Genomic DNA, 72089 nt, shown 5'->3' on the forward strand with positions numbered 1-72089 from the left:
CGCTGCCGCCCCTCCCGCCTGTGCTCCCGCTGCAGCTGCCGGGCTTTGGTCTGTCTGCAGCACCGGGACCGAGGGCAGAGAGAGTGCCTGCAGCTAAAGAAAGGACTGGAGCCGAGGTATCTGCTCTGTTTTCTTGCCAGTTTTAACAACTGCTCTTGTTTCTGCTTGTATGGTTAGATGTATTAGTAAAAGAGCTGTTATTCCTACCCCCTTATCTCTGCTTCAGAGTTCTCGAAGCAATTATAATACTTGGGGGAGTGGAATTAAAGTCTCTATTTCAAAGGGAAACTTCTGCCTTTATCAGCAGACACCTGTCCTTCAAACCAAAACACCAGTAAGGAACTGTTATTCCCATATCTTTGCCTAGAGCCCCTTCATTTCAAATTCATAACTATTTGCAGGGAGGGGGTTTGCATTCTCCATTTCAAAGTGAATCTTCTGCCTTTACTGGCAGATAACTGTCCTTAAAACCAGGACATTAGGCCACAGTATACTGCAATTATGTAGTATTTGGATGGTTTTCAAGTGAAAGTAAATGTAAATAAAAGCAGAAGACTCAACTGACTTGTATGTTATAAAACCCATAAAGCTTCATACTCTGGAAAGAAAACCTAAATTTTCACTGTTGAGTGTTTCATTTCACGAGAGCTCTTGTTGACATATGGTAAGATATGAAACAGGTCAATTGAACAGATTTTCATATTGGGTTTCTTTTTTTTCTTTTTAAGAAAAGGAAATGGAAAGATCACAGCATCCTGAAGGCTAGCACAGGTAACCCAGACTAATCCTCACACCAGTCCTGTTGGCAACTCCTTCATAGTTTTGACAGCCAGATCTGGGCCAACCAGGAGCAGCATGAAGAAATCCAGCCAGGCAGACACCTACAGTGCCATTCAGCAGTCCTGGAAAAAGCATTCCAGAGCTTGCCATTGCTCCAATGCTTGCCAAGCACATCCCAGGAGTGGCTACAGAGGGTTGGATTTCACAGCAGAAGAAAAGCAGATCTGTGTGAGCCAGTCAGAGCAGTGGGGAGCACACTGCCACGGTCCTGAGAACCAGAAGGGTAAAAGCTGGAAAACTCATGCATTGGGATGAGGGCAGTTTAACAGGGGAAGCAAAGGCTGCACACACAACCAAGCAGAATAGGGTATGAATACCCTGTTTCCCATGGCTGGGCTGGTATTCAGCACCTCCAGCAGAGCAGGGTCCCATCATACATCATAGTGACTTGGTAGTACAAATGCCATCACGCCAAATGTCCCCTGCTTCCCTCTTCTTCCCCCATTTTATACACCGAGCCTGATGCCATATGGTCTAGAATATCCCCTGGGTCAGTTTGGGTCACCTGTCCTGCTGTGTCCCCTCCCATGTACCTTCAGTGCCCTCACCAGTGTGGCAGTAAGAAGAGCAGGAAAGGTCTTGGCTCTGTGCAAGCCCTGCTCAGCAATAGCAAAAAAGCAGCAGCATCGGCCCTGAGCTGAGCACAGGCCAAAAACACAGCCCCGTAACAGTCCCTGGGAACAAAATTCACTCTACCCCAGCCAAAACCAGCACAGAGGTGCAGAGCAGAAACTGTGGAGATGGCCCCCTTGTCAATCCCCACTGGACCCTGGCGGTGCCCAGCAGCAGGGAAAGGGCTGGGGGCAACTGGCAGTGCCCACAGTGCACCAGTGCCTTGCAAGAACTGGTTTGCAGGGAAAAGAGAGAACAGGAACAGCCAAATCTGAGCAGTTCAGTGAACTTTTAGTAGTGAAATTCACAGATTTCACCCCAACGAGAGGGCTCTGCTGCTGCCCTGCAGCACAAGCCAGGCACCACAGGGATGCTCCATGGGGGGACTCAGTGCTGCCAGATGATTTTCAAGTTCAGGGGCAGCTGTGCGGCCTCGAGTTCATGGATCTTGCTCCCGTCCTTCACGGGGGTGCCACAGAAGCCCAGCATGTCCCCGGCACGGCGCACCCGGTGCAGCTGGGAGTTGGGGACAGCGTGTCCTGGCTCTGCTGCCAGCCTGTTGTTTCAGCCTGCTCTCCTGCAAGGCAGTCTGCTGCCAGTCCTCAGGAAGAGAGGGCCCAAAGAGCTCCCTGACGTGGGACTCGAGGCAGCTCTGCAGGCCCTCGGGAGGGAGGTAACTCCGGCTGCATGGCAGGGGGCAGATCAGACTGGGCTTGCTCCTCTCCTCCTTCTCAGGAACTGCTCGGTCTGCTTCCACTTCTCTTTATTCCTTCCTGCTGCCAAGAGAACAGAAACATTTTCAGCCTCTGGCCTACTCAAGTCAGAGTCAGAGCATTTTTGCATTTGTGGTGTTTTAAACCAGACTCAATCCAGACACTTCACACATCCATGGACTCATCACGTCTGTTAATCCAGAAGTGCACAGGCTTTCCCCAAGTGATGCCCCCCACACAGGCTGCCTCTGCAGAGCAATCACCCACACACCTATTTCATTCATCTGAGTAAAAACAGCATTTTAACAAGATTAGTTACTTGTTTTCTGTTACAGCTCCATTTTCTAATTTGCTGTGAATAAAAAGCATAACAGAAAATAAACACTACTACAGAAATCACTGCCCACGTGTAAAAAAACAATCATCACTAGTTTTAAATAAAAAAAATTAGCTTCTCACATGCCACAATCTAGTCAATAACGCATGTGTGGTTTCAACCAAAATGTTACAGAGGAATTTCATTCCCGTGAAATCCCTCCCTTCCCACTCCTAAAAAAAGCAGTACCAGCTCGAAAGGCTCCCACTCCGCACCACTGCACCCGCCCGCAGCAGCGCACCTCGGTGGGCGCTGGTTGCCCAGAGAACCTTCCAAGTCGCCTTTCCCAAGGACGTTCCGAAGCCGCCTGGACAAATCCTGAGGGACTTGTTCAGGGCGTGTCGGGCTAAGTGACCTCCAGAGACCTACGGCCGGGTGAAGGCCCAGCCCCAGGGTGCGGAGAAGGCCAGAAGCCACCCCCCACCCACCCTGTGCCCTACGGACACCTACGGCCTCCCCGGAACGCTCTGAGCCCCCGGGGCCGAGCCGCGGTCTCCGCCGCGCCGCCACCGCAGCGCCGCCACCGCCGCCGTGCAGTGGGGGCGCCGGGCGCCTTCCCGCGGCTACCGAAGATGACGCATTTTCTGCCGCGCCCCGCAAAGCCTCATGGGAAACGTAGTCCTTACCCTCAACCCAGCCCCTGGCTGGGAAACGGAGTGGCTGAAAATGTCAGTAGGAAAAGGCGTTCTTTGATGGTTGGTGTCTGTGTGCTTTCAAGTCTTCTCCACAAGAAGGCAGATTTAAACAAGCAGGCAACAAGCTGTAAGTGATGCCCAGGCGTTGGAAAGCTCACAGAACTACAGAATATGCTGAATTGTAAGGGCTATGTCAGGACCATCGAGTCCTATCCCTGGGCCTGCACAGCACCATTCCCAAAAGTCACACCATGTGCCTGAGAGTATGGTCGAGGTGCTCCTGGAGCTATGTCAGGCTGGTGCCATTTCAGTGACTTCCTGAATGTTACACTGCTTTTCCTCACTGGAAAACCCAGCATGGAAACATATTTTTCAGTAGGTATATGGAAAAGCAAAATGTGATGGATCAGATTTAATGAAAGAGCAAGTTCTGATGTCCTGTAACACAGGGCACATGTGAAAATAATGGTTGTCAGACCAAGCATGCCCACATTGGGGTGCACAGCTGCAAGCCAAATTTTCCCCCCAAATGCCACTGAGATACCCACCCGTATTGCAATGACATGCAAACTTCTCTGATGCCCAAAAGATAGGCTGGAAATAAATCCCTATAGACTAATGTCTATAGAGCAGGTATTTGTTTATTGGTGGTGAGGGGGATATCTCCACCTCACTTACCCCCCTTTGTCAAGTGCTGTAATATATTTATGCAGGAAGTATTGCTTAGTGTTGCTATGTCTTTACAACATCATCTCATAGGTGCTGGAACTAATTGACATAGTATGAGCTCATGGTTATTAGACAGCTCTTTTGCACTGTGCTTGCACCTCCCCAGTTAGGGGGTCGTGGGGGGTCTTTGATGAAGGCTTCCAAGGTCTTCTTTGTATCTGAACTTTTTAACTTTGTCTTCAGAGCATGCACAGCTACAGTGTTCCTTGGTCTGTCTTGTCTTAACCAGCCTAAATTCTTTGTTTTCTGACTAACTGGCTTTGCACTTACCAATTTTTCATTAGTACTATACTTCGCTATCTCTAAACCTATCCACCTGGCAAGTTTTTTCTTGGTTTTTTTTTTTCCTTTTTTTTTTCTTGAGGTTTTTTTTTGGTGTGTGTCTATTCAGCATTAAGCCGCTAATTAACTATATACTAGCCATTACACCACATAAAAAGTTATTTGTATCAGGTTGTATAGGTATAAAAGTTATGACTCAGGTTCTATAGGTATCAAGTTATACAGAGATATATATAAAATCATGATTTAGCTTATAGTGATATCAGGTTATATAGATATATCAGGTTATATTGACATAACTCAAGCTATATAAGCACCTTGTAACTTTGGTCTAAGTAATATAGGCACCAGCTGCTTAGGAAAATTTTTCCATGAAAAATACTGATTCTGTATAAATATCTTCTGTATAGATGGTGTATCTGCATTGCAGTTTATATGGATCCACACTACAACCATACACCAAGTCTAGGCCTGTAGATTTGATTATTTGCTTCATTTTCTTTCACCTCGTCTTGCAGGCCAGTACTCCTGGAGGGAAGTATAGCTCAAGAACCATTGGACAAACATCATACCCTCAGGAACAAAACCCTCTGCAACCTTGGACATTGGCACATTTTTACCACAGAGACCCAGTGTTGGCCTGAAGGATGATGTAGTTTCTCCATTTGTTTGGCTCCTGTAGTGACCCCTTTGGCCTTTACATGGACAGGTGAGACACCTGATTTCAAAATAACAGATATTTACTTCACAACTGAAATATGGTCCTCAATAGCCACAATGGCAAAGGACAACGCCGAGCCCGGGATCGGCGCCGGGTGATCACGCTCTGATCCGAACTCTATGGCTTTGGATCCCCCAGTGTTCACAAATACCCTTGGCCAATCCAGTTTTTATACAGTTTTTCCTAGCCTGGAGCAGAGGTCTTTCTTTCTTTTCCTTGTTCCGCATATTCATGTAGTTTTCTTTCTCTGCTTTGGGCTGGACAAAACCATGTTTGGGAAATGATGAATTTTGATGGGTGCAGATCTTGGTTTATGGGAAGCCAGCACTGAGATGTATCTTTCTTGATGACTCTGGTTATCATAATCACGGGTGCTTGTCGGGCGCTCATTGCTTGGGTGTTTCCTAGGCAGTTTCTGAAAGGGCTATCTCTGCCGGGGCTAGGTCTATTAATTTGCTAATCCGAGCTCTTCAGGTTTTTTTTAGCAATTACAATGTTTCCATGAAGCAATCTCTATTCCTCCCTCTCCGGTTTCTGGTTTCCAAGTTTCTTTTTTATTTTATTTATACAAACATTATTGATTTCACATTAATTTACAAACTAACACAAATTACATCATAACATATATTACAGTAATGTCGATCTGCCAATCAGGAAAACAAACAGTGAGACACAGAAAGAAGAGACTATTAGCAGAGTTTTTGTAGAAAGGTTGTTTATTTTGTAGAAAGATTGCTATTGTAAATAAGTTTATTAAAAAAAAAAAATCAGCCCATATCCAGACAAATTGCTGCTGAAATACCTAATCTGGTGATTCACAGCTCCTCACCACAGGAAGAAAGGCTTTTTCTCTTCTCTCTTCAAATGGAATACCGTCTCACTTTGATGCCTGCTGGAGTTAGAAAATCCTCTTGGGCTTCTAATCGAGTAGAGACCTGTCAGTTTATCCCCTGTGTTCTGCTGGCATCATGCTTATGTTGGACATGCTTTGGAAATAAATGTTGTTTTTGTTTAAGTTAATAACTTCCCCTGAACTGTCTTGGACAATAAGCCCCTGGGTCCTGCTGATGGCCCATCAAGAAAGAATCATCTTGTGCAAGCAGCAGCTGGTACATGGAAAAGTAGTCTCCAAACTAGTGGGAACACACCAATACCCAAGCAAATCCATCCTGTTTGTTTCAAAAATAGTCACTAAGTTGTTTTAAAGTCAAAGAAACCCAGCTCTTAAGGCCACATTTCAGAGAGCTAATACCATGCTTTGAACTTTTGCAGTCTGAGATGGGGCAACTCAGCTCCACTCTCCTCAGAGAAAAGAGAGAGAGAAAACTTTTGGGTGTTTGAAACTGCATTTTTAGCCTGAACTGCAGAACAAAATCCAACAGGAATTAAGAATTCAAGGCAGCCTCCCATTCTCTGTTCTGAGGGTGATGTGCGCTTCTCTGACTTCTAATTTGTAGTAAAACATGCAGCACAGAAAATAGAAACAAGATTCAATCTGCTTCTGGAAGATTGGAAGGCAGAAGCAGAAGCCCTTTCCTGGGATGCCCCACTGGCAGGATGGGCACCGTGCAAGTACCTGAGTAACTCAGAACAGCTCCCTGCAGGCTCAGAAAAGCAGACCCTCTGTTGTGAAGGTGAGATGTGCACTTTGGAAAATTGTCATAGAAGGACATAAAGAATTTATTAGCCTGCTTCTTGCACAAAGGAGTTTGTTCTGAGCTGGTTTGTCTGAAACTCTCACACTGGCAAGTTGAAGCCCTGGGCCCTCTGCACATTGTTTGGTCTCACAGTCAAATTCTGTCACCCCTTATGCCATGAAAATTGTCTTCTAGTTTAGAAGGGATTCTTCAAATTCATGGTCTTATTTTTCAGCAGCAAGGCTCAGTGAAATTATTGACCTCTGCTGGACTTCTGAAATATCAAATTAAATACTACTGGACAAATAGAAAAATAACTTCAAGACAAATGGATAGATCTTTTCCCCACATCAAAATATTTATTAACTAGATTCCTTCCTTCCTTCCTTCCTTCCTTCCTTCCTTCCTTCCTTCCTTCCTTCCTTCCTTCCTTCCTTCCTTCCTTCCTTCCTTCCTTCCTTCCTTCCTTCCTTCCTTCCTTCCTTCCTTCCTTCCTTCCTTCCTTCCTTCCTTCCTTCCTTCCTTCCTTCCTTCCTTCCTTCCTTCCTTCCTTCCTTCCTTCCTTCCTTCCTTCCTTCCTTCCCTTCCTTCCCTTCCTTCCCTTCCTTCCCCTCCTTCCCTTCCTTCCCTTCCTTCCCTTCCTTCCCTTCCTTCCCTTCCTTCCCTTCCTTCCATTCCTTCCCTTCCTTCCCTTCCTTCCCTTCCTTCCCTTCCTTCCCTTCCTTCCTTCCTTCCCTTCCTTCCCTTCCTTCCCTTCCTTCCCTTCCTTCCCTTCCTTCCCTTCCTTCCCTTCCTTCCCTTCCTTCCCTTCCTTCCCTTCCTTCCCTTCCTTCCCTTCCTTCCCTTCCTTCCCTTCCTTCCCTTCCTTCCCTTCCTTCCCTTCCTTCCCTTCCTTCCCTTCCTTCCCTTCCTTCCCTTCCCTTCCTTCCCTTCCTTCCCTTCCTTCCCTTCCTTCCCTTCCTTCCCTTCCTTCCCTTCCTTCCCTTCCTTCCCTTCCTTCCCTTCCTTCCCTTCCTTCCCTTCTTCCTTCCCTTCCTTCCCTTCCTTCCCTTCCTTCCCTTCCTTCCCTTCCTTTCCTTTTTCTTTCTTGCTTGATTTTCCCTCTTTGCATTGTCTGTCCCATTTCTTGCTGTGAGATTTTCTTTGCAAAAATGAGTATGAATGGAAAAAACAGAGCACTGTCCTGGATTTGTACAGTACAAAGATACAAAAGAGAGAAGAGTAAGCCCACTGCACTGAAACATTCACAGCTGAAGACAGTTTTATGTCCAGGCACTTGGTGGAATAAATATACAGTGACACCCAAATCCTGACACTCAAATCCCACTGCAGGGAAGCCAGAGGAGAGATCTGCCCACCTGTCACTGAGTCACTACCTTGGCATCTCCACAGCTTTCAGCAGCTGGGAACAAATGTGGTTTTGCCTGTGCTGTTTTTCCAGTGTCCTTTGCCAGGAGACCTAAAGGCCTTTGGAATGGCATGGAACCCACAAACAGTTTTTACTCATTGTAATTTCCTAATATGTTCCAAAAGTATCCAGCTGATTCCTAGAGAGCAAAACACTGCTGTGATGCTGTTTCTCAGCTAACCTGCACTATGCCTCTGTGCTGTGTAGCTGATACCCACTGTGCTGACAGAGGGAGGGTTGCCATTTTCTTTAGTTTCCTCTCTCAGGAGTTTTAGGTATTTCTCACCTACAATCAGACTTGTTAGGAGCTTAAGGCATAAATCACCTGGGAGAAGAAATTCAAAACAGAACTCTTCCATTACCAAAAAGAAAAACCCTAGCAACTCTTACTGATTAAACTCAACAAAAAATATTTACTTGGTTCATTCCAAAGCAAGAAATACGGTTTTAAAACCAGTTTGACCAAATGCCACCTCTAAGTGGATTTAATTCAAAGCCCACTAAAACCAAAGTGGGCTTTTCATCAGATATACCAAATTTTTGCCTGTTTTCGTTCAGTATAGGGTCTCTTGTCATCTGCAAGGTTTTATATTTAACTGTGCCCACAGCCCTGGTGCAAAGTACCTATGCCAGATGCCTAACAACCAGGACACATTTTCACTGTCAATATCACTGCAATTAATACATTTTGAGTTAACAGCCTCTTTCACTTGGGGCATAGTCTTATCCTCTTAGTGCAAATAAAATAAGGAAGTGTCATTCACCTGCCACAGTTGCATCCCTCCTTTCTTAATTCAGTAGCTTTCTTCCTTGTTCGAAGGACAGGTGTCTGCCAAGAAAGGAAGAAGCTTTTCTTTGAAATGGAGAATTTAAACCCTCTCCCTCCCGATTATTATAATTTTTGAATCAGGGACTCTCAGGCAGAGATAAGGTGGTAAGAATAACAGCTCCTTACTAATATATCTAACCAGACAAACAGAAACAACAGCAGCCATGAACATTAACAGCAAGACAGAACAAATAACTGAGTTTCAGTGCCTGTTTTTAGCCGCAGGCACTCTGCCTGTGTCCGGCCCCAGCGGTGAAAGGCGGGCAGGGCCCGTGCAGCTGCAGAGGCAGCAGGCGGGAGCGGGGGCAGGCAGCAGCGGCAGCGCTGTGTCCCAGGTGGGAGAAGGATGGAGCAAAGTTCCCCGCTCACCATTTGGGTCCTGGTGCTCAGCTGTGCTTTTAGAGGCAGGAGGCTGGATGCAGAGCAGATGCAAGGAAGTGTCCGACCGCAGAGAACCTCGCTCCCTGGCGTTCGGACAGCGTGGGCTGGAAAAAACGAGCGGTCCCCGGACTCCTCTCAGGCCCTGCTGGCAAGCGAAAAAACAAGGGACACAGCCCCCGGCCATCCCTTTGGCTCGAACCATGAAGAGTTTGGGTGTAACCCGGCAGCTTTCTTAGCGTAATAGTGGGGAAAATTCTGCAAAAAAGAGGAGGAAAAGCAAGAGAGCAAACCCCAACTCCCAACACTTGCAAACTGTGCATCATGGTTTTCTAGGGATTTATGAACAATCTGTAAAAGTTAACTACAGTCCAATGAGAATAGCAAGCTAGCCTAGGATTGTAAGAGCCTAAAATGATGGATGCGGAACTCCAGACGGTTTCTTTAAAATGCTGTTTATTGTATCCAAATGATGCAGCACCTGATGGGTTGTGGGTGACAAGAGCCCAGCCCACAGCCTTTTCAGCCACTGCTGTGTGTTCATCTATCTGAAAGCTTTTTCTAGTTCCAGTTATAATGAATAATATACTTTTCATTGCTGAGCATCTTAAAACACGACAACCAATCAATATCTTTGAGTATAGCCTATCCTAACTGTGTTAATGCTATTACCATATTCATGTTACTATATTTCAATCACAAAAGGTTAGTATGTTACAGTTTAAGCTAGAAGTTGTTTTTCAGTTTTCTTGCAGTGGAAAATTCTGAGATCTTTTCTCTACTTGCACCATGGCATTTTTGTTTGTCTGTGAAATCTTTCTGCTTGGTAAAAACATCTTTTGTTTGAGGTGGATTTATCCTTTGCTCAGAATCATAAATGCCCTTTCCAACTCACTTGCTCTTTGCCTTCTTAGTTACCCAGTAAAATTGGCACAGCAATTCTTTTCTTCTATATCAAAACTTGCTTTCATTTCTTTACCTTCTTCACATTCTACATCCAAAGATCTTTCTGTTATACATACATATCTGTGAGACCTTCCTGTCAAATTCTTATTCTTCCCAACATATGATGTAACTTACATTCAAGTTTGAATTCTGCAGTTTCTAGTATTACCTAACTGGACGTAATTACACCCTGCATATTTGCACACTTTTAGTGTTCCAATAGTGCTTAAATTCCATATCCTTGGACAGAAGAAGTCTGTACATTCACTGACAGGCCCTGAAGAATGGTGGATCAAAACAGACAGCAGTCTTCAATTTCTGTCTCATGCATCACATAATTTTTGCAAAGGGATAAGTCTTCTGCCCCTCTCTGGCCACTTCTCTTACACTTCAAGCTGTTGATCTGTTAACTGTGACAGTGTTACACTTTTAGTACACCTTCAGTACACAGACCATAAGAAACCAAAGTTTTAAGGGAGTTGAGACATTAAATGCCACAACCCTGATCTTTGCCTGGCTTATCTGATGATAACAGGATAGATGAAACTTATCATCTACAACCAATATAAGAACAATTACTTTCAGCAGTGCTTGAGGAGGTGAGAGATATATTTGGTATCTGCCACTAAAATACAATCAAAGAACAACTACTGGTCTCTTACCATTAAGGTTCCTCTGAATGTTTTTAGCAGCACAGCTCTTCTGGGATGGTTTGTATTCTCTGGAGGGGCCCAGCTCCCTGTTTGGCACAGAAGTGCAGTGACCAGATCTGTGGATGCTTGGTTTCTATGGGACACTGCTATTGTCAAGGGGGGGGGGGGGGCAGACACATTGCAGAAATATTATACTAAAAGCTGTCAGAAAACAAGAGGAACTGCAGATGAGAAAAGCGGCCATCTGGCCCAGTAATGGGGATCAGCTCCTGGCAGGGACCTCAGGTTCCAGAATTTAAGGATATCTGTATATTGCCCTGTCAGCATGCCTGTATGCTACAGGAGACCTCTACAGCATCTTGCGAAGCCTCCAGTGGCTTCCTCAGATTCGAGCAGGATGTTTGTCACAGTACCACAAAGGCCTTGTCTCTGCCAGAGAAGATTCATCAGCAGAGGAGCTGGTCCTGAGCCAGCAGCTCATCTGCATGATGTTAGGCTGGGACGTAGAAAAGCTTTTCATGCAAAGGTTTCAGTTGGGTGCTGCTGTAGGATCAACACACAAGTGTAAGGTATCACTTGTGTGAGCACCATTACTCCCACCACTGCTATGGCCCAGCTGGGACTGTCATAGCCCATGACATTTCCATGACATTTTCCCAGAGTCTATCTTTGTTTCCCTCCTTCAACCCTTCGTAGACAGATGACTCTATGGCTCTGACCACATGACTTCATCCAGCTGTTTCTGTGCTAGGAAAGAAATGGCTTTTCCCACTGACACTGAGAAGAAGTGTAGTACAGGAATTAGTTGTGTCCTTGTCTCATGGTTCAGAAAGGAGAAGGCAGACGGTCTCTCTTATATTATGGAGGAATCTAAAATTTTGCAGCTTTGAAACATTTTTCAAATGTTTTCCTAGGAACAACAGATTAAAAGTGAGATTAGTGACATAAGAGAATTCATGTGAATGTTAGACCCCAGCAGCCATCAGGACATCAGGCTGACGAGCAGCCTCTATTCTGTGATCACTTGTGACAGCAATTGAGAGAATCTTGACCCCAGGCTGAGCCGTTTCAAGAAGTAGAAGCAGGACTATGTCTTCTGCCTCGAGCAGAAGTTAGTGTGCAGGCCAGAGTACATCCTCCTCATGGAACATGATACTGTGCCAGAGGAGGAGATATTTTCTGTTTGCAGCACCTCTTCTCGGCCCAGTCCTCCAAGCCTCAGAGATGCTCTCTACTACACTCTGTACCATCCTGCGAGGCTCCAGCTGTACTTCAACCCTGACAGCATGAGAATCCTGGAGTGGCTGTGCCTGGGCATGTTCCTGGGGCCGGTGCTGGCCGGTGCTTACTGCTGGCACCCCTGCTGGCGCCTGGTGACATGGCAGACCCCTGCTGGCACCTGGTGACATGGCAGAGCCCTCCTGCTGGCGCCTCGTGACATGGCAGAGCCCTGCTGGTGCCTGGCCCTGTACAGCATGGCCCTGGCAGAGCTGGTGGGGCCGGAGCTGCGCCGCCTGCACTCTGCGCTCTACAGCGTGGCACTGGCCAGTAAATGCTGCACCCCTGCCATGCTGTTCCCCGCCACCTCCGCCTGCTGGGCCTCGGGATACCTGCGGGGGCTGCGCTGCTGCCAGGGCTTTGCCAAGGACACCGCCCTCTACTCGCTGCTGCGTGACAAGGGCGAGAACGCCTTCGTGCTGGAGCCCAACCTGGGGCGGCACGTGGGCATGTACCCCAGACTCTGACTGAAGAGCAACCCAAAACTGCTGTAAGCTGCTTCTGCCTTGCTGTGCAAAAAACACCCAGGGCACTCGTCGTGGAGCAGAGGGGCAGTGTGCAAACTCAGATTCTGTGCTGCTTGCACTGTGCATCCTGTGTCCCCACGCGGACAAAGAAAAATTCTCTCTAAAAGTACAAGTTTTCTTAATCAACTTATGTACATAGAGACCCTGTTTAATATGAACTTGGAACTAATCACCATGCCCTACCTGGGAGGGGAACAGAGCATTCCAGCTCACTCTCCTTAGCAATTTCCAAAGAAAAGCACTCACACCAAGAAGCACAGCTTTCCTGACTACTCTCCTGGACAGTGGTTACAAAAATCCTACCCTTCGGGCAGCAGAAATGCCAGTCAAAGTGAATGTTTCAAATTCAAACTAATGAAGAGTGGAAGGCCTTATTTCCCCATCCTTACTAAAGACTGATCTCTGACCTGTCTCTGTTCCAAAGCTGTGGTTTTGAGCAGACCTTTCAAAAGCAGAAGTGGTTTGCAGGAAGTTTCTCACAAATTCTGCCTAGGTACTTCAAATTTATGAGGTCTCTTTAGTTACTGTCTCCCTATCTGCACCTCCACCATTCCCACTTCTTTTGCTTCAGCCAGAGACTCTTAAAAACAAAACCTCTCCTGCTTCATTAAAGGTCAACTCTGAGAGAAGGGATAGGAAAACAGCCACTGGTGTTGCACAGATGGGTCACAAATGCACATTTTCATTGATACATTAGACACACTGTACACAGTGATTGATGTGTTGGTTGGAATCATCACTTATTGTACTGGATCCATTAAAAGAGGTTTTATCAGCCACTGAGTGAACTTAGACATTCAACATGAATTTACCTTGACTTTCCCTCAGCACCGAGACAAAGGAAAGATTAGATAAGGTGCTGTTGTGCAGGATCCTTGTTCATTCTGGACCTGTAACTCACAGCTCAGCTGGAGTGGTTTATTCACTGCTCCTGGCAGAAAGCAAAATACCTGTGGGAAATAAAGACAGCCATTCACAAGAACAAGCAACAATAGCACAGCACATATTTCCCCAGCTACTGTCTTGTTTCTTATGTATATTCATTTTCCTCTATCACATAAATCTGAACAGAGCCCATTTCACCTGGCTGCCTCCCTGCAGGGCAGTTGGTCATAGATTCCTATGGCCCCTGCAGGCCCACAGGTGGAGATCTCCCCATGAGCTGGGACATTGCTCAAGGGCACTCCTGGAGGGTGAGACCCCCTTACCCAGCACCTGCTGTCTATAGTGAGGTGACACATTTTGCATTAAGCCTAAATGTATGTAGTATGTTCATGACATATATCCAGCTATAGCTTTAGATGTAGAAGTGTAGTAAGTAGCAGAATCTAATAATGGTTTAAATCACTGTTGAAATCAGAAACTAAAGCATGGTTCAATTACCATTTCACTACAGCTTGATTATTAATTAATGTTAAATCATTGTTAAATCACTGTTTAATGATAATTAAATTATTCAACAATTCAATAATTCCTTAATCACCATTTGCAATTTATTTGTCATAAAATATCATTTGATCATCATCTAACCATTTATAAAACCTTTTTGTTATCCCCATAATGATGAATTCTTTTAAAAATTCACCCATGCCAGTAGAATTGTGGGTGTATGGATGGGGGGAGAGGGAGAGAAAAGGAAACGTGCAGTGATGGCTGCTAACATTACAGATGTTGTAACTTTACTGTTCTTTATGACTGTGAAGAAAAAAGTACAGGAATAAGGAAATAGAATATTTGTAGACAAAGGCCTTTGATGACAAAACTGTAAATTGTAGTTGAGACAGATCTATGTAATGATCAAAATGTAAAACTGTTCAAGGCAACAACCAGAGTATTGTGATTCAAACCTCTGTTTGAAAGAAAAATGCTTAGTCATATTGATAAAAAGCATTCCCTTTGAAGACACTCTCTACTATTATGTCTTGGTTTGAAGGACAGGGGTCTGCCAATAAAGGCCAAAGCTTCTCCTTGAAATGGAGAATGTAAATCCTCTCCCTCCAGATTATTATAAATTTGAAATTAAGGGGCTCTCAGACAAAGATATAGGAATTAGGAATAACAGTTCTTTACTAGGAAAATAGAAATACAGTTTTATAAAAAAACCCCAACAATCCCAATCCTGACAGAGTCAGAATACAACCTGACACCCCATCAGTCAGTCAAGGTGTGGGTAGCAATCGGATCAAATGGTGGCTACAGTCCCCCTGCAGTGGCAGGTGTGGCTCAGCTGAAGCAGTGCTCCTGTAGAAGGGTGCAGCCTTCTTCCAGAAATCCAGGGATGATGTAGAAAGGTCCAGCTTCTCCTCTGGAATCCAGTGGAAAAACAGATAACTTGCTGTCCAACAGTTTTTATCTAAGTAGGAAAGGCTTGGCTCCTCCCCCTGGCTGGAGCATCTCCCAATAGGATGATGTAAGTTTATCAGTCACACAGTGGGACTCAATGGTCCAGCAGCAGATGATATCTTCTTGGAGAGAGGATGGGTTGTCCAAAAGATAAAGATGTGTTATGGGCTGTCTTAAAGATGTCTTAAAGATGGCCCATTAGCAGACAATAGTGCCACAGAGATAAGGAATCACTGCTCCACCTGGCTTTCAACAGATGGTGATAGAATACACATTTCTGGCCACATCAACCCAACACACCATGTTAGCACATCATATGGATTCTGAAGTTGCTTGCCATTTCTAATTAAATGAAGAAACTTATATTCCTTCTAAGAATGTCTTTTCAAGTGGTTATGTGTTCAGTTACCAAGTCTCATGTCATGAAATTCAATTGATTATTTGGATATGGCCTAAAAATTACATGTAACAGACAGAATTTGTTGTATTTTAGGTGACGCAACAGCTCTCTTCAGAGAGTCCATGCCACATCTTGCATCATGAACCTTGATTTCAAGTACAGTTCTTGCTCCTAAGACTTTACTCTGGCATGACTTTTAAAGCAGACAACCTAGATTTTTTATTTGTTCTTGTACTGTGTCAGTCAGGCAAACAGATAGATCAACAGCCTGGCATGACTAAACAGCCAGATGATGAGAAAACTGCAAGGTCAAACAACAGCACAAAAGAGACAGAAGCAGAGAGAGAAATCCAAGGAAGAATTTTAAAAGATTGCCTGAGTATTTAGACATGGTGTCAGAACAGCCAAAAGCTTGCTTAAAATTGATGTTTGCAAAGGACAACAAAGGTTTTTACAGCTCAAGTTTTAAGTCTTACTAAAAACCTCGTAATTACCATGAATCTTGAATGAATTGCTCAGACCACAAACTTCCTTTTTTGTAGGAAAACCAGTTTCTTCTGTTCTCCACTACTCCTTGTGCAAGTCAACAGAAACACCTGTGTATACAGACCAAGATAGTTCAAGGCTCAAAGAGAGGTCATCCAAGTTCTGTTGCCACAGACACCACAGACTGTGCTGAGCAGGAAGCATATCCCAAGTGATTTCCTCTGCTATCCCACATTTCAGTATTTTTTAACTGATTAAAGCTTTGCCCAGCCATTGTAATATTTGAAAACAAATATTACCCACTATAAATGATACACGACTTCATGACAGAGATTCAACTGGCACACTGAAGTGGAAAACAATGTTTTTATAATAATGTAAGTGTATATAGAAAAGCCATCTTTTCTAGACCTGCTGGATATGTTTTCCTACTCTGACACCAGCCTCTATTAGAGGCTAGACCCTACCATAACTATGATTTTCAAAATTTTTGTTTTGGCAAATAATCTGTAACAGGCCAGTTATTCTCTGTACCCATTCACAGTACCTTTGGTTACTGATATGGAACTGCTGTGAATGGACTGTCAGGTTCTGAACCTTTGGTTTGGCACATTGCATTAAATTTTCTGCTAACTGAAAATTGCAGGGAATGTAAACTATGAGTTGCACTCAAGCTGTCTACTGCCATTTTACAGTGGCTTCAGAAGGAAACTTACACTTCTTTTCCTCTCTCATGTGCATTTTCTGTCTCTTCATAACCTTTCTCTGCTACCACTGAAACATCTTCTCTCCTGCTGCCTTGCTCTTCCTTCAAAGCATCTTCAAGTTCTTGAATTCTTAACTACCAAGTGGTAACAAAGCAGTTGAAGGGAGATAGGAAAGACTACCATGGTCTTCAAAGCTCTTCACCATTATGTTTTGCTTTTTATATGTGAATATATTTTTAAATTCTATATGGAATTAGAAAGATTGAACACATGTAAAAATGTATTAATATGTAGGGTTCAAAACAGAGAGAAAGAGATATGCTGATCATTTTGTTGTCCTTTCATGGTATTTGGATGTTCCTGTTTCCAATTATTTATAATACTGAAGTTTTTCAGGGGAATACTATTTTTTTAAGTTGACTTGAAAGGGTGAGAATAACTGACTGAAGAAGTGACAATGCTTATTTGTGCTTCTCAGAAAAGAAGAAGAAGAAGAAAAAAGATTCAATTCCTTTTTCTTTTCTTTTAGATTTTCAAAAATCCAGTATGAAGGCTTTGTTAGCAAGTACAAAATCCCTCAGTAATCATCTCACAGGTTTTTCCACATTTTTTTTTAATTAACCCTGATTGCTTTAATGGATCAAACCCTGTGTAATGCAGTTTAATAATAAAATAATTTCATATTCAAGTACACATATTACATGTTTCCAGGCATTCAAACTTCTCTGGTAACTGGGGATATAATAGCTTTGAAGCTGACATGTACTCTGCATAATTACATTTGCAGCTGCAGCCTCAGGATGCATTAGTATCTAACACCTAGAGAAGCTGGATGTATGCACTTTATCTCCAAAATTACCCAAGTGCCCATTCCAAAGATATAGGACAGGATATTTTAACAGTTTAACTATTGTGAAACATTTTCTTTCCCTTCACTGTTTCAATGCGACTTTGAATTCTCAAACATAAGAATGTGGCATTTTATTTTAATATTTATTCTATTAATTTGATAGTTCCCTGAAAAAGGGAGATGTTTTTTTATTACCTTCTACACTTTTGACATTCATTGCAAAAAATCTATTCAGTGTTTTCACTGGAGCAAGGAACTCTTAACATTCTTGGAACATTGTAGCTTTAAAAGTTCATCTCCTGTTTAAATTTCTACCAAGTATTTATTAAAAAGTTTGCCTGCATGATTTCTATAATGTATTTATCTTCCATATGTGCTAATCTTGCTGCTTCAGCATTTTCCTCCAGTTTATTTATTTTCACTTTAGCTACCTAAAAGTATATTTTGAAAATATTTAAGTCCAAATAGATGATAACATCATGCAAAGACAACTTTATTTGTTCAGTTTATTTGTTTATTATTTAGTAGTGTATTAGTTTATTGCTTATTCGTTTTTTATTTAGTTGATTATCCATAAGCCAATCTGTGATATCTGAACTACTGGCACTTTGGAACTGTGAAAACTCATATCAATAAATAAATAAAAGAGAAAAAAAGACACATTCAGATGATTTAAACATTTTCTGTTTAGTTATAGAAATTGACATTATGTTCTTGCTGCATTTTTTATAATCACTATCTCCATATAAATACCTAGACATGGAATTTCAATTGAAAAAGTGCTTTTAGCAAAAGCAGTAACTGCAGAGCTGCTATAATAGAAATTCACACGCAATTTTAGCTGCACTGTTTTCTATCAAAAAATCTTTTCACTTAGAGTGATGACAGATTTGAAAAGACCAATACACCCCAAAATGCCTCCTGCCTTCAAATTATGCAACAAAAATCAAGAAAAAGACATGAATATTAAAAGTAATTTCAGACACTTAAGGTTACACAGATACAAGTGAAGTAATTGATTTTGAAAAGGTGGAGCAAAGTAGCAAGTATGTGGGACTGAATCCTTACTCTAAGCACTTGTGTTAGGAAAATATGAACAGAAAAAAAATAAATAAAAGTTTAAAATACTAGCTGTTGGCAATAAATTTAAACTCTGTGTAATCTCACACAGTCATGAAAGGAAATATTGAGAAACAGAGATCTGTAGAAGGCCTATTAGAGAGAAAGTCAGCAACAGTACAGAGTTTACCAAACCTACTCCACAACATCAGCCAAAAGGTTTAAGCTTTGCCTCTTCTCACAAGGTTTATCTTATTAACATTCTTAATTTAAAAAAAAAAAAATCACAAATCCTGCACAAATACTGCCCCTATACCTCTATATTGCTAAGAGTATTTTCCCAGTGACATAAACCTCTTCCCATCTGCTGTTCAAACACCAGTCCAGGCCAGACTCGCAGCATTCACCTGTCAATCCCCCTTTCCTTGAGAAACTCCACATTTTGTTAATCAAACACAAGGCACTCATAGCCTAACTCAGAGGTTCCAACCCTCAAAAATGAAACTTCTCATTTGTGCCAGTGTTTTCTGAGCATCCTGTGCAATCTCACAAGTATTCTAATGAAAAATCTGTGAAGGGATATGATCTCCTGCCTAACCACAAGATGATGCTATTGCCCTGCCTATAAAACTCCAACACCTTCTATCCTGGACCAGGATACCCCACCAGAGCTCACCACAAACCTGTCACAAAGCAGAGAAGGAGACTTTTCCTGCATGTCCCAGAGTCCCATTTCAATACTCCATGACTTTGCTCCCATGCCTGCCTCAGCATTTTCACTGCCAAATTCAGAATTATGGTTCATGGAGTGCACTTTTTCCAGACAGGATTTGGCTGCTGACAATCAGTGCTCAGAATCCCAATTCTCTGCACGTATTAAGACCACAATTAAATCTCCCTAGCTTTCATTTTATAATTCAGAATAACTAAAGGAGATTTAAACCGGGCCTGTAAATACATAACACAAAACACTGCGACACATTCCAAGTCATAATTTATAAATCTCTTCCTCTACAGCCACGGGCAGAGAACACTGACAGGAAACTGACAGGGAACACAATGTCCCGAGCCATCCACTGCTCCTTTTGTCCTTTTTTGAGGACAAACATCACTTGACAGAGCATGGCAAACTTTTTCAACACTGATCTTTGATGCAGCATTAAACTCTCTGAATGTAGCTTCTATAAAACACTGTACACAACAGAAGGCAAGAACCTTTTAGGGCCTCCACACACTAACTCAGCCACTTACTATCAGCCAGAACTCAGAGCTTACCCTGCTGTATACCTGCCAACATAAAAAAGAAAACTATTTAAAGTAGCCTACATCCTGGCCTAGTTTTATAAGAATTAGTTTTGAATAAAAACTGACTTGTGTTTCTCCTTGCTTTGAGAAGGATCTTGGGTTAGGTGTTTACCATGACAAACAGCCACAACACATTCCATCAAAGCCCCAAACCAGTGTTACACACTGAGTGTAACTTCATCAATCTGTAATCTTCAGAACTATTTTGCAGTACTTGGACATTTGGGGGATTATCTTTCCCCTTAAACCAGTAGCATCTCAAACTACCACACACTTAGTGCCAAAAAAGTTTTCAGTCAGCATCTCATGGAACTTTCCATCTATTAATACATCATACCTGATGCCTCAGTTTGATTTGGGTTTGCCAATTTTAATGTATTTAATTTCTTTTAGGCACAGGATTTAGGAGCAAAGACAAGGCAGGCCTAAAACTTAAAAGGGTATATAGAAGAAATTTATTGATAACACAGAAAAAATAAGAAATTCGGAATAAGATTTTCAGATAATTCCCTCCATCCTGCCCCTTCTATATTTCTTAACCACAACATACAGAGACACTTCAGTCAGTTTTCCACTTAAATAATAATTTCAGTTCAGTTTAGAGAGAAAAGTACTTTTTTTTGTTTAGGCATAGAGAATGTCTTCACTTTCACAATTTGCATCCGCCCAGGGAAAATTTGCCAATTGTAGAAATTCCTTCCATTTTCACAGTCCTTCCAGAGCTGTGTTATGGGTTATGTCACACACATGGGGTATGTCCTTTTAAGGACAAGCTGTTCAAAGACAAAAGTTCTCTTCATCACCTTTTCCATCAAATGCCTCTGTCCATCTTTCCAGTCTCCAGAACAGAAAGCCTCATTCCCTCAGGGCAAAGATCTTTTCTTCAAGCACTTCAACCCCCCAGGTAATTTTCCACTGTTTAAAGGAATTTCAATGTAGTCCAGTTCCCCCATAGCTCACAAAAAAAGGTTCTTCAGCCAACTTATCCATGGCATCTCTTCAATCTCCAATTGGTCCCTGCAGAGCAGAGAGGAAACTCTCACAGAGGAACAGCCCTCCTGTATTTCCTTGCGCCGTGGTCTTCCTCTCAGGTGACCTCCCTCCATGCAAAACCAGCAAACCTGACAAGCCCTTTCTGTCTGAGTTTTTTCTTCAATAAGGAATTCCATTTCAGTGAGGTATACTCTGCAGGTGTTATCTCTCTCCACTGCAAATCTTTGTTGCTCCTCTTCCCACTGCCACTGAGCACTTTGAAACATTTTCTCAGCCTCTGTTGCTTTCTGTAGATACTTTTCATTGTGTACTGTTGTTTAAAAAAAAAAAAAAAAAAAAAAAAACAAAAAAAAAACAACAACAAAAAAAAACCAAGACAAAACAAACAAAAAAAAGTAGACAAGCAGCACTGGAAATAAGCATGTTCAGGAAGAAAAGGTATAATGAACATAAGTTCTTCTGTGTATTGTGATATCCTGTGAAATGCTGGAACATTAACACTTCCAATTTCACTACAGACAAACAATCACATTTTGTGTTCCTGTAGCATCTTTCACACAAGGACATAGAAATGCTTTAGAGATTTTTACAAATTAATGCTCGTTGCTTTGGAAAGAAATAAAAATTCATCTCTTTCAACAGAGGCCACCATAGCATGGGAAACTTAATTGAGTTTTTCTGGCAACACTTGTCTAGCTTATTTCCAAATACCTATGGGATACTTTAGTCTGTGTTGACTAAGCTCAGTTTAAGTAACAGTAAAGACAGACACCCGCCATAGGAAAAAGACTCTAGGAAAACCTGAGGCATGTTGGGCTAAGCAAAGGTTTAGCTTTTCTGGGGAAATTTACTGCTGCTCAAGAAATTTAAATCTTCAACTCAGCAAATGCCCCAAGATAGGGAAATACTGCATATACCTCTCTGTGAAAGCTTAAATGCCAAGGAAAAATTCTTCTCCTATAAGCAGTTTTACTAGCAACTTTGCTTCATTCCACAAATCAGCTTTTGGGTCAAAATATTTTGTATTAGCCTTTTATGTTACTGAGTACAACTAGCTATGTTGGCATTTATGTGATCACCACTTTCAAGTAGATTTTTATTTCAAATTCATCACATTCTTCTGAAATTTCTTTCTAGCTGGAGAAGGGTGAAAAAAACGGAAGAGACGTGTTGACATAAGCACAGAGAATTTGTGCACACAGTGATGGAGAAAACCTGTCAGCTGTCAGGAAGTCAAGCCTCAAGAAGAAGAGCAGAAAAGCAGTTTGGAGAAAATGCTAAAGACAGGACACAAGTGAGGTGGTCTGTCCAAGGAGTGGGGATCTTATCAAATACACCACATGAAGCAAACAAGGCTGCAAGAGACCAGCAACAAGAAGCAATAAGTTAAAAACTGAAAAAGAAATGAGAAGCAACAGCATGACTATTTGGCTTCTTTGACATTTGACATCAAAAACAAAAATATAAAGAAAAACGCAACAAAAAAACTAAACCAAACCAAACAAAAATGAAAGTGAAACCACAACAAACAAAAAACCCTCAATCAAACAAAAAACAGTTTGAGAAATTTAAACCAACCAGGAGATTTTTACAATGTGTGTGTTCTCCAAATGAGTGAAAGTGCCCATTTCTTATTATCATAAAGAAGAAAATCTGGCAGTATAAGTGCACTTGCAGGTTGCAGTCACCTTCCATCCTTGTAAGGTTACAAACTCCAGGAGTGATCCAGTCTTTCCAATGAACACCAGATGTTCACAAATACATCACCGGTGCTAAATTTAAAGAGTTTTATAGTTACATAGGTAATAAAAAATGCATCTCCCCAGCTTTTAAGAGTGAGAAATCTCTCTCTGAGAAAGATTAAGAAAATTTCAGTTTCTAATGCAGAACTAGTAGGGGGAAAATGTCGGGGGGGGGGGAGGGTTTTAGAAAGAATACAAACAAATAAACAGGACTACAAATTTTATTTCTTTTCCCCACAGAAATGTAAAAGGAACAACTGCTGGACATAGTGATAAGCAGGATGTGGACAGGGACACCTTAATTCCAATTCTGTGCATACTGAAGGAAGGAGTAACAGAAGGCAAAGGAGCAAGAGAAAAAAAGGGATTGATAACTATAGTAGGTTATATTTCATTCATATGAGACAACAAGGGTTTTGTAAACTCTTATGAGCTTACTAAAACAGATGAGCAAGACATGGGAAAATAAGAGGCTTCCAAAAAAGATAGTAGCCATAAAACTTTGTGCAATCTCTGCATGTTTTAATAACTAGGGACAGATGTGGCCTCTGGTCCATAATTTTTTTTTTTTTTAAGATACCTTGAAGTTCCAAAAGCTTTGCTTTTGCATCCCATTGGTCATCCTCTCCAGAATACATCTGTACATGAACATACCTTCTAGCAAAGAGTATTTCACTCTCCAGAACTTGACAAAAAGCCTCTCCTCTCTTGAGTGCCAACCTTAATTTCATTATTTCTTTTTCATAGCAAGACATCTAGAAAACAAATATTTCAGAAATTGCAATCACAGCTGCCATCTTATCACATCTGAATTTGAAATACAGTCTTGAAACTGCACATTTTAGATGCTTTTAATTTTTTCATCCAAACTGATCCTGTTCCTAGGTCATTTTCAGGTACCTTAAACATACCCCTCTGTTTTTCCAAACATACTCTGCCTTAAGACAGACAATATAATCATATTCCACAGGCAATTTTCTGATAACTGTATTTAACAACTAGAAAAACAGTCACATTGGGATACTAGATTATTAGACACCTAGTAACTCTAGGTAGTAGTAACTTCTAACAATGTTCAGCAGTCAAGCAGAATGCTATTAAAAACAACAAAGAAAACACTTCAAAAAGGGGTTTTATTTGGTATAAGATAGACAGTGTAGTCACTGCTGCCAGAAATTGGATCCAGGAAACCACATTCAAGCCATCTGAGTGCAAGAAGGTGGAAAGCAAAACATGCATTTTTCAGGACATTTCCAAAGCAGCAGCATCTTATTAACAGGAGCTCCATTAGTGGGAAATAATTTAACCCCATTACAAAGGTTTTCCCTGATGCTCTTGTGGCAAACTAGTACCTAAATTAAGTAGCAGTGAGAAAATTAAAATTTTCTTTAGTTTGAATTATTATTGCTGCTCTAAGTAACAAATCTGCTCTTAGCAGTTTGTTAGGGGCACCTGGTGTGGGTACTCATTCCTCTGGTTTAGATTAAATACAGCCAATAAGCCAAGTTTGTTGTTCCATATCCATGTTTTTTTAGAGATTTCTGCTTTTTACACAGTGATTTGCTCTTGTCGTGCTCCCATTGTTCCATCAGTGGTGGGGTGATTCTCTAAAATGGATCTCTGGAATTACCGGGATTAAAACACTCAAACAAACAAACAAACAAACAAACCATGTCTTAGGTTGAGAATTCCACAGCTGGGATTGCAACATATTCCTCTGCATGACTTTGCTGTTGTCTAGTGCTCAAGTTACTTATCAACACCTTAAACTATTAGCAATGGCACTAAAAGTTGTATCAGTTCCTACAAACAGGGATGAGAGGTCTGTACAGCGCTGCTGCTTTGTTATTTTCTGACTAGTGACTGTGATTTTGATTCACATGATGAGAGAATTAATTCAAGGAAACAAATTACATTTATTCCAGTGTAAAAATAAAACAAACAAACAAACAAACAAGTCCTTACATCTTGATTGTATTGATTGATCAATTCCAAATGTTTTTTCTCAAGCTTGTAGAGTTTCCTTCTCAAATCTTCAGTGGTGTCCATTTCGGATTGATTTCTGTGTGGAGGTAACAGTGGCCCTTGCATATCATTACCTGAGCTGAAAAATGTGCTTTTAAAAAAACATGAGTATTCCTTTGAAGCTTTAATACATTTTTACTTCAGTTACCCAAGTGTGGTCCCAGAATTTTCAACATTCACATAAGTAAAATTACTTTGTGCAGTTTTGATCTTACTATTACTCTTTGAAGAAAGGATTATATAGAATTCCTTATTTTGCAAGATATGAAAGATGTGGCAGCTGGAACTTAAAAGAGAAATGCACTTTGGATTTACAAAGTGCATTTAAGCAAAGCATGTTCATTATTATTTTTCAGCATCTTTATTTTCAATAATGAACTTCCAGAATTTTTTATAATTAACTTCCAGGAGGCTTAAAAACAGCATTCCAACCATGGAAGTTAAAAAAAAGGCAAGGTTTTTGTCTCCACAAAGTCTCATTTTTTAACACGAGTTACCTGTGTAACAAACAAAGGAACAGATGTGGAAAAAAACTCTCTTTTACATCCTTTGTCTTCAGAGATACACACATTCAAACTACAGACATGCAACTGACCACAAACACAACACAAGTTAAAGGTTTAGTCCTCCAAACTGCCCTGATTCATCTTAATTTCCACTTCTGTTTCAGCTGAAATGAAATCTATTTGGAAATCAGCAGAATCAGCCCTCAAGCACCCCAAGCAATAATAAAAGAGTCAAAACCAAGTTTCTATATATGAAGTGAAAAATGTAAACATAGAATACACAAATTTATATATATACGCACACTTAAATATGTACATGTACTTATATGTGTATATATATATATACGTACATAAGAATACATATTTATTAACTAGTCACTAGTCAGAAAATAACTTTAAGTGAAATTATTATAACTTCAAACCTGAAAACTTTTAAGTTTTGTCAGTAACTGAAAATCAGTGTTCACATTATTTGATATATGTTAGTTTTTACATTAAGTACGTAAGAAAGACTGCAATAACTGTTTTCTCCACACAAAACTGCAAGAGTTTATGGGCAATAAATGTGAAATACACCCATAAAAGAAATATGATTAAATTAAGCACTGAACTGGTATCATATAATACAGAAATGTAAATACTTAAGTACCATACCTTTGCTTACATGAAATGTTATTGTACTGGCATTTAATTAATAGATCTTTCTAAATAAAAAGTGTATTTCTACATTTATGTATAGGTACAATAAACCAAAATTTTGATCAAAAATGACCAAAACTTTACCTAATTATATTTGTTTTCTCATGTATTTTTTTGACTGGCATAAAGACACAAATGCCATCAAGGAGGGGATTGGTAACTTAGATTAAATCTTGCCTTTAAAGACATTACTACAATTAAAAGATAAAATTTCAGGTTTTTAGCTATACAGAGTATAAATATTTATATATAAAAATTATATGACACCACGAGAATTAGCTAATTAAGGATGCTATGGGAATTAAAAATGTGCATTAGTGCATTAAAACAGAGAACATCATATTAAGTAATGGAGAAAAAAAAGCATAGGACACCTTTTTGAAATAGCAAATTTTATAAGCAGCTTCTGAAATCATAATGCATTTGGTGGAAACTTAAAAATGTATATCAGAAAATCTTATTTTTCTTTTCTTCATATAAGACCAATAAAGCCTAAACCAACAAAAACAAAACCCCCCAGCCAACCAGTGACAAACCGATGAAGTATTATTATGTTAACCACTTCATTTTGGTTGTCTACTTTTTTCAAATAAAATAGAAAGTAGCCTTAAGAATGTTTTTTCTATGATACTGTCTTTAATTATCACAGCATGACAAATAAATGCAGACTTTATAAAAGCTTGCTACTACCTCTTGCTGGAGGTTTTTCCTTCAATTTTCATGTAACAACTAGAAGGGCAACAACCATAAAGTTCTCAGAAGATTCAATCAAAGATGAAACCATACAAAGTCCCTGGTAAGTTTCAAAGCATGCACAATTTGAAGTCTAACAAAATTCAGAGGATGTTTTCTAGTTCCATTTTCATATATTACTAGTTCATGAATGCTTGGTTTTGAACTGAAATATGTTTTTTACCAGCTACAGTTTTTTATCTAAGACACTGTTTTTAGCAGGACTTTAAGAATCTTCAGGAAAGCATATGAGCAGGTGAAATAGCTCTTGAGTTCTACGTTGCAGATATTGAAGGTATTTTGTAGCTCTAAACCTAAATTCTCAGTGTTCACTTCACAAGTCCGTTGGTTGCAGTCAGCAATAACCATTCCACAAAACCAGTTTCTCACTAGCTCCAACTCCACGGCTGGCAGAAAACGCAGAGTAATTTTGCAGCAGAGAGAAATGTTCTTTCCCTTACTATCTAGCAGTGTAATTTTGCTGAATTTCTGCAGCTGAACGAGCAAATTGCAGTCTGATTTTCTAACCAAAGTCTGTATTTGTGGAATTTTGCTGCTCCTATGTGTTGGGGGTTGAGTGTTTTTCTATTACTGTGTCAATTTAAAGACTTTTTCCCATCATCATGCCAATGGCGCTGGCCGGGTTACACCCAGGATCTCTGATGACTCCAGACAAAAGGGGTTGGTGGCAGCGGCTCCCGGAGGGAACTCTCAGGCTTCTGGAGGGGGACTCGTGTTTCGGGAGCTCAGAGGAGGATGCCCCGTCTGCAGCTCCCACTCTGGAGCACAGCAGAGCCAGACCCTCTGTGAACACCTGCCCTGCATCTGCCCCATTCCAGCCTCCTGCCTTGCGGACACAGCTGATCACCCGGACACACACGCTGCAGCACCGGGACCGAGCACAGAGAGAGCGTGCTCGCATTTAAAGAAGGGACTGACACCGAGTTATCTATTCTGTTCTGTTGGCAATTTTAACAACTGCTGTTGTTTTCTGCTTGTACGGTTAGATATATTAGTAAAAGAGCTGTTATTCCTACCCCCTTATCTCTGCCTCAGAGTCCTTGATTCAGACAATTATAATACTTGGGGGGAGTGGAATTAAAGTCTCTATTTGAAAGGGAAACTTCTGCCTTTACTGGCAGACACCTGTCCTTCAAACCAGGACACTATGTAACTGGCAGTTTTGTACAGACTAAAGAGAGATAAATAGTCTGTGCCAAGGATTAAACTCCTATTAACTCATAAAACACAGGGGTCATGCTAAGACTTAGAGCCAAGCTCTACCATCTCAATTAATGTGGAAAACCCTCCTGTGCCTCCTGGGCAGTATTCCTACATGCTGGCAGAAATTCTCTCTCATTCTCCCGATGACTCTATGACAGTTTGCATGTATCACACCATATCTGGGTTCTTCCTCAGCCTGAATTGCATCATTTCAGGCATCTAGAAAATAAGTAAGCCACAAAAGCAGGAAATAAACTGCTAGACTTAAAAATCAAGAACTGGACCTCACTGATTGGCTTCCCCAGAAGAGATGTTGACTGAAGAGGGTGTATTCATGGTGGTCAAAATGCAGTTTTTTAAGTCTGTAAACTGTGGGGAATAAAGAACCGTATATACTTTTACTTGATGAGCATCCAAGATTAGTCTCTTCTATATCATAAAAATACTAAGGCCTCTAGCGGAGACACTAAAATATATATTTTTTAAGCACTCATGAACAGTTATCCAACAGTATTACTACCATGTCACTTGAGTAATAATCACAACAGCAATTTGTCAGCTTTAGAAAACAGAATGTACTGCTAGTCTTCCAAGCCTGACTATTGTAGAGAAATAAATATATATATAGCAGAATATCCACTGTCAGAATTTTCGGAACACCAATAAAAAATGCTATGTTTGTGTAGATTGAGATATATTTTCCTAAGCAGACTGCAAGCTCTGCTTCTCTTCAAACCAATTCTAAGAGAGATAGTACTGTGATTTTTTAAGTAGATCAAATAGACAAGGTTGCCTGTCTAATAGAACAATTGCTATGTTAAGGGCTGCTAAGTCTTTCACAAATTGCACAGGACTTTCGCATTAAGATGTAGCCTGAGAACTAAGAAATTAGATTTTTGTAACACTAGTCTTTTATTTTTATTTATTGCAGCTTACATTGAAGTCTCACAATGACCAGAAAAAAAATGAAAAAAAAAAAAACTCACCCCAAACCACAAAAAACAAAAAACCAAAAAACCCCCAAAACACCAAAACCATCACAACTGTAGTTTCATAGCAGAATCAAAATGCTTTCTGTCACATCCACACCATTCTGAAGTTTTAAAACTTCTTTAAATTACTCTGAAGTCACATAGAGGAAAAGAAAGAACTAAATCTGGATAGTGTCACCTGGGAGTGCTGAAGATTTTGAGTATGCAATATTCCTCTGTTAAAATAGGTATCAATAGCTTACTAGCAGACAAAAGGATAAATTCAAAAAGCATGCTATTTCACCTAGGACAAAAAAAAATCGAGTGCCATGGAGCAGCTTGTGGGAGTTCCATAATTGAACAAAACAGCAGAGGAAACTTTTGCTTGGGAAGTTATTTGCTTGGTTCCATGTGTCATTAAAAGCTCGTGCCAGTTTTTTCTTACAGACTTCTGAATATGTGCTGAATACTTCAGAACAGGCCACTGATTTAGAATAGATATGATGAAGAAATTCTCCTCATTGAGGGTGGTGAGGCCCTGGCATAGGTTGTTCAGAGCAGCTGTGGCTGTCCCATCCCTGGAAGTGTCCAAGATCAGCCTGGACAGGGTTTGGAGCAGCAACCTGGGAGAGCGGAAGGTGTTCCACCCTAATTCCCTGTTGGTCCTCTGTCCTGGTGCTTCCCTTGTGGCACCCCCGTGTCTCCTGATAATTGGTTTGTAATGCTCTCCCGGCCCTGCTAATCCCATGACAAAGCCTGGACCCTAAAGAGCCCCTTCACCTTTGTTCCCTGAATGCTGGATGGTGCAGGTGTGGCTGAAATAAACATCTTTGTAAAATCCCTGCAAAGGCCTCTCCTTGCTCATTTGTTCATCCTCACCCCAAGCAACACCTTAAAAGCAACACAGCTGAGTGCTTCAAAGCAGTCAGTTTCTTCCTCTTCACAAACTGGCATCTTATGCCTGTGTTTGCATGCTTCTATAAACACTCGAAATCCAGCATCTCCTTTTAAGCCCCTTGTCCCAGTCAAAAGGGAAAAAGAAGCCCGAGTTAAAGTTTTAAGCCTTTTAGCTGCCAAAACTGCAATCACAGCTCCTCACAACACATAAACAAGGCATTCGGTTCTTCTTTTCCTCAGCCTTGCTTCATCTTGATTGTTTTCCCTGTCAGCAGGGAGAGCATTATTTAGGCTCCTGATTTTCTGTTTCATGGATTTGTGGATGTTAGCCTGGTCCTGGAGAGAGTCTCTTTGGGAAGACATAAACACACAGCTGGAGGTAGAGAGAACACAGCCATACCACACTCCTTTTTGCCTGCTCCTATTCACTGCATTCTCTAAATCCTTTTTTAAATTGCCTAGTAATGTTCTGGAGATCACTCCAGGTTCATAAGTAAGAAGAATTATGAAGCTTTTCTATACAGAGAGAGAAGTGAAGAATGCCACTGTTAAATACAGGTGAAAATAAGGAAGAATAAAATAAAGAGCAGCTGCACAGCCATTGTTGAATACAAAATATGTGAGATTTTTGTTACCACAATAAGACCCAGCTACTGAAGATTTGGAAATCAGCACATCTGTTTGTGGCAGGTCCCCGTTACTCCTGAGTATATCCTTCAGAAGAAAAATATGCCAGAAAAAATAATCTTCCACAGGCAACATCTCAGCTCAAAGATGACAAATGTTTTCCAATTCATTCCTGTGCTGAGACAAAGCAGCCCTGAGCCATGACAGAGCAGCAAGAGCTCACAAACAGCCCTGCCAGGCCTGCAGGTTTGTCTATCAGTGGCTCCAGCGTGGACACTTAAGAGAGATTCAATGGCACCCATGTTGCATTACTCAGTGTTACTGAGCAATAGTAATAAGGCCAGCAGAAAGTGTGTCCATGCCTCTGACAGCCCCACTGAACTCCAGATCCCCAAGAGATTTGATGGCCTGCATCCCCCTTGGCCAGTGGCTGCTACTGGTGGCCAGCACCCACGAGATGGAGCTCTGAGCCTAACCATGAGCTGGGTGAGCACAATCCCTCCTGCTCATTTTACTCTCATTTTTCCCCTTGCACTCGTTTTTTTCCCTTCTTGCCTCCTGCAGAACTGTGGAGCTGTGGGTGTGTGATCCATTTTCTTATTGGATGAGTGCTGATTTCAAATGCCAGTTTGAGGTTTTTAGTTCTCATCTGTAGCTCTGACTTTTCTGATTTGCTCTCTTCTCCAGCCATGGATCCTGCTGGGTAAGAAATACCAATGCTCAAGTCTGACCAGAGAGTGGGGCCCAGTTTTGAATGAAGAACATCAGGTCAGATTCACTCTATTGTCCTGCTTGAAAGCTGTGCAAGGCAGAGATTATTGGTGGACTCAGATGGTTGATAATTACAATGAATAGGACTCAGGCAGAACCATGGTCAAGAATTTCCAGGGTTTGCTGAAGAACATTGAGGTAATTTTACCATTCTCCAGTTCATATAAATTGTGGCAAGAAGTTCACTGTTCTTCCTACAGCCCGGGCAGAAACAACTCCCAGTATGTTTAGGTGCCTGGAGACCAAATGAGTCATCAGAATGATCTTGCCCATCTTTGCAAGGGATCATCCGTTCAGGAGAGTTTTTCCATTATTTTTCTGCTCAGGCAGAGGGCAGCAGTGTCGATGTCATTTCAATGTAGCTGAGGAGAGGCTGAAGTCCTCTTGCTGCAGAGGAAGATTGCAGCTGCAGTGTTTCCCTGGGCTGTACTCCAGCTAATCTCAGTCCCTGTGTCACCTGCAAGGCTCAGTCCTGGCAGCTCCAGGCAAATTTGCTCTGAGGGATTCTCCCATGGTCCCAGGCCTTGCAGGTGGGCTTTGAGCCCCCATCCCAGCCTTTTGGAATCAGTTTGGAGAGGGGATGTGCCTACAGCTGGCACACTGAATCTTGGCCCTGCTGGGTTTGGGATAACAAGGCACCAGCTCCAGCCATCTCCACCCTGAATGTATGCATTTCAGTAGCATTTACCAATTGTCACAGAGTTTACACTCCCTAATGATGAGGAAGATTCTTACATGTTTTGTTCTTGTTTGAGTGATGTATTGTGAGCATTTGACCTCAAACAAAGCTAAAATTGGAGGAAATAAAACACGACAATAAAAACAATATGTTGTCTCCAGTCTTGTGCTCAACTACAAGTGTTTTTTTCCTTCAGTACCTGCCTTTCTTCTTTCTTTTGACAGGCTGCCAAGTGGTGGAGTCACCGTTCCTGGAGGGATTTAAAAGCTGTATAAGCGTGGTGATATTGGACATGCTTTAGTGGTGGGCTTGACAGTGCTGGTTTGACAGCTTGAGTCGAAGATTTTAGGGGGGTTTTCCAACCTCAATGATCCCATGAGTCTGTGATTATACATTGCCCAGTAAAACATCATGGATTATATCCATTTTACTATTTTGTGGAGGGAGTTCCATTTAGAAATGAGGAAGCAGAGGCCAAGGGAAAATCTTTTTAGCTGGAGGGAGATTTGTTTGCCACAGAGAAATATGAAAGGAAGGAATAAATCACGGCATTGATGAACCTACAGAAGCTGACTGGAACACTTCGTGCAGGTAATGATGAAGTGGCAGCAATCCTCATTTCAAGGTCCTGCTTTAACTAGAAATTAAACATATAGCATAGACCAGCTGAAGAAAATGGAGCAGTGCTTTTCCAGCAAGAGAGCAATTCCTTCCAAAAGTCCCAAGGCAATATAAAAATTACACAACAGCTTTCCAGCTCTTCATGGTAATATTGTTTTTTTCCTCCATTTAACTGATGACAAAATCAAGACTACTATTTTAACTTGTATGCTGCAATTGTAGCACAAATAGATAAGATGATTTGCTAAGTAGAAAGAACAAGAGGCTTTCACACAGATAATACATTATTATTGACAATTTGATGCTTTTATCAAGTAATGATAATCAACTTTTACCTACTTGATAAATTCCTAGCCCAGGGTGTTGATTTTATCAGAATTACCTTAGCAGTTAAGGGTATAATTTTCTGCTGTTAAAATGAAGGATTTCTCAGCAATTTGTAATTGTCTAGTTATTTGGTATAATTTTTTAATGTTTTAACATGTTCCATTAATTTCAAGGCAGCTTGAGTGCTCTGCATGGTGTGTCAGCATGAATAGGAAGGCACCTGTCAGTGTTTTTATATACACAATCTTCTTGCTAACTAGAAAAATAAGACCTGAGGGTGGTTTTTATTGCTGACAGTGAAAAACACATTATATTTTCTCACACTAGAACACAAAACGAACATTACCCAAATCCCCTTCCACTTCAAAACTATGTTATTTGTTAGTGCCTACCAGGACACAAAACTATCCCAGTTGAAAGAGTTCTGTGTCGTTCAGTGGGGACAGCTGCCACCAAAAATGTGCTGATTCTGGGTTCAGTGTTAATCTGGTACCACTGATGCACTGCGTATGTGTCTATCCAGAAATAAAGACTCTGCTCACAGAGATTGCACCCCTTGGGGAGGCTGGTGCTTCCCCAGGGCAGGAGGAAGAATTTGCTGACAGCATGGACACTCCCATCAGATGAGTTGCTTGCAAATTCAGCAGCAGCAGGATGAGAAAGGAGCTAGCTTTCTGCACAAGGCAGAAAGTGCCTTGTGCCTTCTGAAGTGCACAAGGCAACAAGTAACACCAGCAGCACCAGGAAACCCTTCAGCCAAACCTGAGTTGTGAGCTGCAAAGAGGAAACTTTTCTTAATTTACCTCTATTTGCTAGCTTCCTATGCTTAGCAGCCACTTTCCAGACTGGTTTTCTCCATTTCTACCCCAGCTTTTCTTGCACTGTTACCTGAAACAACAAGGACCACATCTAAGGGTTTTCAACTGAACAGGATGAAAAACAAACAGCTGTCTGAAAAACATGTTTTCCTCTGCTCCCATGCTTCCTTGAACATGCTACTCCTGTTATGCTTAAGAAACAGTACCCTATACCTGATAATTGCAGCAGATGTACTTGGTTACTGAAAAGATTGTCTGGGTCTTAGAAGAGAAGTAAAACACAGATTACACGCAGTGCTTTGTACCACCAGGAATTCAGAAGCCTATAACCCCCTGAACAATGAGCAAGTGTTGCCTGGCAATATTAATGATGTTTTCATTCTGAAAGAATACAAACCTAAGACAGCACTAGAAGGCACAGCTGCAGGAATACAAACCCAACCAGATTTGGACTGCAGTGAAACACTCTACACACTGATGAAATTCCTCTCTGATAAATTAATGTGAATCAGGCTCGGAAGGAACATTCTCATTTCCAAGTCCTTCCAGAAGGACTGGATCAAAATGATAGGTGACAATATAGCAAACTGGGGAGTGTTTGTATAATATGATGGCACAGGGATAGACGTCAGGAGTTGTTCTATTTAACACCTTCATTAATGATTCAGAAGAAGAAACAAGCAGAGAGTAATAGGATTTGATACTTGGGAGGATTACTTAAAACTAGTCAGAGCTATAAATTAATGCAAAGCAACAGACACCAGAATCACAGGCACAGAAAAGCAAAAGGTACACAGCACACAGGTGAAAAGCAAAATTTAATAAAAAGAAACCTGGGGGAATTGCAGACAGAGTAAATATCAATCCAGCAAGAGTAAACCTAGGAAAGGGTAACATGGGAAGTGATCTTGGCAGAAGAGTTGACAAGTTATCATTGGCCAGGTTGTGCTGTGAAGATGCTTCAGTGATGTCTGGGGACACATACAGCTGCATTGCCCAGCAAGTAGCTCCAACACCTTTGGGTCCTGGAATCATATGGGAAATTAATTGTCACCATTGTGCTCAGCTGCCTTGCCCTGCACATCCCTGCTGCAGCTGGAATTCAGATGAGAGCAATAAGAGTAGTGGAAAAGGAGCTGGGTAGGTAGATCTCCAGGAAAAGTCTGGAAGTGTTGCAGCTTCACTGCAGTAGCACAGATTGGAAAAGGTGGTAGGGAGGCACATCCATCATTGGCATAGGAAGAAAGCATAGGCAAGCAAAAGGCAGCTGAGAACACTAGAACAACAGTTTTACCTGTTGAGCAAGGGAGATTGGACCCTTCCTGAAGTATTTGGGCCATAGTATAAATGGAAATTCCAACATTTCAGAATATAAGAGCAATCTGAGTAAATTGTAATGACAGACAAAGCCTATTAAATCCCCTCAGCAGAGGGACCTGTCTGTTCAAAACTGCAGACTGTTGTTGAGAAGCAGCAAAGACAGTGAGGATTATTTTGTATCTGGGCAGCAGTGGGATGTGGGTTTCTCTCCCTGTCCTGAGAAGAAAGCAGAATTGTGGCATGGAAGTTGCTGAGCAGCCTCCAGGGAGAAAGATCTCTGGAAGCTAGCAGCTCCCATAAAAGCTTGCAGCCTTTCTGTTTACAGCAGAAGAAACCAAGTCTTTTACAGAATCCCTCCCAGAATCCCAGGAGGGGTCAGGTTGCAGGGGAGCACCCTGAGTTATTTGGACCCACCTTCCTGCTGCAGCAGGGTCATCCCAGAGCACGTAGCACAGGATTGTGTCCAGGTTCTGGAATATCTCCAGTGAGATTAACTCCCCAGCCTCTCTGGGCAGTCTGTTCAGGGCTTGGTCACTGCACAGGAAAGTTCTGCCTCATGCTCTGGTGGAACTTCCTGGTCTCAGTCCCTGCTGTTGCTGTGGTGCCATTGCTGGGTCCTGGAGCAGAGCCTGGGCCCTGCTCTGACCCTCCCTGCACACAGGGACAGACAAGGATGAGGATCCCTCCCAGGATCTCCTCTCCAGGCTGAACAGCCCCAACTCCCTCAGCCTTTCCTCATGTGGGAGATGCCCCAGGACCTTCCTGACCTCCACAGCCTTTGCTGGACCCACTGCAGGAGCTCTGTGTCCCTCCTGCCCTGAGGAGCCCAGAGCTGGATACAGCACTCCAGAGGTGCCTTCCAGGGCTGGGCAGAGGGGCAGGATCCTTCCCTGACCTCCCAGCACTGCCTTTCCAAGTGCACTCCAGGTTCCCATTGGTCTTCTTGTCCCCAGGAAACTTTGCTGGCTCAGGGACAGCTATTTTTCCCCCAGGACCTCCAGGTCCTTCTGTCCAGAGCTGTTTGCCAGCAGATCATCCTCACCTGTGCTGGTGCCTGGGGTTATTCCTGCCCAGGTGCAGAACTCTGCATTTGCCTTTGTTGAATTTCAGTGTGTTCCTGACATCCTTGGCTAGATTTAATTCCACATAGGCCTTGGCTTTCCTTGTCTCATTTCTACTTTGTCTGACAAGCTCTTTATGTTCATTCCAGGTGGCCTAAGCCTGCTTCAACCTCTTGTGTATTTCCTGCTTACTCTTGCATAATGACAGGAGTTCCTTTTTCATACATACAAGTCCCTTGCACCTTTTTCACTCTTCTTCTTGCTTCATTCTCCTCTAACTCTGGTCTGCTCCGTGCAGGGACTGTCACACAAATCCTGCCAGCTATCTCCTGCAGCCAGCTTCATCTTGCTCCAGGAGTGTTTATCAGGATAAAGCCAGAATTTTGTCTAGCAGAGAAAAGCAGTGCTGGGAATTCATGTATTACCTGAAGCCAAAAAACCATAAATAACATTTTAATCTGGCTGAGGGGCTTCTGGGCAACCCTATTTGTCATCAGCTTTACTGAGGGTATGCCAAGCATTACCCCAGATCAGGAAGTTTTTATACAGCAGTCCCACAGACGGTACAACAAGCTATTAAACATGAGATGCATAGGAAGATGACCCAGCCTTCCCCTCTTCAGGGCAAACAAAAGGTGGTCCAGCCCCACATATGTAATTTTTCTGGTTAGCTGAAGTGCTAGTGCTCATCTAACATTAATGACAAAAGGCGATGTAGAAATAACGTTGCCCCATTCCAGGATGACAACGGCCACCTCACAAACAGGGGCACAGACAAGGCGAAGGTGTTTAACACATTCTTTACCTCTGTCTTAAACATGGATGACGGATCACAGGAATCTCAGTGCCCTGAGCTGGAAGACCACAGCTGCAAGAATAATAAACTCCCAGCTGACCCTTATGTAGGATCTACTGCTCCAAAAGAATCCCTACAGATCTGTGGAGCCTGATGGGATTTGTTTGAGAATCTGTGGCAGTTTGTATTAATTTCTGGAAACAGCTCCCTGTCAGGAACTGGGTTGCCTCCTTTGGACGCAACAAGGACCAATCAATGTCTCATTTTTAATATTAACACATTGTGACACCAATGAGATGGTATAAACCATAAACCTTTGTGAAACACACATGTAAAGATGAAAAATATCAGAAATCTCTCTTCTGGTTTGGTCTGTTCAGCAGTTTAGTCTGGCTGGGGTCAAGGCCTGCGCAGGCCATGGAGCCTGGCAGGGCTGGGGAGGGGAGGGGATGCCTTTTCCCACTGGGATCCTGGCTGCCTCACCCTCTCCCCAGTGTGGCCAGGCTGGCCCGAGGCGGCTCAGGAGGACTGTTAGCTGCTGCTAACATCCCCGGAGCAGCTCCAGGCTGCCAGGCCTGCCCTGCCATGGTGCCTGCATGGCCTGGGGAAGGGGGGCTGATCCTGGCTCCCCTGGAATGGAATGCAGTTGGAGCAACCACCACCCCTTCATGGCTGGGCCCTGGCAATCATAGCTCAGCCCCAGCATGGCTCCCAAAGACTCTTTATCTTAAACAGCTCCTGGCCATGGCCCAGACGAGATCATATGAACATCTGCAGGCCTGGGCAAGATATTAGATCTTTTATTGCCCAGAATGAGACTTGCAGATGCTTGGTCTCTCTTGTGAATGAAAGAAAAGGACGTAGATGAAGACATGCACAGGAATGAGAGGAATGTTGCATTTGTTTTTACAAACAAGCCGTAGATCTGCTGGTAGATAAAGTTAATACAGTGAGATAAAAGAAACAATGGGAGGGATTCCACTGATTGATGAATGGGAAAAGAGATTTGCCTTTACAAATCAACTGTAGGTTTGCTGATAAATGAAACTGGATATCAGAAGATGAAAGAAGAAACGGGGAAAAACTATGAATTCTGTAAGAATTAAAAATTGATAGGAAGAGTTGTATATTAGAGGGGAATGTCAGGTGTCAGGTGTTCCGGGTAGTCTGTACCTCTCAAGTACCTCAGCCAATGGGGAAAGAAAGAGGGAAATGTGGCTGGGAAAATATGATAAAAAGGGAGGTCCTCCAAAAATGTGAGAGATCCCAGGGGAATGCCCCATAGCCTCTCCCTTTATTCGAATAAAGTAAAGAGGACTCCTCTGTCTCCTTTTGAACATAAACCTCTAGTGTTTGTGGATTAATTTTCCTAACAGGAACAACATGAAAACGTCGACCAAAGGAAGAGTTGGGTCTGAGATGAAGGATTGAGGAGATGCCCTATTTTGGACTGAAATTAATTTTTTAGGCTATGGAGAAGATTATGATTGATAAATCAGATACTCTTGTTTCCATGTAATTTATAGAAATGCATATGGGGTGGATGAAATGTTCTAACTATAGACATGAGCAGAGGCATTTGTGTTAAAGTAAGCAGTAGCCGTGATCCCATGAGAAGTTTGAACAAAGAGTAGAGATGAAGATTCCTGTTGCTCCCCAGGGAAGAAGAATGAAGACCTCTGTTTCTGGAGAACTTTGCTTGAACTGCTAATCCTAGAATTTACCTGCCCCTTAAGTTGACACGATGCTCAATAACAGTTGTGGGAAGGCTGTTAATCAAGGGAGGGTTTTTTACAGTGGTCAGATTTCCATTCTCCTGGGCAGCTGATTGACTGTGGCATCAAGGCCATGAGAAAACTGTTTCCTTGTGGAGAAGTCTTCATAGACTGAAGAGAGAAACTCCTCTCCCAAGTACATTGGAGAGAGACTATTTTTAGATATGGTAAACTGAGTGATTTGTTTCTGTAAATTGTCAATGTGAAAGAAAAGAAGTTGTGGGGGGAGGAGAAGTGTTTTGGAAGTTTTATTGTGATTCTTATTTTTCCTTGTAGTTTCTGGTAATAAACTTTTTCTTTATACGCTTCAAAGTTTGAGCCTGTTTTGCCTTCCTCCTAAACCTATCTCACAGAAGGAAATGAATAAGTAATTCTAGTGGGTGCACTGGCAATTTAGTCAGTGCTAAACCCACCACAGAACCCTCAGTTGCTGATGTTGTCCCAAAGCCTCCCTTGATGATTTCTGAGCAGTCAGGAACTGGAGAGGTCCCAGCTGTCCGGTAGAAGGTGAATGTTGTCCTGATTTTCATGAAGGGCAAGAAGGAGGACCTCAGAAACAACCAGCCTGTCAGGCTCATTTCACTGACTGGTGAAATCATGGAAAAGATTATCTGGGAGGTATCAAAAACACCTGAAGAACAACACAGTCATCAGTCACAGCCAGCATAGCTTTATGAAGAGAAAGTCCTGCTTGCCAAACCTGATTTCTTTTTACAACAAGATAATCTCCCTTGTGGATCAAGGGAAGCCAGCTGATGTAATCTTTTTGGATTTCAGCAAAGCTTTCCCTACTGTTTTGCCCAGGATCCTTCTGGACAAAATTAGCTTTGTAGGACTCCATCCTAGGGCAAATTCTCTTCAACAGCTTCGCAAATGATTTGAATACAGACTTAAAAGGAACACTAAGTCTGATAACAACATTAAGCAGGGAGGAGCTGCTGACTGTCTCAGAACAGAGGCGCTGCAGAGAGACCTTGACAAATTAAAGGACTGGAAAATGACCACCAGTGTAAAGTTCAACAAGGGAAGGCGTGGGATTCTGCCCCTGGTGTGACTCTTGAGGTGTCCTGCATGAGGTGAGGACTTGGACTCAATGGGCCCCTTCCATCTCAGCACGATTCTATGATTCCATGGTCTTTCTTCTGGTTACCTCTGGGCTGGATGACAGCTGCTGGAACAGGACGGCTCTGCTACTCTGGTCTCCATTTGCCATCTATGAAAAAGTGTGAAGCATTTACACTGAAGGAACATTAATGCTACTCAAGAGAGCAGTTAGTGATGCTTAGCTTTGCAAATTTTCCACTGATTTATGTAGAGATATATTCATGCTTGTTTGTGTATATTATTGGTAATTTTAGAGGACAATGACCACTACTTTCAAGCTGGATAGTTTGGTTTCAAATCGAAGAGTTTTTGGCTGTTCTACAGATTTCTGGTCCTGAAGATATATTTTTTTTTCAGATTATCAACAGTCTAGAGTCTGTTTTGGAACCTGCAAGAGAGCCATCATATTCCCACATGTTACAAGATCCAAGTGTTGGCAATGAGAATTGTATGTATAAGATACTGTTGTGTCATTAATTTCACTCCACCAAAAAAGCCCTTCACTGAGGGTGAAGGCAAAGAGGGCTGAGGACAGCCTCCATTAAACAAAATCCTTGTTGTTTTCAAATGTCTAAATCCCAGGAGGCTGTTAATCTTTTTCATAATTTGGTATTACTGAGGGATAGCTGTACTGCCAGATGAAAACGAAGTGCCTGAGCTGATGAGCTCCATTTGTGACTCAGGAATGAAGGAGGTGATGGGGCAGGGTAATCTAGACATCAGGTGCAATGCTACGTGCAATGCAGTAAATCAAATTTCTTCCTCTTCCACTCTTACTCCCACACACAGAGAAACTAATTCTATGACTCCACACAATGCAGATGCAAATGCAGGATATTTGGAAGCTGAGCCTTGACTTTGAGCTAACAGAAGATGATAACATTCACAGTTGGAAATCCATGCATGGATATTTTGTTCCAGGGAGGTGCAATATAGGCTGGGTTTTAAAATATCTCAGAAGGGATTTAGCTTCTCAGATGCCACTGAAAGGTGAGGAAGGTTGGGCCCCTCCTTCCCTCTGCTTCCTTTAAAAGTTTCTATAAAGACAGACCCTTCCATCAGTAAGAATAGTGTGTGGTGGTCATGCTTCTGATAGGTGTCTCTAGGGTTTTTAAATAGTACAACAAGCTGAGCTGAGGAAATTGCCATTAGCTTTTCTGAGAAAAGTAAACTCTGATCATCTCTAAAGGTAAGTACATGTTGATTACTGTTCCCAAAAATGGATAATGGCTTAGGCTCTCAGCTAGTATAAAATTACAGGGGTGAATTCAAAGAACTGAGCTCATTAACACAAACTGCAGAGTCGATGAACCTTGAATAGCTGGAAATGCTGGGCTTTGAATTTTATAATTAGGCTTCTGATAGGAAAAAGAGACATGAGAGATCAAGAAAGCAATTAATTCTGTCACAAAACAAACCGTATCTGACTCATCCGCATGAGCAGCAGAAAGATCTCTAATATTTGTCCTTTGAAGCCAGGGTGTTATAGCAGAGCTGCTTGAATAAAGAGAATGGAACAGCACAAAATGCACTCCTTCTTGCCTGGCTCTGTTTTCAATCTGCCATCTCTTTCTTTTCAGCTGCTGTGGAATAACACCCAAGTCAAATAATTTTTATTTGTTTTCATTTCTTGGTTATATGAGTGCATTCAGAATGAGCATAGCAGAATTAGTCAAAATTCATAACAAATCATCTATCTTCTGACTGTTCTTCAATCTTGATATATCTGTTCAGCCCCATTATAGGAAAATAAATTAATTGTTATAATACACTATGCATGGCCTATCTTTTTATGGGTGTAGAACATTCCCTGAGCTTCCAAAGAAGAGTAAGGTCACACAGGGATGAAATACCTGAACATCTGACAAGTTTATTAAGGACATGAAGTTATCCTGTGTCCTGGTTTGAAGGACAGGTGTCTGCCAATAAAGGCTGAAGTTTTTCTTTGAAGTAGACTTTAATTCCACTCCCTCCAAATATTTTAACTGTTTGAATCAAGGACTCTGAAGGAGAGAAAAGGGGGTAGGAATAACAGCTCTTTTACTAATATATCTAACCATACAAGCAGAAACAAGAGCAGTTGGTAAAACTGCCAATAAAACAGAACAGATACCTCGGCTCCAGTCCTTTCTTTAGCTGCAGGCATTCTCTCTGCCCTCGGTCCCGGTGCTGCAGACAGACCAAAGCCCGGCAGCTGCAGAGAAGCGGTGGGAGTGGAGGCGGGAGGGGGCAGCTCCTCGCTCACCGTATGGATTTTGGTGGTCAGCTGTGTCCGCAGAGATAGGAGGCAGTAGCAGGGCAGATGCAGGGCAGGTGATCGCAGACCATCTGGCTCTCCTGCATTTGGCCTCATGGCAGGAGACGGGGGTCCTTCTCTTGGCTCCACTCGCTGGAAACACGAGTCCCCCTCCGGAAGTCGCTCCTACCTATCCCTTTTGTCTAGAGTCGTCAAAGATCCTGGATGTAACCCGGCCAGCTCCGTTAGCATGATAATAGGAAAAATTCTTTAAATTGACACAGTAATAGAAAAACACTCAATCCCCAACATCCTTCGTGGAAGTAAAGTCTCCAAACATACGATGTCAGGGGCTCTGCAAGTGTTGTTTCCCTAATAAAAAAGGTTTTGAACGCATTTCCCAAAAGGAAGGTGTTTCACCATGCCAGGTTGAAACCCAGTACACTGCAATGTAAGCAGCTCATGAGACTCGGTGGCACAGTGTATGGAAATCCAGGCATGATTCACACTCTCAATATAGGATTGCGAGGAGGTATTTGCAATAATTGAGAACAACTTTAGCATCATATTCCCCCTGCTCTGTGCAGAAGTACCATGCAGGAGCAATCCTTTCCGATTCAGCCAAATGCTCAGGGAGATACTTGATACCATATATGCACTTAAACAGGACAGAAGACTGATTTAAGCAAGTAAATAGGATTAATGTAGTAGGTTCAATGGTTTTACTTCACATGCAGTCTGTGCTTAAATGACTTGCTACAGCAAAGAATGCCTTTTGTTTTCTGAATTTATTTTTCTCAAGCCTGGGGGTTTGAGGAAAGAGAGCAATCAAATTGCAGAGGATAATCTTGGACAGCAATGGGAGATGCCTGCAAATTTTCTGAGGCCATCAGTGGGCTGAAGTTCTCCATTGTCTGAATACACGGGCAAGAGCTTCAACCCAGCTTTTACAAAAGGTGGGCTCAGCATGGCTCAGCACCATCCTGGGAGAGGGAGGGGGAAACGATGAGGGCAGTGTTAATACTGCCTAACTTTAGACACATAAATTCGGTGCCTGCATGAAGAGTGTGATTCACATTTGCTGTAAACACCTGGAGACAGTCAGTCTCTTCCTAGTGTGACTCAGAATGACCTCTGGAACCTATAGATGCTTTAAAGGAGACTGTGTCTCCTTTATTGCAATGTTTTTGCTAGAGAATCAATATCCAGCATTTGCAAAGCCCAATACACACTTGTTGGTTGTGCTACAAAGCAATATTTAACTGTCCAAACTGTCGAAATCCCCTTGCAGCGTTATAGCTGTCTTTTGCATTAGAAGAGTAGAGTTATTTTTCCATTATTGCAATTGAAGAAATACAGATTTCTTTGGGAAATTCTTCACCCCCAGTTAGTAAAGGGATTACCATACAAACAAATCTCCCTTCCTCTTCTGTCCCACTCCAAAACAGCATGCACTATCAATACTACTATGATGGAAAATCCAGGCTAAAATTTAACTTTAAACTGTTCTAGCAAATTAGTGTTGCAACTACTTCCTTCTTGCAGTTCCTGCTAAAAGGTGCTACATGCATGTGAGACTTTACATGGAGTTGTATGGAGTTGTTACACGTGCACATGTGTGTATTTTCCTATGTAAAAGCGTAAACAATGAACTTGTTCAGACAGCCTCATGCTTGGAACTCTTGACTGAAGCAGTGTTTATAGTAACTACTGGTGTTTTCAGAAAAGTTTCATTCAAGGATGGGTCACCTCTCTGAAGTAAGGTAATGGAAACAGTGTAAAAGAAGAAAAACTTACAGCTGGCAGGTCTTGCTAAATCCTCAGTTTTTAATATGCCTCTCATGAACAGCGAATTAGGATGGAAGTAGCTGAGCTCTCTGTTGAACTGTGGGACTGGACTTTGTCTTGACGTCGTGGATGTTTGTGGTTCTCTGCACCCCACCAATGTTAGTCTGAAGAGGGGAATTAAAACTCTGGGTCTAATGGGGCTGGCATATGGCTCTTCTCTTTGCCCAACCTCTCTGTTTCTCATGAGCAGAGCTGCATGCTCCCCTGGTCCTAAGTGCATTTCCTTATCAGAATATATGGCACTGCATTATGCTGCATGTTTATGGTTGGAAACACTGGCTGATAATGTGGCCATAGTCAAACAAAATGCTGCATGCAACAGCAACCATTTCATTTGTTTTATATGACACCAGAAAGAAATAAATATATAATGAGCTACATTGGCAGTCAAATAGCTGAAATGATATAACCATTAAGATATGTCTTCCTGATAACCACCCTCTTTCATATATTATCTATTTATTTTTCTCTGGTATCTTAGTGAAACTTGGAACATATTAGATCTATGTTTTTTTCCACTATGCATTTAGTTCATTGCTGGAAGCAAAATTTCTCATTCTTTCTGGTTACATTATTCTCACAAATTGCAGTAGGAGAAGTGATATTTTTAATGGGTACTTGTGTAATTAAATAGAAGAATGTTCACAGAAATTAGCTTTATTAGTGCCTAGTGGGGTTGGAGTTTTAACCTTTTCAGTCTGCAGTTTGCAATATTAGATAGCCAATTGATTCTGAGCAAAATGCACATTTTCTAGACTTTTCCTTTTCTAAAACACTGTTGTGGATGAAATGGCTCCTTAAAGCTTTGTAAATGGACTTCCTGAAAGGAAATACTTGATCAAACAGAAAGGGTTTAGATTGTACAGGTACTCTGTGTTGTATAATATCTCTTTTTTTTCTTTTCCCCTGTAATTTTTCATCTACAATTATTTTCAGAGTTGAACAACTCATATGCCAACTTTCCTTAGATGTGTAATATTTGGAAAACATGAAGAGGAGAGGACACTTCGCTTGAAAACTAAACTAACAAGTTTGGAGTTACAAGTTGTGACTGATCAGAAACTCTGCTTGGTTAACTCAAAGCAGGGGAAGATAGAAATTTCAAATACAGCATTTCAAAACTTAGTCAACTTGAGAGAAAAAATGCTGTTTAGTGTGGAGGCTAGGTAGTTTGCTCTAATTTAGGCTTAGATTTCTCTCTTAACACTACTTCAGAAATCAATTTTCTGTGTACATTTACTTTAAGTATTTCTCCTAAGGGAATGTATCCATTGAATTCATATTAGGAGTTTTAGTTATCCTTAAGGCTTTTGACAAAGCAGATTTTGTAATTGAGAGGTAGTTGGTTACACTATTTCCCGTGTACAAGGGTTTAGGAGTTTGTTTCTCTGCTGACTTGAAACATGAGTAGTGGTGGAGGGAACAACAAATATTTCAACTGTTTTCATGGAAGGAAGTGAAGATCCATATGTTTACCTTGACCCCCTGACTCTTTTTGCTGCAATATTTCATTTCAGTGCTCTGACGCGAACATCTGTATTAAATAGGCAGAATTTTTTAATTGTCTGAATCACAGACACTGCTGCTGTCAGTGATGTCCACAGCAAACCTTACTTGGCTGCAGTGAGAAGGAAAAAGTGAGTGTTACTGGTGAAGTGATCCCTTGAAAGCCCTCATTTTCAAAAATTTCAAATTTTTTTTCCACCCAACCCCTGGTTATTTCCCCAAGTGACTCTTTTTCATTCTAAATCAAATTTCCCATTCCTTTTAAGTCAATGGTTTGACTTCATCTTAGTGTTTTCTTTACAAATGTTAAAACAACACACTCAGCTCTGCTAACACATTGTATTATGCTACTAGTAGACAGATTTTAACATCACATTACATACATGTTGCAGTTGCTGTTGTAACATGCCTTCTAAAAAATATGTTTATTGGATGAAATTTTCTCTTTCTCAAGAAAAAAATCTGGTTCTTCAATATAATTTATTATGCCTTTTAAAATTCTGTCTGTTCAGTAAAATCTTTGCTATATTATAAATACCTGTAACGAAAATATAATTTAAAATTCTGAGAGAAAACTTTTTTTTTTTACTTTTACATTTTTCACAAAACCCACACAGGCACCAAGGAAAGACTAACAATAAAAATAATTTACTCCTGTACAAGCTGATCTGGGTTGGAAACATTCAAATGTGAGATTTTAAACTTGTCATCTGTTATAACTTTGGCTACAGAACAGGAACTGATCTTAAAATAACAGAAGGTCTTTTGTTTCCCACCCTTTTAACCTGAAGATTTCTTTCAAGGCCTGATGGAGTGTTGTTAGTACTTTCCTCACTGTAATATACCTGAATGAGGACTGGCTAAATCTGTTGCTATCTGAGGGAACCAGCCTCTAAGCTTCATTGCACAAGACTAAAAGTGGCTCTTACCTTGCCAGATGAGTCTATTCTGAAAATTAAACATTAGTGAAAATAAGTGCTCTCATTCTGTAATAGCAGCAATTAGAAATTTTCATGGTTTGCTTGTTCATTAGTTATGCATTGCTAGAAAGCTTTTGCATGGGAAAAAAAAAAAAAAAGAAAAAAACCAAAGGGAAAGCTTTTTGATCTGGACCACTTGCAGGGATTTTTTTTTTTTTTTAATGACTTCTCTTCCTAAGCAAATTTCTTAGTAGAGAGGGAGCGATTCAGTACAAGAGACGTTCAATAGTGGAGATATTCAACTGTTGACTAGAAGAATATTAAAGGATCCTTAAAGCTGGCAAAAAGGCAGGCTATGCCCAAGACAGGCATAAAGCCACCACGCAGAATGTTTTTAAAATGTTTTTTAAATCTTATATTTGGTAAGACAATTTCCAAGGTTGTCTTTAGAAAAGTAATTTTTTTCCACAGAAGACTGTGTAAATTGGTTTACCTTTAAATTACAGAATTTAATGTGAAATTTGAAAAAACTTTTATTTGAACTGATGGATTATGAGCAAAATGTTAAATTCCTGTCTTAGAGACACTTGCATAATTTTAAGGAATAGACAGAGAAGGAGAATCTAATCAAATACTTCTAGAGAGTCTGCAAAAAACATTTCATTAGTAGACAAAAAGAAGAAAAGTAAAAAGCAGTCAGCACTTCTTGGGAATTTTCTTTAGCACTTCAGTGAGATAACTATCCCCTGGGGATCTTCATTGCCTTTTTCTAGATCCCCTACCTTTTCTGAGTATCCAACGTGTTTGTTGTTGTTGTTGTTATTGTTTTGGTTTTTTTTAATTATGAGAAGCAAAATAATATATAATTTTGACTCTCTTTAAAGAGGAATGTGTGGAAAACTGATAATGTTAGGGAGTTGCTCACCCTATTTGCATGTGGTGAGCCACCTCTGCCTCAACATTTTCTTCCCAATCTACATTCCATGATCATCCTTCTCAGGGTATTTTATTTTTAAAATCTCAGACAATTTTGCCTTGTCTTCCTAGATGTTTTGGAAATTTTACAGCCTTTGGGTGGACTTTCCTGCAAAAGCTACCTTTTCTGTTTCACTTGACCTGACCCTTGCAGATGTAGGCATCTCAGAAGGCAGCTGAACTACATTAGAGACCCAACTGCAGCTCCACAGGTAGGTGGTTGGAGCCCAAGGCTCATTAATTGACACAAATAGATCAGTACTCCATCAGTGATTCATAATCCATGAAAAGAAAGCCAAGTGCTCTGAAGTGAGACTCTGTCCTCATTAAACACATATGGCCTAGAAAGACCAGGCTCATAATTCAGGCACTTCAGCTGGGTAAGTCCCAAAACAGCTGGAGAGAATGCCATCCCATGGTCTGGGATGCCTCAGTGAGGGCTCTTTTTTATTAGTGTGTTTCTGTCTGTAGTCTAAATTTTGAACAACTTCATCAGTGTTCAGTGATGCCCCAGTCCAACCCCAGCCTCCCAGATATTCCATTACAGGACAACAGAAGGGCAAGGGAGAATTGTTTGGAGAAGGAACAAAACACCTGTGATGGAAGCAGTACTGGCTGCAAGTATTAATCAGAATAAATGACAAATATAACAAAGACTGCAGTATTCAAGACAAATCCATGGATGAGAATATATCCCCATAGCTTTGGCAGTTTGGTTCAAAACTGCTTGGTAATTCAGGTTTTGAATCCTACTGCATACTTCAGTGAAGAGGGTGGAAGAATAAGTAATGTGAAAATTGTTTAAAATATAGTATTAGGGTTTTCAGGGGAGCACTATTGCATTTTGTGCCTGAGGGGGCAAACCTACTCTGAAGAAAGGTTTTGAAAAAAGATAATACTAAAAAGTGTAATTTTCCTGCCTTATCCCCTCACACCTGTTTTTTCCCTTCCTTGATATTTGTATTAAATATGAAGCAATCAAAGCAGCAATCAAACAACTAGAGCATACACAGAGTTTGGGAAAAAAAAAAACTACAGGTGGGGAGAACAAATATTTCCAACTCAATGCCATACCCTACAGTTAATTTCCTTCATTTATGATATCAACCAATGCTTGCAGCAGTCTATCATCTCTATGCTTGTAAGGTTTGGCATTGTAAAATAGATCAACATAGTCACTGTACAGGCTTTCTTCTGAGCCTCTCAACTGGGAGGGCTTGTTCAACTTTTTCAGAGCTTGATAGAAGTGTTCATATGGAATGTTTAACTTCTTGCTTGCGATCTTCTTTGGCAGCTGCTTCTGATCCATCTGTCTGCTAAAAGCACTTTGCAGTAAATGCAGCATGGCCTCTGATGGGATTTTATCTTCTGCTTTGTCATTGCTGCTACTGGTTTCTTCTGTGGCTTTGGGTTTTTCACTCAGGCTCTCCAGTGTGGTATGGTCCTAGAATACAGATTAGCATGAAAATAGGTCAGATGTCAAAGAAAGACTGACTGGATTAAGGTTTGCTGTGGTTGGTGATCTCCATCTATGGGTGGGCAAATGTTATTTTTTCATTCAGAAGCCACTTGGGCATCTAGAAAACAAGCAGACCATTATCAATCAAAACAAACTATCAAAAGGGATTATGAAATATCAAACACCCCCCTCCCCCCATAAAATAGGCAGTTATAAATTCAGATTCCACATTGGCAGGATACAACAGGTCATTTTATACCAGTATTTGTTCCAGTCTTAAGATATATTTCTGGCTGTGCATGGACACAGCACTCAAAATGAAGGAAACATATATACAGTGGTGATGGCAGCTCTGATTGTGCCTTGTACTCTTAGGAAAATGACAAAACCAGTGTTTCCACGCAGTCTTCTCTGTAGAGGTCCTCACTTGAGGAAAAGACAGTGAAGAACGGCTAATTGGGTGGTCATAGCACATATCTAAGAGACTTGGAAGACCAATCCCAAATACAGGTTCATACAGCAGCTGGTGAGAGGCATGCTCTTGTTTCAACACTAATCTATGCCTGCAGATCTTCCTCATTCGAGCTAGAATAGTATCTCTAACTGACCATTCATTTTATCTTCATGCAATTTTTTCCATGTCCACTCATTTTCTCCTACAGCACCTGCTGAATCCACTTTTACTTTCTTCCAATAGATTTTCTTGCCCATGGCTGCCAGACCTGGGGACAATTATGTAATGGACTTCAAAACCATTGTCTTGCCCACCTTTCATAACCTGTCTGAGCAAGGTTAAACTATCTGTGCTTTATGTATGTCCTAATTACTTAATGGGGAGACAATTTGATGTGATGGGATTATTTTCTGAAGCTGTTGACATAATCAAGCTCTATGAAAATGTGCATTACTACCATCCTGTGCATCCTGAAACCCAGGGTCACTTTGTCTTGTCATATTTTTAGAGCACTGTTATCTGTAGGGTAAACAGGGAGTGCTAAAGGATCTGGCAGCACAGATTCACTGAGCCAAACCTTTTGATTCAGTGAGTCCCTGACTTTGTCCAGCCCTTTACTCCTGAAATTCCTTCCAAACTCACTGGAAGCACTTCAGCAGGAAAGATTCCTTCACAATGTGACACTTGTTCTCAATAGAACTACATAAATTTAGTGTGTCTGTTAGAGATGTCTTCCTCCCTCTTCTACCACTCAGCTGAATTAGCTACAGAGTTCCTTGCTTTAGGAGAAATTTCCTTTTATCATCCTAGGCTCATTATATTTTGTAATTTGAAAACAATAAAAATATCAGTTTTTAACATGGGCAAAATTATGATATGCACTCAAAATCAGTCAGGGGTTAGATGAAATGAATGAATGCAAAATAAATATGTATCTTCTTACTAAGCAAAAAAAAAACCAAAAAACCCCAAATCAAAAAATAAACCCAAAACATTTTCTTATAAACTGAAAAACATGTAAGGAATAAATATAATGTAACTCTACCTCTACAAGATCCGTCATCTTCTCTACCCCTCTTCTGTCATTTTGCACAGCATTGTAGGATGTATACACACGTGGCTGCTTCATGTGTTCAGGCTGGGTTGCAGTGCCATGCAAAATCAATTTCCAGTTTACAATCCTCCCCTCATTTTGTATTCGTCTGGACTGAAAAACAAACATGGCATCAGAATAGGTTCTAAGGACATGAAAAATCAAAATAGACATTTGAATGCAAAGTACACAGAAGTGACCAAAGCTAATTATCAGGCTTTCAATACTTATCTATAGAGTATGATTCACAAGCATAAAACCTGCAGATGTGGTAGAGACAGAGTATATTAGAATGTGGGATTTAATACAATAGCTTAACCACTCAAAATATTCACATTTTCATGTAACAATTATTAAATCATCATGCAAGCATCAATAGAATTTTGTCATAACACAGAATGATAGAAGTTACTGAAGTAGTATTTTGCATTATTAGAACTTGTTCACTAAGTCATTCCTTGGTAATTTCTTTATAAAAATTACCATTGGAAATAATAATGTGAGATACTATTCTTTGCTATCATGTGATGTACAACAGCAATCTGAAATACAGGGTGTGGAAGCAAGCACCAAATATTTATTTATAAATTTTGGTGGCACTACCTCAGAAATAGAAAGTGGAAGAGACAGGTACAGAAATCACAAAAAGCTACAGGGTGAGGAAAGGGTGTGTTATACCTTGAGGACAAAAATCTTGCTTTATTGTAAGTTTCAGGAAGCTCTCACTTAAAATGAGAGCTATTTACAAACAAAATGCTCTTCTTAACTTTGTTCCACAAAAATGCATTCAAAGAGCAGGATATCTGTAACCTTTTAAGCCTGCAGCATTAACACTACATTGCTGATAGTAATATTTACTCCTGGTGCCTTGTCCATCTGCTCAGCTCTTGGCCATATCCTCCTGTTTACAATTTGAGGCCAATAGGGGTTGAAGGCTCAGTGTCTAATAGCAAGCTTTCAGTTTTTGGCAAGATCTGACCCTTAAGGACAGGCCTATTAACAGACAACTTCAATGAGATGAGTGAGCTTGATCACTCTCTCTTTGAAGGGAACTATTTTTCAGTTGCCTACCAAGCAGCTTAATTCTGTCTTGCTGTTATAATCCATATCCCCAGTTGGCTTTAGTAAACTGATTTATGTTGTATCTGTAGACTACTTGGCTTTAATCCTTAAATATTGTTCAGCACTAGCTACTCTCAGAATGAAATCAGGGAAATGTATACATCAGAATAGGTTGCTGAGATCCCCCAAAAAATCATTAATTCAAAAGATTTTCAGGTGAAATGGTGAAATGGACCAAGAGAAGACTAGCTCCATGCTGTGTTATTTTATGCAGAAAAGAATTTCCAGTTACCATATGTTAATTTGATTTCATATTTCAATCCAAGAATCACAGAAAACTTTATTAAGTGGTTAATTTTGATGATGTGTGTCTGAGAAACACAGGCATGAAATTTTTTTGACAGGTATGCATTGGTGAAATGAGAATGGTACTTTCCATTTAGGTAAAGAGCAAGAAAATCTGACTCTACCTTTTTTCTTTCATCTTTAACCCAGCTGGATATTTAAATAACTCCTCATTCAGTTTGCTTAATGAGCAGGCTCGTTACCCAGCGTGCTTTGTAGTGATGTGTTACCTCCCAAACACAGCTAGTTAGCATACAGGCATACTCACCATATCAGTAATTCTCAAAATCCAGGTGCCTGCTGGATTTTCCCCCCATGTGTGGACAGACATGAAGTCCCAGTTCTTGAAGCCATTGGGAGATTTGTCTCTCTCTCTCTCAGCCAGTAAGACAGTGCTGGTCCCTGTGTGGGTGCAAGATCAACATTCTGATTGTCCACGCACTGCCTGTTCCTACTTTTCATATTTGTCAGTTTGCATGCTGCCTAGAGCAGAGGTGACCTGGAAAATATACTGTTCAGCAGTGGCTCCTTTAGCAGTTGCTCCTATAATATTTTTACAGCCGTGCTTAGGAGTGCACAAGCTGTTAGGTCACACCAAAGAAGGTACATCTTGTTCAGTGTTCTATCTCTGGCATGAAAAGGTAGTGAATGCACATGAAAGAAGCATAAGGAGAAGACGTCACGCACAACCAGTCTTTCTCACTGATGAGCTGTTCAAGAAACTTCTGAAATGGAAGTTTTGAAGGCAAACCAGCTCATGCAGTATTATGAAACTAGAGTCTTATTGTGATTTCATCACTGGTTTGGGGTATTTTTTGGTGAGTGGATGTATATTACTACAGCCTGGTCCTCTAACAGAGTGAAAAAAGCATTTTCATTGTTATTGTTACAAAAATGCTGCAGATCACAAAGCATTTCTGCAGCAAAAGGGTTCTACTGCACAGGGGAAAATTTGTTTGGCTTGTTTACATATAAGGAAAAAAACCAAGGAAGCAATATTTACAGAATCAGGAGCAGTGAAACCCCAAGGAGCCTTGTCACACTTTTTAAATATATTTAAAGGTAATGCTATAAATATAGAAAGGAATGGCATACATTTGCTATTAGTGTTTTGCAAGAAAATAGAAAAACAGCAAAAAACCAGGGAAGAACAATTTAACGATGGAAGGAAAATGATAGTGCAGTGGAGGCAGCCGTACTTGGTGATTGCTACCTAGAAACCGAAAAATTAGATCAGCCTGATATTTAAATTCATATATAAAAGCTTGTATTTTTTTCCTATTAATACCACTTGATGTAACAGACTTCACTCTTGGCTGTTTATAATATTTTTTTGTCTTATTGTGTTGTTTCAGGGCATTGTCAAGACAACATGCCATATTCTAGCTCATTTAGTACAGTTGTATTAAGGAGCCTAACAAAACACTTTGATTTTTAAATACACCGATGTGGAGATGCATGAAATGAAACCTAAGGAATCAGATATCTTCAGTTTTCCATTAGTCTGCTAAACCACTGGAAGTCTGATGAGATTATTGATCTATAATTTGTTGTCTGCCAGGAGCCCTGCAGTTCCATATGTCCAGCTGCCTCTGTGAAAATGTCCTGTGCCTTCATTTTCTGAAGGATGATTTTCAAATCACTTTTCACAAAAAATAACCCAGAACAGGTGAAGGTTAAATAGAAGTCTCTATAGCTCCCTGGATGCTTTATCCTCATTGGATTTGGCCAATGATATATTTAGCTCTCTTGAACCGCTGAAAGCCACCATTTTTTAAATGAAGTAAATGTTACACACTACAGCAACACAAACAAATAAAATATATTTGCCTCCCGTACCTGATGGAGAAACCAGAGTGACATGAAGATCACCTCTACGGGAGTACTCAATCGTTGCCTCGAGCTGCACATGCTCCAGGGATGCAATGGAGTTCTCTTGACCCTCACAGGCTTTTGTGGGAATTTCAATGATGACTTCTTCATTTGCTCTTAATAATCTGTCAAAATTGAAGTAGTTCTTTGATTACCCACAGGAACTTCTGATTCTGGGTCATGAAGTGTAAATGACGTGTTTAACAGCCATTTCAGAATGAGAAAGGAAGAGTGACTGCCAGCTCAACAAAAAAAGGTAATGTCTGCTCTTCATCCTCTGCACAGAGAGAGACTCTGCATAGCTTTCTCTGCACAGTTCCCATTACTTCCAAATAGAATGGGTGTCTAAATGTGCACATAAATAATTCTAAATTCAGGATCATGGGATCTTTGTTTTGTTAATGTAACACAGAGGACTGCAATAAACATACATAAAGAGCAAATGTGGAATACATCAGTAATAGGTCAACATCCCGTGAAAAAGACAGAGTCCATAAAAACAATTTGATAGTAAAATAGCATAAATAATAAGATTACCAAGCAGCGACTCTCCAAAACACTGCAATACATTTCTGCAGACAGACCTTTGTTGCATTCACATAGTATAATTTCAGCCTTTGAAACAGATAATCTTTTCCTGGATAAAATTCCATATGAAAACATGTGGAGACAAAAAGAGTCTAGATATCCTTATTGATTAACCAGCCTCAGTGACTAATGATAACTAATCTATCTGTTCACACTCACTGTGCTGTTGGCACATGGCTGATAAGATTTTTCAATGAGCCTTTGAAACAATTGTGTTTCCTTACAGAAATGCTACAGACATGATTAAAGCTCAATGTATCACCTTGATTTCAACATATATACAAGTCTGTCCAGGAGAATAATTGCTGAGACCCATTACAGACACTTTAATTTCTTAAAAATTTTCGTGAGACATCAGAATCTTTTTATCTGTCTTCTGATGGCTGTCTAAAAATCCACAGCCCTGCTGATTTGGCTCAGCCTCACTGTATCATCCTTTCATACACCGTCTGCACAAGCAGATGTAATAATCTTAGTCTTTGTTAAGCTTTCATACTAGTAATTTCCATCAGTCTTACACTAAAAAAACCAAACCAAGAAGCAAATGCTGCTTGCCTGCCTCTGGGAATGCAGTCTGGCAAAACTAAATTAATCAAAATAAGTCCTTTATTCTCGTTCAGAGCAATCTGTGAAGAATATGATCCTTCAGGCTTTATTACAGTAGGCACCAGCTTGGTAACTGGTAATGCAAATCCTTACCTGGGTTCAAAGCTCTTGTCTTTGACAATACACTCTCTTTTTTCTGGTACACCTTTCCATCTTTTGGGATCAGCTAAATCTACCAAAGCATTGGCATTGAGTAGCCCAAACCCAAATCGGCTGTTGACCATCAGTCCTGCTCCATTTTTTTTCCATCCTGGATTTCCAGCCAGTGGATCATATTCTGAGGTCCACACAACCAAGTGCTGCATATCCCTCCAAGTTAGATCTGGGCTGTTTGGAAAATGTTTCTGGTTAGTTGTTTCAGGGCTATCTATAATTTTTCTATCAATTATTAAACTGAAACAGAATGTGCTTTGAATGTATATGGCAGACCAATGTTTTATAACACTCAGCATGTTGCATTTATACTTCACAATACTTCTACAGGCAGAAAAGATTTCTGTGTCCATGAAAAACAGGTACCTAGCAAGAGTAGAATCCAATCCTCCAAAACAATTCAGGTATTTAAAGTTAGCTAGCAATACTAGAATTTTCCATCCATCTTTTTGGGACCTGGACTTTGAAAACTGGGTATTTTATTCCATCTGTGACTCACTTTACCTTTTAAAATATCTAAGTGTGTTGGCTTATGTCACCAAAGGGGTGTGCAGTAGAAAATAGAGCTGAATCTACACCATACAAATATTAAATATATGCACTATTGCTTAAAGTGTTTTCTGTGAAAAAAGTCATTGACCTGTCCTTTCTTAGCTTCCCCAAGGCCTAAATTCTGACTACCTGCCCTACAGGATCCAAAGCTGGCTGCTCCCTACCTGGTAAAACAGACAATCTTGGGCACCTACCCTTTTATGCCACATCATTGGCAGAAATCCTTCTGTAAATTGGCTGAGGCTTAGTTTGAACTCCTGCAGCCTATTGTCTTCAAATCACACTCTCCTGAATCCATGTGCACCCTCACTTTTAAGTGCATCTGACCAGAAATCAGTAAATGCTGTTGCCAATAAACAAAATATTCCTCAGTCATCATGATTTACTCACCTTTTTCTTGCTTTTCTAGGAAGGTGTTGGGGCAAGCAGCTGCTTATTTTAAATCATCAGTCTGAGCAAATCTGACTGACAAAAGGAGGAGCTGTAGTATGAGATAGTGCCTCTTAAAACAGGCATTTCGGGGAAGGCAGTGGGGTGGTTGAGAGAGAGGAGTTTCAAAGATAATGGTGTGATATCTTACTTTGCTTCCAGTGCCAGAGCAAAAATTCCTGCTGCCAGAGGTGCAGATGCAGAGGTCCCTGTGTGAGTTTCTGTACATTCATTGTGAAGATCAACACTTGTCTGCCAGAAAATAAAAATAAATAAATAAATAAACAAAACCCAAAAAAACCTCAAAAGACAAAAAATCCCAAACCAATTAAAAAAAAAAGGCAAAGAAAAAAAGCATAAATAAACAGTTGTAAATACAATCATACCCATAATCACAAACATAACTCTGAGTTCCATACTTGGTGCATATTAATACACTCTTCAGCAGCAGAAAAATGGTAAGTGTTTAAATCTGTTTGTGTTTCATTCCACTCTTTTTACTTCGACTATAATTTTAGTATCAAAACATTTTGTGTTGGAACAAAATACTCCCACACTGAATATCTTATTTTAGTCTAAAGGTTTCACAATAAGTGTTTCAGGCTTACTGGTGATTCATGAAAACAGATCATTGTGTTGGGCCTAGAACATTCAAAATTACTGCTTACTAGGAAATTGCTCATAGGATTAGCATTGGTGTTCTGCTTCTTCTTCAGCAGAAGAACTATAATTTGTAATGAATAAACACCAAACTCATCAGCTCATTTATCTAAATCTCAACTATAAAGAGAAGCCACTTAGTAAGGACTGATCTCCAGGCTAACTTGGAATAATGCTGCTTTAATCCCCACCAGTGCAGTGTGTTGTAAAATTAGCATCTACCAGGGCTGGACAGAAATTACAGGTATTTCAGGATTATTGTACCTCAGCAATTTTCTTCAGCACAATTAAGGGAGGCACACAGACTGGTGTGCCTGCTTGCTGAAGGTTCAGATGCACTGTTGCTAAAAATGGTAATGGCAAGGTGTAACAGAGGCCCTGACATCACAGGTTTTCTTTTTACTCTGAATCTCTCTTCATTTGCCCTTTGTGAAGAATAGTAGCATATCAAACCATGCAGAGACCACTTTCATACAAAAACAGTGCTCGCAAACTGCAGACAAATTTGGCATGTTGATTTAACTGTGACACGGTGATTTTGTTTAACCATTGATTTAAGGCAGAAGAATACAGGAATACAAACACTTTTTCGACTACAAATCCCTTAAAGTTTCCAGACAAAAGCTCTAATCACACAGCACATAACATAAAGCAGGCTCTAAAAGCCAACCATTTAAGAGGTTTCATTTATTATTTGCATATATCATACCTTTCTATTTGGTCTGAAACTGGCAAAAGTAACTTACAATTCTTTGGTCAGTATAATCCCCACTGCTGTATGCTGTGGCCAGGGTTGAAGAGCACTTCTCTGCATACCAGGGAGAAAGCCCTTGCTGAGAAGCACTGCTAATGGAGATGGTGTAGATGCTGTCAGTGTAACCATCACAGTCACAGTTGTCACCCTGACGACCTCCATTCCCTGAAGCCCACACGAAAATGGAGCCTTTCCCATTTCGGCCCTGGGGGGGGAAGAAAAGAGGAAATTAATGGTTATCAAAGAGATTTCAGATCTCACATTGTATCCTTAATAACTCCTTTCCCCCAAAACCCTAATATAGCAATTATAGGAGAGGTGCAATTTCCATTAAGCACTGTAGAAGATAGAGACAGAATAAACCAGCTGTTTGAGATATACCACTGCTCACCCTACAGCACAATTCTTAATCTAACTTAGGTTTAGTGTTTAGTGTTGTGGATACAGAAGCTTTCCTCAGGTTGTGAAGTTAAAACCAGAGTCTGTGTTTAATAAGTATATTTTTCAATGTGCTGCTGTTTGATCCTCACCATTTCTAGAAAAAAATGCCTTTATTTAAAAAAAAAATTGCCAGTTTATCAGGGTTATTTAATTTTCCTTTCCTGTACTCACAGAGGTATGGGTTAGGAGTATGAATGGTGGACAGACTGAATACCCTTCCTTCTCTCACAGATCTGTGGGTCAGCATCACCAGCCTCCAGGCATAACCATCACAGCCATCACAGAGGAAACATGCACCATTATCCAGTCTTAACCTCTACTAGTTCTTCAGAAGAAAAAAATGTTTCATGTGACAAGCAGAATTTCTGGTGTTGTTTATTATTAATATAGATGCTCATATATATTTATTATTAATTATGTATATTTAATATTCGACAGCAGTTGGAATACAATTTTTTTTTATTATTCTACTCAGGTGAGATTTTAAGTTACTTGTGCAAATGCTAAGATACTTACAGCAATTAAAACATTAAAAGCAAAGAGAAGTAAGATATACTCTGTGATACAAGTTTTAAATTTGGAAAGACAAGCCACATCAACTACAGAAAATAATACAGTAACTTTGAGAAAAAGAGGTGCAGTGCAGAAAAGCACTGGTGTATCCTAACACCTGCTCTGATTTCACTTCTAGTGATGGTAGCACTTTCTTGGTTCTTCAGGTTAAGCCTATGCTCCTGTTGGGATTAGAGCTGCTGTCAATCCCAACACTGGCTGACTTTAAGCAGAATGGAGACCAGGAAGACCTTTGCAAAAGGAATTCTTGAATCCTGAGAGAAAAATGCATACATTTGCTCCCCATTATAAATAAAACAAGTTGTAAAAAAGGATACATTCTCCAGAAAAGAACCTGCTATTTCAGAGTAAGACCAATGAATACTTGTTGCCTAATTTTCACCTTTAATTCTCCCTTTGCTCTTGCTACCTACCTGTGGGTATATAACCTGTTACAAACTCTCTCCTCTCAGTCTCCATTATTCCCTCAGAGTATTTGTGTCAGCTGTCAGCCTTTGAATAGTTCTCTCCTTTTCTCCTTCTGCCTACTGATGTTAATTGCCCTTTATCCAAATTTTTCTGTTTGCTTCTACTTCAAGCTATTTCTCCCTTCTCCCCTCTATGATTAAATTTTCCTCTCTTTAATAGTACCTGTCCATCTTGAGATATGTTTTCACCTCATTGGCAAGAGCTAGAGTAGTTTGCTAATAAATTCATGGAAGCTCCCAGTTTGCATCCTATTTATCATTCAAACAGATCCAAAGAGTGTAACATGAAAAAAACAAACCTGTAAAAATATTGCTCCCAGTACCCTTCATCATGCATTTACACTATTTTACTTTTAGTTGGATTATTGCATGCACCAATTTATAAATTAATGCAATTAGCACAATGTGAGTTCATCCATAGGGTGCTAAAATGCATCACTATTTCACATAGCAAAATATTCATGGAGTAGGAATTTTGTATTAAATTTTATGGGCTTTCAGTGCAGAAATCCAGTTACTGTTCAGTGTAAATCAAGCAGCAGAGAAGGGTGGGTGTAGGGTGAGACAAAGGCAGAAAAATTAAGGATGAAAAAACCACCAAACCTTATCCATGGAGATTAGCAGATAAAATCCAATTTTAAAAGCCCTAATGGTATTTTCCTAAAAGTCCCTTCTGGCTGGAAATTTCTCTCACTTGTACTATTAGAATATATCATGTCCATTCAAATACATTTTGATCAAAGACAGCACAAACCATTTTCATATTTTTATCTGCTGCCAACCATTTCAAAATTGTCTTTTCTGCCATAATTTTGCTTTGTTTTTCCCTGAAAAATCATACCTGGTTTATCCCATACTCAAAAGCTTTCTGTGCCAGTCTCCCAGGTCCCTCCACAGTTTTGCCATCATCATTAGGGCCCCAACTTGCACTGTAAATATCCACATGTTCTGGATTGAAACCAATTGAGCTGGCCTCAATAGCATCGGTGACTATTCCATCCAGCATTCGTATACCTTCACAGGAAAAAAAAAAAAAAAAAAGAAGCAGGCTGGATTTACTTTCTGTTTCCTCCTCCTTGTCTTTGTCAACTGGTTTTAACGTTTCCAGCAAAATTAAGTCGTAAGTGCTGCAACCACAGCCGACTGCTGTTTGTATATGCAATACTGAGAGCAGCTCCTGTCAGTGTAAAACAGTACAGTTAGACTCTATTTGCAAAGCTCAGTTTTTCTCTACAAACATTAAAAAAACAACTTAAAATCTTGTTAGCCTCCTATTTATTTCTTTCTCTCCTTCGGCAGAGACCCAAGAAGATGATGTCTTGCTTACTGTTACTATTTTTAATTATCACATTCTCCTTCTTCCTCTTTGTTCTCTCTTACATCTGCAACAAAGACTTCTGAAACTGCTAAAATGCCACCAAAATTAAATAGGTTCTACTAAAATTACTTTTATCTTTTTTAAGGGTTCTGAGAGTTTTAGTTCAAAGATGCAGTTCTGAACGTTCTGACCAAAGCACTTGGCCCTCACAGTCATTAAAGGTTTTGCTGTGACGCTGCAATTTCACCAGCTCTTCAATCTCCACCACACAAGAAAAAAAATCTCACTGTTTTTCTACTGCCACGTTTTTTTTCTGCTGTGAGCAATCCAGAGATATCTAGTCATTAACAATTTATTAGGAGCTGCATGATCTAATCTCCTTCTGAGCAAGCCTGAACTCAGTGGTACTTAAAATTCAGGTGCAGGCAGCATTCATCTGCACTGGATCCTCTGCTGTGCAAAGCTACAGCTCTGCAGTGGGGCTGCTACCACTGTCCAGTGCTGGAAGACAGCTTAAAAAGCAGAAATCTGGCAAAATTCCCACTGTGGCATGGCTCTTAGAGCAGCAGCAGCAATAAAAGAGCCACACAGTCAGGATTCAGCCTGTGTTTACAAGCAATAAAAATGTATGGGTTCCCTTGGATTTGGCAGGTTAATACTACAGCAGCTGCACCATTGCTGGCAGTTGGTGAATTATGAGTACTCATTTTCTAGTATTTTCCACAAAATGGGGATTCAGGCAAAGCACAGCAAGCAAAATGTAGTCATTCTATTAAAAAAAGCTACCCAAAAACACCCAACAAAATACCTCCAGCCTTTTTGTTGCAGCTTGGTATCTTCTTTTTTTTTTCCTTCTTTTTTTTTTTTTTTTTGTGGCATCAAGCAAAGAAAAAAACCCTGCATGCATAATTCTTTTCCCAAATGGCTTAACCTCTTAATACTCCTAGTACCTCAGAGATAAAGCTGAGCTTTATTATTTCATATTCATTAGTGCTAACATTGGACAAAGGAGTTAATCCGCTTTACCACAGCTGCTCCAGTATCACTCATAAAGCTGGGAAAAGCAACAAGGTATATCCTGTGCCTCAGGTACTAAAAACACCACTTACCCAGGATTGTCTTAAACTGAGAATGGTTTGATTACTCTTTTTTCTGTTGGCTCAGAATTGCCAGATTCTCTCATGCCAGCAGAGGTCTGCCTGCGTGAAAGTGACTGCAAGCCCCAGGTGAGAGCTTGAAACAAATAATGAGATAGTGGGAATTCAAGAAGTAATGTGCAGATACTTCTGGCAGAAAAACAACAAAGACAAGTCTGCAGATAAATAATGTAATAAGGAGAAAAAAAGAAAGAAAAAAAACAAGCCCAAGAACAATGACTCCACACTGATGAAAACAGTTTAAGGCAAAAATCACTGCCTTGCCTTCCTGATCATCAGAAACCCTGACTGTTCAAGTCAACTCAGGGATCTGATGTTTGAAGCAATATTCCCCTAAGCAGATTCCAGTTATGTCCTCTTGTATAAACTTTCTTCTATTCATGCTCCAATCATCAGTCCCACAAAATCAAAAGCAGGCAAAGCCCAAGATAATTTCAGACACACATACATGTGTCTGCCTGGCAAAAGGCTATTTTTAGTAACATGTCACTGTGCACAAACTCTCTGCCCAGCCCTTTGTAAAATGTAGCTCCTTAATAATTTAGTATCCATGTCAGCACCATGGAAATATCATGAGACAGTGGTATAGTCAGGTATGCGAGAAAATGCACATACCCTGCTTTGTACCAGAGGTGATTGATACACATTTCTCAGTTCTACAAGGACTAAGAGGTGAATGCTAAAGGGCACTGAAAGGTGTCACTTTGAAAACTGTCATTAAGAGTACTTTGTCTTCACACAGTGCACAGAGAAGCCAGTGGTACTCACAGCCACAAACTACTGGAGAGGCCAGTCAATGTTTCAGAATATGGCCAGGCATGGATGCCACTGGAGAGAACATTCAGGCTTGTTAAATTCAGTACTTTCACAGAAAACAAATAAGAACAAAAAATTGGAATATTTTGTTTTACCCCTCAAGGCAAGGTTAAATCAACCTGTGATGCTGAAGGCTGGAGAACAAGGTATTGCATATGTCAGGGTTTCTTTTCCTAAAGCAGATATTGCTGACTATCAGAGAAAAGGCACTGCATGTAGACCACTGGACTGCCACTTAAGGAAGTCATCCTGAACTAATGTCAAGTAGAAGTGTGCAGTGTGTCATTTCATGGATTTAAAAAAAAAATTAAAAAATAAAAAGGAGAAAAAACAGCCTCTGGAGAAGTGAATCCTGTAGAGTAGAGCTTGGATCACAAAACAAATGTTTCAGTGTATAGCTACTCCAAATTTATCTAAAACTTTTGAAGACTTATCTTTCACTGCTCTTTGAATGTATTTTTCTCCCACTCCTGTCTTAATCAGTCTGGTTACATTTAACAGCTTACAATTTCTTTCAACTTTTCCATTCTTCCTCCTCCCCTGCCCAAGTGTATGCTGCTTTCTGGGTAATGTGGATTGCTGGACTGCTTTTCCTGCTGTTATTTCCTTTTCTAGATAAATCATCCCACACAGACCTGTAGTTTGCATTTGCAAATGAGCACAGATCATATGCAAATAGCTGTGGAAGAACCTCCTCTGTAGATGTTGTAGATGTGAGAGCCTTAAAATAAGGGCACAGTGGGAGTTCAGACATCTCTGCAGCTTCATTCATTTTGCCTTCCTTTGAAAATCTGACGTCTTCATATTATGAGTGAGATATTTTATTTAAACATATTATGACAGCATAATGCATTATGGCAAAGGCAAACTGCAAAGCTGACATCCATGACAGCTCAGTGGAGTAACTGAGAGCCAACAGAACACCATGCTGAAATGGTGGGAACAACAGTTATGGGTGTCTATTGCCACTCATTCTTCCGCTGTTTAAAAGGAAAAAGAGGGAATAAGGGAAAAAGTAGGACTGTGCAAAGAACTTCCTCTGAGCTAAATAGCCATTTGCAACTGATACTTGCATCATGGTTATTTCATTAACAACTAACAGATTGATTCAGTGACTGAAAAACAAAAAAATATATTGACTGATAGGCAAGAAAGACTCTACTTGTTTTGAAATTTAACTTACGGTGACAGTAGAGAATGAAAGTGTTGAAACAAAAAGGACAACAGTTTGCATAACATCACTGACATGACCTTTTGAATGTGATTGTGTAAATGGAAACAATATGCTGCAAATATAGATTGGTATAATTTTGTGTACTCCTGCTTTCACTCTATTCAATCCCTCTCCTCCTGCAGATAATCATAATAAGTAATTAAACCTTTATTCCTTAAAAGATACTGTCTTAACTCTAGATAAATTATAAGTTGTTGTTGTTGTTGTTGTTATTGTTGCTGTTGTTATTATTAATTGTTGTTAATATTTTTAACATTATGTTTACTACTTTAATTACTATTAGCATAATCATCATCCCTGCCTATACTGTTGCTGCTGTTGTTTGATAGTCTAACTTTCTATCCATGCCTTACCAAATTCCAGACTTTATTAGAGAAATCCTGTCATATACAGGCATTACTCAGGACTGTTGCCAGACAGGATTTTGAAGCTTATAACACTGCAAGATAAATGTTTTCCGAGAATGACCAATCATTCATATTTCAGATTAATGGTATCTGGCAACATTCAGTATCTGTCTTGTTTCCATTCATATTAGACACCCAATTATTTTTGTTTCCTTACCTCCAACCCTGGAGTTGTAGGCTACTCCAACTCCACATTTTCTGTTGTTGGCTTGCATGGCAATTTCTCCCGCACACCGTGTTCCATGCCTGAATAAATGCAGCAAGAATAAAGAGCACATCATAACAGCTTTGCTGTATTGTACAGAAAGACTCATCAAGAACCTTGATTTATTCAAATTCTTCCTCTCATTGAATGCAGTGCAGTTATTGAAGAGCTTTTGAGTTGTACCTACATAATACAAAAATGCTTATTTCTCCTAAGCCTCATTAAACATAATTTTACCTACTTAATGTTCAAAGGAACATTTTCATGAGATGACAAATGTTTTCCTTAATTTCACTGTAGATATCAGTATTTTAGTAGGATGAAAAAGTGGTACAAAATTATGGGGCTAAGAAGCTGTCTTCAGACAGAAATATGACACAAGTATTTTTTAATTACCCACTTAGATACTTTTTTCCTAAATGATTGGATTTATTTAAGATTTCAGAAAGTGAGTGTTGAAAGTATCACTATCGCTAGTTTTTTCTTGTAACAAACTATTTTCTACACAATTCTTTTTTTTCCTCATGGGTGATTTTAATTCATCGATACAGAAAGCCTTTCTATTATTCTCAAGGTAAGAGCACTGTATAATGTGATGCTACAGATTGTTATTCAATGTCATGCTTCAATGCTTCTTGGCTGAATTCCATTTACTTATTAAAAAAGATTAGAGGCAATACAGGTAGATTTAAGAGATAATGACATCATAACAAGAAGATAATGGCTTCTTTGTCTAAAATAACTCTGTAACAAAGTAGAAATGCCATTTTTCAAATGTCTTATTCATGGGATTTTTATCCTCAGACTGATCTTTCTTTTTTCCCCTCATACAGTGATTTATGTTGTGAATGCTACTATATTGTCTGATAGGAAACAGGGGACCAATGCATCAGCTTCTTGCTATCTGTACTGAGTAGTGGCATCCTAATTTGTTTAAGAGATTGACCCTTTTGTGCACCAGCTTCTGAGGGGGTCTCTCTCTACTGTTCTCTTTCTTATGGAAAAGATCTATAACTGGACTACAATGGATGTGCCCACATCTGACAGATCCATCAAGAGAATTCCATTTTTTTTTTTTTTTTAATTCCCAGTGTAAAACAGGGAATTGAAGTAAAACTACACTTCGGGAGGTATCATTCCAGAAACACAGAAGCACACTGAGACACATGAATAGATTATTCCCTTCATCTTGCAGAAACATATCACCATCTTACACTTAAAATGACATGAAGAAATTCAGGACACCATAGGGAGATTACAATTATGAAGTTCTCAACCTAGGAGTTTGATCCCAGTATTTATACCAATGTTATTTGAGAACACTCCCACAAAGAGGAGCACAGGAAGTTCCTTCTGAACATCCAATAGTGATTCTTTACATTGAAGGCAACCAAGTGCTGCCATAGGTTGCCCAGGTTGGTTGTGGCCTCTCCCTCCTTAGAAGAATTCAAAAGCCATCCTGATCATCCTCGGCAACAGGCTCTAGAGCTCCCTGCTTGAGCAGATGACCTTCAGAAATCCCTACTAAACTCAATCATCCAGTGATTCTGTTACACAAATTCTCCCTCTTACAAAATAATTGCCATGGGAGACATACACAGAAATTTTTCCATTTGTATCTTGCAACACACAAGCTAACACTGTAATGTTCTGTTCTCTTCAGACAACTGTAAAGCTACTCACTTGTTTTCGTTTGTTGGATCATATCGAGGAAAAGGATCGTGATCATTGTCATTGAAATCATAACTTGCCTTCGGGTCCTACAAATAAAGAAAAGCAGAATCAATTCAGACAACTAGAAAAGACATTTCTAAATTGCTAACAAAATGGGTTCTAGAGTCTGTATTTATTTACTTGATGTGCCTCATATTGGCAGCAATCAAGCTGGTAGAATTTGATGGTCATTAGCAATTCCATAACTTTTTCATGGAGCTTTAATAATTTATCAGTAAAACCACTACATACAAATGTGTCTGGGAGCTAAATCTACTGAAGGAGAAACAGAACAACAAAATCAACTCCCTGCTACCATTGTTAAGTGACATTCAGCTTCCTGTGGCACAGACCAAGTTCCAAATTGTGCCTAAGACAAATACTTCAGTCTCTGTTCTGCAGGAGCTGACATACAGAACAGATGGTGAGGTGGGGAGGAGCACCTGTTAATCAAATTTAAAACTCGCTAATCTATTCTATAGCATTCTGATGCTTAAACTTACATAGTTAGCATAGATATCAGTGTGATTCCACTCCAATCCATCATCTAGGACTGTGATGACAACTCCCTTGCCTGTAAATCCTTTCTGCCACACAGGAATAACATGGAGATCCAGTTTGGGCAGGGATGGAGTAATTCTTGTGTCTTGCTGTGGGACAGAAGGGATTAAAGCATGTCAACATTTTGTCCATTTATACCAAACACGTCCAAAGTCATATTTTAAAGGTGCTGTAAACAATCTCAGCCTGAACTTGTGCATTTTGCTCAAATTTTGCAAATACAGAGCAAAAATTAGTTTCATCAAGTACTTGTAGCACTGAAAGATTTACCACACTGCTTGAATATCCCTGGTGACCACTCCTGAACAAAAGACATCTTATATTTTTGGTAAGCAGGCAGCAGAAACTGAAAGGAGTTGTGGAGATGCAACAATGGACCTTGGAGCACTGGGTTAATAATCAGACCTGCTAATGTTTGTTCTTTCCATTTGGTGAGGAGCCAAGACAGTGCCCGCAATGCAGTGAGCTGGACTTCCTCCAAGTGTATTCTCTCCTTGGACATTAAAGTTATCCAGAGCAAAATAATTAATGGGTAAAACAATTAAGGTGGTGGTTTGTTTGGGAACAACTGTGTTGAATCACCATTTTCTCTTTACCACCCTCATTGCTGTCCCTGTGGTAAATCAGCTGGAAGTATGAATCAATTCTGTTCTGCAGCAAGCTTTTTGAAGAGTATCTCCTAAATGGGTCATTTTCCCCTTCTAATACTAAATGAGCAGTAATTTAATTTAGAAAACATGCTTACAGCCCCCCATAAAAGCACAGATGCAAAAGGAAGCACTTTCTTTCTGTTTCTCTGTGCACAAATACATTAGCTGGCGGCAGGTTTGTGTCTTTGTTTCCAAAGAAATACTGCATAAAATACAAGGCTTAGAAAAAGAAATTTATTATAGGGATGAAATTTCTTTTATTTTTTGCTATCTCTGACTACTTCCATTCAGGAAATTATTTGAGATTTCAAGTCTTGTTCTCTTGAATCCATTAAATAATATTTTTTCCTGCTGATGTGGGAAGGAACACTGGATAGAGCTAAAACTGTTGCCATCAAATCATAAAAATGCAGTAATAGTCATTCCCTACAAGTCAAAAAACATATTTTGGAAAAAAATATCTAACACATTTATGAATTTAATCAGAAAAATTCAATGTTCATTGCGAACAAGAGCAAGTAGCATGATTTTGTTTCTCACATGTGAAAACTAGAGGGAAAACTAGTGAAAACCACAAATAGGTAGGAAAAGGAAGTAAATCTCCAGGAGAGCAGAACATTGCCAGTTTTTTCCCCCCCAGGTTGCTTTCATGAGTCCTGTGTGTTTTTGTGCATTTGTCTAATATAGGCATCTTGGAAATGTCCTGCTTTTTGGATACAGACAAAGAAGCAAACAGACATTCTGCTTCAATTTTTTTTCTGTTCAGAAGAAGTCTGCAGGAAACTTCATGGAAATATATTATACTATGTGGTTTATAATTTATCTTCCCTAGCTTCAAAAGCAGCCTAGAGTTTGGTATGATTTCTCTAAGATGAACTGAGGAAAAGTATTTCTATCCACTCAGGCCTCCATTTGTGCTTGACCTTTCTTTTTCATTTGCTATAGCCACCTTTAATCCCATCCTTATTCTGAGAGAAAGCAAAGAATCTTAGACTGAAAGTACAATGGAAATGATGCACAATGGAAATAGGCTCTTGAAAGAAACCATGTAAAATCTAAATTATCAGCTGTATTTCTCAATTGGCATATGGAGATAAAAACTATAGAGCACAGGAAATTTTTTCCCCTGAGGTTTTGAGCATATGAGAGAGTTTTAGAGACCCTCTAATACAAAAATCCTAGTCTATGTGGCCGAAGTTCCTTGTCAGAAGCTATAGGTGCTCTTGTTTTCATCTGGTGCATGTATTCTGTGCTACCAATTTTAATAAAGAAATACATGGCCAGCTTCAGATATGGTAATGAACTTCTTAAGCAAAAACCAGAAATATTTTAAAATTATAATTAAAGTGGTTTCTAACAGTTAACAATTTGTGATATCACCCCTTCCACCCCCCAACCCCCCACCCCCCCCATACTAAACAGCAGCTGAATTGGCATCTAGAGTCATTATAAAAGTGACAATCCACAGAAGAGAGAAGGCTGACTGGAAATGTTATGCACAGAGATCACTCATTTTTACAGCATACGCTAACAAAAGAGATCCTTCACTTATTCCCTTCAATGCAATCACTTTGATACTTGTAAAATAATACAACTGATGGCATAATCACCTTCCCCAGTTCCACAAGGCAACAAATTCTTACCAGATACCATTGCTGATTCCACATAGGGTCATTGAAAAGACTTTCTGCTGAGTCTCTCACGGAGGCACGCTTGGTTCGCTTTTTTTCATACTGCTGCTCTGCCCATGACACCTACAATTATTCATAAAAATATGACAAGATACGACTCTATAATTCTAGACTATAAGGGCTTTCCTCACAGAAGAGAAATTTTGGTGCCTAAAGGAAAATAAGCAATATTTGGTACAGAGAAGAGGATTATTTAAACTATAGTAGAGGAAGATTTAGGGAAGAGAACTTGGTGAAATCACAATACTGTAGAATCAATTAACAGAAGATCATTGAGCACAAATTAACAAAGAACTCTGAGTGACACATGGCAAGTTTTTACATCAAATAAAACCACGTAGTGTGGCTAAAAGACCATCTAAGCAATAGTGCTTACTGAAACAAGGAAAACCACAGCCTGCTTCTTTCTCCTACTTATCTTTTATTCACTCTCTATTGTGAGTGAAAAGGAAAGAAGAAAAATCATCTCTGGCTTTGGTCTAGCAATTATAATGATGCTGTTACTCACAGACCAGCTGGACCTCCAAGTCTCCTTCCTAGTGGTGTTTTGAAGAGCGGTCAATTAGCTAGCTATGAATATTAGGCTAACTTCATCACCAGCATAATTCCACTTAAGGCAACTGAAAGCCAAATGCTTCAGCACGCTTTGATAAAGCGTCAGATGAGTTGCACAGCCTTTGTGCACAGACACAGCAATCTCTAAGACACTAGGAAATATTTTAAATGTGTATTGCCCTAGAATGCATTACTGAACCCAGTTCAAATGAAATCCTGATGATAATGCCTCTCTCTGTGCTGGGTGCTCCTTTTGAAAATGGAATAAAACATTATTCATAGTTGGTCACTCTGATGAAGGTATGGTTGCTCCTTTCCATCCCAAGTTCCAAGCAGGAAAAGCAAACTCAGGTTCTGTAAGATTGAAAAGATCCTGTGACAAGCCTCACATAGAGGGTGTCTTGGATCTAATCTTCTACTTTCAAGCTCTGAATTCCTTTAATCTACTGTGATTGAACAGCTTTATGATCCTGACATATCACCATATATGAGATAATAATGACTCAGAAGTTATGATTAAAAAGTATAATTTGATTAAAATGCAATTTTCTAATGAAAGCCTAATGAAAATTCACTACAAGGACATAAATCCTTTAAAATGGTAGGTGCATTAGGCATGTTTATGATTCTCTTTGTTATATATTTAGTCCTAAACCCCCTACAAACCTTGGTCATGGAAGATGAATTTACCCATGCAACCGAAGGTATTTTAAACTGCCCTATTGATATCTCAGGCTATACATACTTGTGCACACATTGGAGCAATTACCTCTATCTCTTTTCCCTGCCCACAGCACAGCTTGGCCTCTTCACCACCCAATAGTAATTACCAATTGACAACTTCCATGCTTGTTTGTTTTTTTTTCACGGGGAGCAAGTGCACTGAAGGGAAATGAGCTGAAAATCCCAAGCACATATGTCAGGCAAACAAGGCATATGTTTGTCACTCTGCAAGTGGGTGAGGTTCCAACCATCCATTTCCAGCAAAAGCTGAAGGCTCCGTGCCAAATCTCCAACCACTGATACATAAAGTGGTAACAAAAAAAAAAAAAACCTCGATTCAAGTCTACCTGCAGGAAAGTAGATTTGGAAAGTAGTGCAAATACTAGAAGTTAGGTAACCAGTTAATTATATCCCTTCAATGTATTCACAGCCTTTATATGTTTTACAACAAACACTATAGGAAGCAGATAAATATTCAGATTAGAGCCAAGTTTTACCACAGCTTTCACACTTAACATACCGTAAAATTCATGAAGGGGTTCTACAAACAAAAACAGGATTCCCTTTTCTCTCCCTTTTTAAAGGTTGAATCTAAATCTTTTTAAGTAGGCTGTTGCTGAAGAAGAACAGCTCTTTAGAGCAAAGGTCCCTGTGTAACTACACAGCATTACATGATTGCCTTGTGTTTATACACTTACATAATGCATAATTACATCTCATTTATTCACAGAGTTAATTTGCCTACTGGATGGTAAATAAAATGGAAATTGGAGTAAATTTAGCAAATCACCTGCAGCATTTTGAATCTAAGAATGCAAGGATGCAATAATGTCTGGCAGAAATATAATACAATCTCTTCCATTCTGCTACAATTTTACAATGTGATGTATTGAACACTGTCATTCTTCCCTGTATAGCAGATTTATTCAATGCGGTAAGCCCAAAAAGAGAGAGACTGCACTCAAAACCATGATCCTGAACATTGTATTATAATGACATGGGACATCTGGTCATATATGTAGATATAAATTGGAACTAGTTTAGATAGAATCTGCAGGTTTGAACATCCCCAAGTTCGGATTATTTCAGCTTTAACCAATAAACCCGTTCCTGTTTGCAAAGAAATAGATGAGAGTGTAAAGTTTTGAAACAAAACAGGCAAAACAAGTACCACCATTCTGTCTTGCCACACAGAATATTTCCTCCTAGTTGACATTTGCATCTAAAACCTCCAGATCGAAGATTACTCATTCTGAAATTATTTGTTCCTATATGATAATTTGCTGGTTTTGACAACTGGGTTACTTCATGGTTTGGACAGCTCATATTGTCACAATGATTGCTGTAACAATGCTGATCTTAAAATCAAATGTTGTTGCTGTGACATTTCCCAGAAAATAGTTTGTAAGAGAGGCTGACAGCTTTCTGTTCTGCTCTTTAAATTTGTCATGCACCCGTTTTTCATTATGCTTACAAGCAGAAATTCCTCTCCCTGAAATAAAACCAGACAAACAAGGAGTTTGCTTCACCAGTGGGTTGTACTTTAGACCTCTAGTTCTCCAGTTTGTGTGTTCTCTGATTGCAGTGGCATATCACTGTAACAAAAGACTGCAAGTCTGGAAAGTGTGATGAATTGTTTGAGGAGGGATTTTAGCTTGTTGTAAAAGCCAATGCAACAGAACCTCAGCCCTTTTTCCCTGCTTCTTTTTTCCCCTTAGTAAGTCACTTTAAATCAAACCTAATTCACATGGTAATTGCGCAGACGTGGCCTAATTAAACTTAGTGCATCTATGGATTTTTACTTTGAATCCAGCCCCTTGGTTCCAGTTCACATTTTAATAAGTGGCACATCAACATCTGAAATTTCAGTGCTGCACGTCTTAAATCCTAATTTGGAAAGCTGTTGTAAAGTATATGATAAGGGAGAGTCAGATTCTGCCTGTGAATGACAGAATAGTTAAGTATTATTCAGCATGAGTGTGGATGGCTGAATATATCAGACTTGCAAAATAAGGAAGGCCTGCCTATGACCTCTTTACGAATCTAGAGGTAAGAAGACAGAATAAACATTTTTTTAAAAACGAATAAATTTAACACTCACCCGCTCATCATCAGAAAGTCTCTTAGTCATATGAGTAGCACTTCTTCTGGACCGTCTTGGGTGACTCTTATGTCTGAATAAGTAGTGGTTTTTGAGTGATCCAATCTGTAAGACACAGGCATGTTTTAATTATCAGGAGGTTTTCCCTCACTGTGTGAGCAAGTACCAACAATCAACATATGAAAGAATTCCCGCTGCCTGAAAGACAAAAGAGCAAGAAACTACCCTTTAGATATTTTAATTCAAACAAGGAAACACTCTTCCAGTAACAAAGTGATTCTCTCAGCCTGTGTGTGCTGCTAGAAGAAGCTGAGGGAATAATTTCATTTGGGCTACTCAAATGCAGTCATTACCACTACAGTACTCAAGTCACGCAGCACCTGTACTAGTGACCACTACACTCATGGACACCTCTCGGCACGGCCACATTTCAGCAGGCAGGCTGCTCACCAGTTTTATCTGCTTTTCCTGGGCTTCAGCAGGACAGGTGTGAAAAGCTTTGCATGGCTTCAGACACCTCACTGCGGGGCTGGGCTGTACAGACACCCACTGTAGCAGGGTTTT

The 72089-nt window shown here is 40.3% G+C and overlaps 1 protein-coding gene, 2 long non-coding RNA genes and 1 pseudogene across 4 annotated transcripts in view; 1 reads left to right on the plus strand and 3 right to left on the minus strand.

Moving 5' to 3' along the window:
- The first annotated feature begins 11900 nt into the window (after positions 1-11900).
- On the plus strand, positions 11901-12651 carry LOC306815083 (post-GPI attachment to proteins factor 4 pseudogene; annotated as a pseudogene). The gene is made up of 2 exons: positions 11901-12099; positions 12205-12651. The product of its transcript is annotated as a post-GPI attachment to proteins factor 4 pseudogene (transcript).
- Positions 12652-14723: 2072 nt separating this feature from the next.
- On the minus strand, positions 14724-17801 carry LOC306815085. Its single transcript, XR_013777312.1, has 3 exons — positions 17688-17801; positions 16509-16633; positions 14724-14866 (listed from the first exon to the last, which is right to left on the minus strand). It is a non-coding gene; the product is annotated as an uncharacterized lncRNA (long non-coding RNA).
- A 3044-nt stretch (positions 17802-20845) lies between these two features.
- On the minus strand, positions 20846-28006 carry LOC306815087. Its single transcript, XR_013777314.1, has 4 exons — positions 27924-28006; positions 24414-24552; positions 23029-23203; positions 20846-21016 (listed from the first exon to the last, which is right to left on the minus strand). It is a non-coding gene; the product is annotated as an uncharacterized lncRNA (long non-coding RNA).
- A 17310-nt stretch (positions 28007-45316) lies between these two features.
- The window catches only part of PCSK1 (proprotein convertase subtilisin/kexin type 1), a 28122-nt gene continuing 1349 nt past the window's right edge, over positions 45317-72089 (minus strand). Inside the window, exons 2-14 of the mRNA XM_079331683.1 lie at positions 71526-71630; positions 68099-68209; positions 65748-65894; positions 65215-65291; positions 63484-63572; positions 59236-59408; positions 56906-57118; positions 55651-55751; positions 54459-54692; positions 53139-53296; positions 51568-51701; positions 49845-50006; positions 45317-48330 (exon numbers count right to left, since the gene is read on the minus strand). Coding sequence (XP_079187809.1) covers positions 47968-48330; positions 49845-50006; positions 51568-51701; positions 53139-53296; positions 54459-54692; positions 55651-55751; positions 56906-57118; positions 59236-59408; positions 63484-63572; positions 65215-65291; positions 65748-65894; positions 68099-68209; positions 71526-71630 — 2067 coding nt within the window. The 3' untranslated portion in view covers positions 45317-47967. The remainder of the gene's footprint in view (positions 48331-49844; positions 50007-51567; positions 51702-53138; positions 53297-54458; positions 54693-55650; positions 55752-56905; positions 57119-59235; positions 59409-63483; positions 63573-65214; positions 65292-65747; positions 65895-68098; positions 68210-71525; positions 71631-72089) is intronic.

Source organism: Erithacus rubecula, assembly GCF_903797595.1.
Source record: "Erithacus rubecula genome assembly, contig: SUPER_Z_unloc_7, whole genome shotgun sequence".
In the NCBI taxonomy this organism is placed as follows: Eukaryota; Metazoa; Chordata; class Aves; order Passeriformes; family Muscicapidae; genus Erithacus; species Erithacus rubecula.